Consider the following 60,948-nt stretch of genomic DNA (forward strand, 5'->3'; position numbering starts at 1 on the left):
ATATATCCATTCTACCTAGAAACATAGGATTTGAACATTCATGGGATAATCTGGGTGGCATTTGGAGCATAGATTTAAAAGTGGAAAGAATTTCAGAGGCTGTCTACAAAAGGGGGAAATTTAAAATCCAGAAAGGTTAGAAGATTACTGTGGGCCATACAGGATAAAAATGACAGAGATGGGATTTGAATTCAGATCCTCTACGCAAGGTCAATGTACTGGATCTGCAATCCTAGGAAGTGGATTCGAATCTGCCATTTCCTACCTGTGTAATCTCTCTGCCCTTCTAACTTCTTCATTTTATCATTCTCTAAAATGAAGGGTTTCTACTAAGCACTTCACCAGAACTAATGATTCTATAAGTGAGTTGTAATTAGAAAGAGGGGATGGGAAAGACATCTGTTTGAGAAATAACAACAGCCAGCATTTATAGAACACTTTTAGCTTTGCAAAGTACATTACATGTTCTCTTAGTGACCTTCAAAACCTCTACTTAAGGTAGGCGCTATTATTATCACTAATTGATAATAATTGAGGCTGAGACAGGTTAAGTGACTTGCCCAGGATCACGCAACTAGTGTCAGGGTCAGAATTCTAACAAAGTTCTTCCTGAATCCAATCCTAGTGCTCTAATTACTGTACTATTTAGTGACCTAATGAGGCAGTTCGGCCAAGGTGCCCCAGGACTCAGATGGATGCTGGTTCACTTCACCTCTCATTCTCTTCCCTTTTTTCTTCTCAAGGAAGCTGGAGAACTGGCCATTAAGGGACCTGAGCTGCCAAGAACACCAACTCTTTTGCTCAGGACCTAGGGAAAAATACTCTTGACCAGTCTTGACTCTTGCCACTGACTCATTGTATAAACTTAGCCTAGTCCCCTTCCCCTATCTAGCTATTTTTATCATCACCTGTGAAGTGTAGAAATAAGACATCTGTTTGGCTTCCATGCTAGGATTGTTGTGAAGATCACGGATCTTATGTTGAATAATGGTGAAGTGCCCTCCTCCCCTGATGTTTCATTCCCAACAGGGAGGTGATCCTGAACTCTTGAAGGCCCTTCCCACCCCATCTCCACCTCCTAGTTTCCCTGGCTTCTTTTGAGTCCCAGATAAAGTCAGTCTTTTTAACCCTCTTAATTCTAATCCCTCTACTGATAATTTCTTATTTATCCTGTTTGTAACTTATTTGTATACAATTGTTTTCCTGCTGTCTCCCCTTTAGACTGGGAGAGAAAGAACTGTCTTTTACTTTTCTTTACTTCCCCAGAGTTTAGCACAAGGCCTGACATATAGTTGGGAGAAGAGGGGAGGTGAGAGTGGACAAGGAAAGGAGAAAGAAGGAAAGGGAAGGTCTGAGGCCATCAGAGCTCCACTAAGTTCAGTGAAGTTCACCAGTGCCCACTGAAACCCTGAGAGCCTCATTTTACTCATCTGTCCCCTAAGGGACCAGCTGGAAATCTGGGTTCCCTAAAATCCTCCACATCCATGAAGGAGGAATACATTTTCTACTGTAGCAACTGTCCAAAGACAAAGATGTTACTAAGTAACATCACGGCCCTGATCTACCTCAATGGAGTCCACATCAACAAAAAATATTTCCCAAAAATATTCAGATAATGTGCTCTTGCATTCAAAGCAACATCAGTCCTGGAGCTTGGTTTTTTTTTAAATTATCAGACCAGGGAGCATTAGAGGATGCTGTCCTAGGGATGAGACAAGGCTCAGACCTAACAACAGAGAGAGAGAGAGAGAGAGAGAGAGAGAGAGAGAGAGAGAGAGAGACAGACAGAGACAGAGACACAGAGAGACAAAAAAAGCCAGAGGCAGAGAAAAGAAGAAAAGGAAGAGGAAGAGGAGGAGAATCATGGACTATTTAAAAGGAAGGACAGACTCTTTAAACCTGAATTATCATCTGTGAAAGGACTTTAGAGACCATCTATACCCTTTATGAGTCCCTTCTCAAAAACTGCTATTAAATGCAAGAAAAATACATAGGATTACAAAAGAAACCTTTTTCCATTGAAATAAAGAACTTTTTTTCCCATTCAAGTTCATGGATCCTCCGAAATCGAGCCATCAAACAAGGGTCACTAGATACCAGGTTTAGAACCTCTAATCTAGACCAATCCCCTCACTTTACAGAAGAAAAAGAGGTCCAGGGCAGGAAATGGTTTCTCCACGGTCACATATCACAGTTAGTGGGACAGGGTTGTTGGCTAATATTTTATAAGCTTGCTTTCCTGGAAACAAGCTTGTGATCTGTGGATAGATTCATCCTTTTTTACAGTAAGACTCAGAAGTTAAAATACAAATTAAGTCTCAGTGCTAAAGCTAGAAGATATCTTAGACTCAATTTCTTTGTTTTACAGATGGGGAAACTGAGACTCAAAGAAGAGGAATGACTTGCCTAGCCAGGGATCTTTCTAATATATTAGGTTATTCTCTAGTCTTGAAAGGGTAGGAGCCATTTGGGGAAGGGAAGGCAGATGGGTACTCTGTAACTGGAGAGGCAGATTTGGCAGGGAGACAAGGGAATATACACTGGGGGAAAAGTACTGGATGGCAAGTCACAGGACCTGGATTCAAATCTTAGCTCTGACACTACTGTATGACATTGAACAAGTCTCAATTTAAAATTTTGGCTTTTCTGGGCCTCTTTCTTCATCTGTAAGATGAGGAGGAAGACTAGATGATCTCCAAGGTCCCTTCTAACTCAGAATCTGTGACTCATGACTTCCCTCCCTCTCCCCCCCCATCAAAAGCTGCCTTTCTGAGTTCTTGCTTTCCACAGACTAAGTTATTAGGGAATGTCCACACCCACAGATCCAGGGAAGAGGTGATGCTTGGGTGGGACACCCCCCTTCCCATCACCCTTGGCAAGTCTTGGCTTGGAGGGAACCAAGGAAATGTGGAGAGATGGGGAATAAGGGCACCGAGCCCCAGACTGTTTAGCAAATAAGCTCAGCTGCAAGGAAACCAGGGCCTTTGAGGGAAGCTGCCCTCGCTCCCCAAGGCTGGCACAACCCCACCCACACCCTCCCCCTTCCCACCCTCAGCCCCCCAGACTCAGTACAAATCAAGCTCTGGAAACCACATGCTATTGTCCCCAAAATGGGACACTTGACAACTACCTGCACCACAGGAAAGTACCAGGTGATTCACCTCATTGTCCAGAGACTGACAACAACTTGCCTGAAGTCAGTGGGTGAAGAGTCCCCTTTGCTCTCTCACAAGGCAGCAACTTTGTTGTGACTATTCCTCCCTGGAATGCCCCTTCCTGCCTTCTTCAAATACTCATTCGCCTCCACTGGGCTCAAATGCTACCTCCAGGACCCCTGAGACTCCTCTACCCCCAACTCCGCGTTCCTTCAAGTGGCCTGGGCTTGTGGACTCTCCCTGCTTACCTGTGCAGCCTGGCTCCTTGGCTACGTACATGGGGTGACAGCTTAAGTCTTCTGTCTCCAGCACAGGGCAGCCGAGCATAGGGCTGGACCCCCAAATATGTGAACTCTGTAATATTTGTTACTGGCAAGATTGGCAGCTCTTCAATTGGCCGCCAAGGCAACTCCCTCAGGCCAGCCTGCAGCTTCCCCAGCCCTGCATGCCCTCACACACATATACACACACCAGGGCCTGGGTCAGTCATAAGACATTTTCCCTGGGGAGGGAACGGGAGGGTCTGGACAGCCTCTGCCAGACTTCTTCACCCCACCCTCCCTGTGTATTCTTCACCACCAATATTCTCCATCACATATTCTGAGACCTCACCCAATTTTGAAAGGCTATGTTCTCTATTCTAAGAGCCTCCCCAGCTCCCCCTATTCTAAGGTCCTTTGGGATTTCTGACATTCTTTGTTCCATTCTTGAGGCCCTCTCCACCAAACCTGGACTCCAGCTCCTTACAATCCAAAGGAGCTAGCAGCTGGGAGCTCCATGTCTCATTATATGGACTGAAAGTCCCTATTGTATTCTGTTGCACAGCCCTACATTATACCATCCAGGAGTGCTCTAATTGCCTCCTCTGTTCCAATTTGTTCTCTCCTGGGTAAGAAACTCATTTTGTCTGGTCTGGTTTAGCGACCAGAAAAGGAAGGTACACAGAATGAAGCAATCACCAGCCCAAAGTTACCCAAGGCCTCTGGAGTGGAAAGGGACCCCAAATCCTTGAGTTGTCCCACTGGCCTCCTCACTCATCGGGACACTCTTTCCCCTACCCACATGGTGAATCACCTATGTTCTCATATAGTATTCCCTCTGTCCCAGATGGTGGGGGAGGTTGAAGAGGAGGGATTTTGGAGGATGGAAGTTCATGGTGCCCTTCCCCCCATTCCTCCCTTTCTCTAAGGCATTTGGACATGGAACAAAGGTGTCATCAGCTGCCCTCCAGCTTGGGCAGGGCACAGAGCCCAGGATGGATGGGGGCGGAGAGGGGAAGAAGCAACATGTGATCCCCCATGGACTGTCCCATGGCTTTGGGTCCCTCCCCAGCCCAGATTTGCTCCTCCCTCCCATCCTGTCAGCTGGTCTGCCTGCCCTCTCCCTTGCTATAAGGGCCAGGGTAGCTGGTAGAGGGCAGGTACCCGGAGACTCTGGTCCAAGCTGGGAGACCACAGCTTCCACCCAGCAGATATCCTCTCTTTTGGGGGCAAAGGCCCAACAACTTCCCAACTCAGTCCAGGTCAGTGAACTTGGGCTCCGAGCCTCAGCTAAGCTTCCAGATTCCCTAAAGGTAGCATAGATATCTGGAAGGGAAAGACTAGTATTATGGGAGCCTGCCCTATTGGCCTTTTCCACAAAACTGGAGCCCAGCAAGCCACGGAGCCTGACTGTCCAGCTCTTGGAATTGTTCTGACCTCTTTGGTTTGCTCCCAGACATGGCAGAAGAAGATAAGGAAAGCTGTGGGATGAGGGGAAAAGGAGTATCAAGATATGGTGGAGTGTTAAAGGAAGAAGTCTTGGAGAGATAGAACAGAAAGTTGGGGAGGCATCTGAGGGAGATGAGCAAGCTGTGGGGGAGTAAGTTTGAGGGAGTTAATTGTGGGAGGGTAAACCTGAAGGAGATAAGGTGGCAAGCTAAGAAGGGCAAGTCTGAAGGAGATGGGGCAGCAAATGGGGTCAGGTCTGAGAAAGCTGGGACAACAAACTAAGGGGAGCAGGTCTGAGAGATGGGCAGCAAGCTGGGGGGCAGGTCTGAAGGAGATGGAGCAGCAAGCTAAAGGGGACACGTCTGAGGGAGATAGGGCAGCAAGCTAAGGAAGGTAAATCTGAGGGAGATGGGGCAGCAAGTGAAGAGAAGTAGGTCTGAGAAATGGGCAGCAAGCTAAGGGGAGCAGGTTTGAGGGATTTGGGGCAACAAGTGAAGGGGAGCAGGTCTGAGAGATGGGCAGCAAGCTAAAGGGGACAAGTCCGAGGAAATGGGGCAGCAATCTAAAGAAGGCAAATCTGAGGGAGATGGGGCAGCAAGTGAAGGGAAGTAGGTTTGAGAAATGGGCAGCAAGCTAAGGGGAGTAGATCTGAGGGAGATGGGGCAGCAAGCTCTGAGAAGGAAGAAGTAGAACGCTCTGAAGATTCACAGGTTTAATACTAGAATCTTTGAGATGAACCAACTCAAGCCCTCATTCTAGGTTCAGGTTGGTAAGTTGTCCCAGGACACAACTAGTGACAGACCCGTAACTAAGATGAAATCCTGACTACAGCAGAGTCTGAAACCCTTTCCATGACACCATAGCTATTTTCTGTAAGATAGTGAAGAAACATGGCAAAAGGAGATGTGGGATGATGGGAGCCTCTCACTGCCTTGGTCCTGCTCATGCTTTCTCCTCCCCCTCAGCTTTTCCTATATTACTATGTCGACTGGAGCAGAAGGAGCAGCAGCAGCCCCAAACCGGGGCCAAGAGTCCAAGCCCAAGTCCCAGGTAGGCTGGGGGAGAAGGGGACTCAGTGGCTGTTCCCCCACTCCACTGCATTCCTCTTGTAGCACAATCTGTACTAGCCCAAGGAAAACTGGGGAATAAACTGGGATAGGGGAAATGAAGAGAAGAACCAAGAACCTACTCTGGGACCACAGGGAACAAGGATGAGATGCTAGGAGGGAAAAGAGAGAGAAGCTGGCCAGTGGTCTCAATACCTCACATCTGTTCAAAGCACTGTTTGTGTTTCCCAAGGTGGCTTTTCTATCTGTTCTTTTCATCCAGTCCTAACAACAACCCTGAGAGTTTGGAAGATCTCCAGGGCAAGGGTTATCCCTATTTGACAAACAAAGGAACTGAGACCCAGAAAATAATAACAAAGACACAGAAACTCAGTGGTGGGACCAGACTAAGATTCTGAGTCCTCTCTTCTACACAAGCTTTGTAGTCATCACCCAAAGACTATAAAGAGAAGGAAGGACCAAGGATAGTCCCAACCACTTTTCCCTGCCTCAACCCTTCTCCAAATCTCTCCTCTCTTTGCAGACTCTGGGCAGTTTTCTAGGAAACCTGCCCCTCTTTGGCTCAGCCCGGAACCTGTTTTCTTCTAGTTCATCAAAAGAGGCTCGTGGGAACAGCAAGTCAGGACCTAATGCCCAACAGAGTGAGTGTGCATTGGAACGAAAGGAACCTGAGGGACACAGGAGGGACTGGTAGCCCTCTGCAATAACAACTGTAATAATAATATTATTAGCATTAATTATGTAATTATACATTAATATTATTAATATTAATAACTGTACATATATTATTAAATCAAAAAACCCTAGGAGGTAGGTGCTATTACTATTTCCACTTTACAGATGAGGAAATTGAGATAAAGAAGTAATTTGGGGCAGAATATGAACTCATCTTCCTGACCCTAAGCCCAGCATTCTATTCAATGCACGCTCCCCAACCTTGGGGACTTGATACTATGCCCATCAAGCTTGTCTTAGGAAGTACTTCTCCTAAGTACAACTTCCATTTCTAGATATGAAATTCATAGAATCACCGGAATTATAGCTGTCAAGCATCTTGGGAGATATTTAATCCAACTGTTGCATTTTACTATAGGAAAACCAAAGCTTTAAAGAGGCTACTTTTCCAGTGACCCAATAGTAGAGCAAACTAGAATCTCCTGTGAACCCTGAAGCTGCCGCTGGAAGGTGGTTTCCTGCCAGTTTTCTCCCTTGCCATACCAGCCCCAAGGGTCAACCCTTATTCTGTACAGTGGCCAGATGGTATGTGTGTGAAAGAGAAAGAAAAAGACAAAGATCAGAAGGGGCTGGTAGAAAGCTTCCTTTTATCTCTCAGGGAAGAAGGAGAAACTGAGGAATCTCTGTTATCTGGACTGTGGACTCATTATTGAGTCCACGGTTTTCCCAAAGTCCGCCTGAACTTCCTATAGGGCTCCTGGAAATGGTACCCTCTTGTAAGAGAAGAGAGTGAGAGGATGTTGAGGATGGGGACAGTGGAATGTGTAATTGGGTCAATAGTGGAAGTTAAGGATGAAATGTGTCAAAGAGGAAGAATCAAAGAGGGATGCTTCAGGAAGGTAGATTTATACTTAATGTAAAGGGCAAGAGGAAGCTTCTTAACAATGAGTGCTGTCCAAAATGCAATGGGCTAACTACCGCGGACTCTCCAAGTAGAATAGAGGGAATTAAGGATCCGCTGTACTCCTGATCAGGAATCAGTAATTCCTGAACTAAATGATTTCTAATGTCTTGTTAACGTGAAGATTCTGTAAATCTACCCTAGAGCAAGGCCAGAGACACTCCCTCCCCCACAAAATGACTCTCTCTTCCTCCCCCCTCAACTCTCTGAGGACTGGCCCCTGAGCCTCAGTTATCTGACTCCTGTCCCACATAGCTCGGCTAGGGGAGTCATAGCTGCCAATTCAGGGCACAGGGTGAGCTGGCAGCAGGGAGAGGAGCCGCCCTCTGGCTCCCTGCCCCTGGAAGTTCAATACCAAAGGGGGGCTGGAGGGTGGCTCTGGGATGCCACTTACTATTCTGAACCTTTGAGCTTCCCTTGTGCCCCAGCTAGAAAGTTGTGACCACTAAACTGCAGTAAAGGTTCAGAAAAAACCAGGTCCTCTGAAAGTGAAGGAAACCCCCTAATGGGTCACTGAAGGGAGGAGGATGTTGTGCCCTGAGAGGGAGACTACACCATCAGCTCCTGTAAACCCCTCCCAGGGGCCCCATCAGAGCCCAGAGCCAGGGACAATATAAGAAGAAAGGAACACTCTGATGGGCTAAGTGTCTGCGTCCTTACTTCAAGGACAGCATGTTGTCCAAAATGAAGGACCTCCTCCATGCTTAAACCTCACTTTCTCAACCTACCTCATTGTCACTGCCCCCCCAACTCTTCCCAACTAATCCCTCAGCCCCCATTTTTGTGGTCTCCTATTCTTTTAGGATTAATAGGGAGTTGGAGAGGGGGTAAAAAGGTTAAGTAAGAAAGGATGGACTTTCAAAAAAGATCCCAGCAGAGTCAAAGTCCTTAGTGAAGGTTGGGAACTCCAACTCAGGTAAAGTGGGAACTGTGGGAAGCTACAGAGCCCCACAGAGACACTACCCTTCTTATCATGAAGCCCCAGCTCTTGTTTAGCCAGTTGTAGGCTAGGAGATTGGGTATGGTCAGGGGAAACAAAGGAATGGAGTGATCATTCAAGGCTCCAATGGCTAAGCACCCAACTGTCTACACCAGGGGTCCTCAAACTTTTTAAATAGGGGGTCAGTTCACTGTCCCTCAGACTGTTGGAGGACTATAGTAAAAACAAAAACTTTATTTTGTGGGCCTTTAAATAAAGAAACTTCATAGCCCTGGGTGAGGGGGATAATCGTCCTCAGCTGCCGCAGCTGGCCCACAGGCGTAGTTTGAGGACCCCCGGACTCTACACTGTCTGTAGTCTTTGGAGTTCTTTAGCATTCAAGCACTGCCTGCTGGATTCACAAAAGAATGTGCCATGTTGCTTTGTCTGCCCCGCTTTGACTAGCCTTAATTCCCATGTCTCCTAATTCAGCTTCACCTCTAGATAACCTTTCTTCTGGTTTCTAAGTACCTTGTCTCCCCAGGTTCCACAGCAGATGAGCACCCCTCTGGAAGCCTGGCCAGGCTGGAAGAGAAACCACCAGGAAACGTAAGAATGGTAAAAGAGAGAAAGATAAAAATGAGGGAAGACATAATACTAAGATCCTTGGCAGTGGGCATAGGGAATAAGCTACTCCCCAGGGACACTGTGAATGGTAGTGAGGAATGCTATATTTGCCACCAGATTAATATTCCTTGAATTGAGTTTTCATCGTGTGACTCCCACACAGCAGCTTTCAATGGCTCCTCATTCCCCACAAGCTCATTACCTGAATCTGGCATTCAAGGTTACCCATAACCTAGACCCATCCTCCTTGAATGTTCTACAGACATTACTACTTAGCCCCTTGTTGAATCCCAGGTATATATGATCTTGAATGATTAGTCACCTTTTCCTTCACATAAACTTTTCTTTCTCTGACCTTTCCTATAACATAACCAATCATAGAGCCCAACTTTTAATCAATACTTGCTAAATACTTACAGGTTGACTAAGTGATTGAAAGAATGTCCTTGCCATTTTCTCTAGGGAGAATTCAAAATAAACATGAAAGTTACAAGGTCTTTTATATGATTAAGCAACCTCCCAAATCCCACAACCAGGTGAAGAGATGGGCCTAAAAGGAGACAGGTCCCATCAGGGAAAAAAACTCTGAAAGTTTTAAAGTAAAGGTTGAGTTGGAAAGGGGAATCTTTATCCATATATCATTTATATTCAATGACCACTGATGTCCATTCCAATTCTGAGATGTTTATGCCATAAAATAACCCCACAATAATGAAGGATAAAGGAAGAACTGAAATGAGACTTTCCAAGCCCTTCCCTGACCTCCAATTTCTCTGTCCACCAGGAAATGTCCGAGGCAAAAGAGGTATGCTCAGTGGTGACTAGGAAAAAGGAAACAGACACTCCTGGGGTGGCTAATATGGTGGATATGGCCAAAGGCATGGTTCAGGGGGGTCTGGACTGCACCAAGTCAACTGTGAGCAGCACCAAGAACACTGTCTACAAGGGAGTCACAGATGCTCTGGACACAGCAAAAGGAGCCACCCAAGCGATTGCAAAGGGGGCCATAGAGGGAGGTGTGAACACCACAAAAACGATTGTGTCTGGAACTAAGGACTTAGTGTGCAGTGGAGTAACAAGTGCAGTGAATGTAACCAAAGGAGCTGTCCAGAGTGGCTTGGATGCTACACAAAACATAGCAACTGGCACTAAAGACACTGTCTGCACTGGAGTCAGTGGGGCAGTGAATGTGGCCAAAGGAGTTGTCCAAGGAGGTCTAGACACCACAAAGTCAGTTGTGACTGGAACTAAGGACACTGTTATTAGTGGAGTCACTGGAGCCTTGAATGTGGCCAAAGGAACTATCCAGGGAGGTCTGGACACCTCAAAATCAGTCTTAGGTGGAACCAAGGACACTGTGTTATCTAGTGTCACCGGTGCCACAAACGTAGCCAAGGGAGCCCTGCAAACTGGTTTGGACACCACACAGAAAATAGCAACAGGCACTAAGGACACCCTCTGCACTGGGGTCACTGGAGCCATGAATGTGGCCAAAGGAGCTGTCCAAGGAGGTCTGGACACCTCAAAATCAGTCTTAGGTGGAACCAAGGACACTGTGTTATCTAGTGTCACCGGTGCCACAAACGTAGCCAAGGGAGCCCTGCAAACTGGCTTGGACACCACACAGAAAATAGCAACAGGCACTAAGGACACTGTCTGCACTGGGGTCACTGGAGCCATGAATGTGGCCAAAGGAGTTGTCCAAGGAGGTCTGGACACCTCAAAATCAGTCTTAGGTGGAACCAAGGACACTGTGTTATCTAGTGTCACCGGTGCCACAAACGTAGCCAAGGGAGCCCTGCAAACTGGCTTGGACACCACACAGAAAATAGCAACAGGCACTAAGGACACCGTCTGCACTGGGGTCACTGGAGCCATGAATGTGGCCAAAGGAGTTGTCCAAGGAGGTCTGGACACCTCAAAATCAGTCTTAGGTGGAACCAAGGACACTGTGTTATCTAGTGTCACCGGTGCCACAAACGTAGCCAAGGGAGCCCTGCAAACTGGCTTGGACACCACACAGAAAATAGCAACAGGCACTAAGGACACTGTCTGCACTGGGGTCACTGGAGCCATGAATGTGGCCAAAGGAGTTGTCCAAGGAGGTCTGGACACCTCAAAATCAGTCTTAGGTGGAACTAAAGACACTGTGTTATCTAGTGTCACCGGTGCCACAAACGTAGCCAAGGGAGCCCTGCAAACTGGTTTGGACACCACACAGAAAATAGCAACAGGCACTAAGGACACCCTCTGCACTGGGGTCACTGGAGCCATGAATGTGGCCAAAGGAGTTGTCCAAGGAGGTCTGGACACCTCAAAATCAGTCTTAGGTGGAACCAAGGACACTGTGTTATCTAGTGTCACCGGTGCCACAAACGTAGCCAAGGGAGCCCTGCAAACTGGCTTGGACACCACACAGAAAATAGCAACAGGCACTAAGGACACTGTCTGTACTGGGGTCACTGGAGCCATGAATGTGGCCAAAGGAGTTGTCCAAGGAGGTCTGGACACCTCAAAATCAGTCTTAGGTGGAACCAAGGACACTGTTCTCAGTGGTGTGAATGGTGCAGCAAAAATGGCCAAAGGAGCTGTCCAGAGTAGCTTGGATGCTACACAAAACATAGCAATTGGCACTAAGGACACCGTCTGCACTGGGGTCACTAGTGCAGTGAATGTGGCCAAAGGAGTTGTCCAAGGAGGTCTGGACACCTCAAAATCAGTCTTAGGTGGAACCAAGGACACTGTCTTATCTAGTGTCACCGGTGTCACAAACGTAGCCAAGGGAGCCCTGCAAACTGGTTTGGGCACCACACAGAAAATAGCAACAGGCACTAAGGACACTGTCTGCACTGGGGTCACTGGAGCCCTGAATGTGGCCAAAGGAGTTGTCCAAGGAGGTCTGGACACCTCAAAATCAGTCTTAGGTGGAACCAAGGACACTGTTCTCAGTAGTGTGACTGGTGCAGCAAAAATGGCCAAAGGAGCTGTCCAGAGTAGCTTGGATGCTACACAAAACATAGCTACTGGCACTAAGGACACCCTCTGCACTGGGGTCACTGGAGCCATGAATGTGGCCAAAGGAGTTGTCCAAGGAGGTCTGGACACCTCAAAATCAGTTTTAGGTGGAACTAAAGACACTGTGTTATCTAGTGTCACCAGTGCCACAAATGTAGCCAAGGGAGCCCTGCAAACTGGTCTGGATACCACAAAGTCAGTTGTGACTGGAACTAAGGACACTGTCTGCACTGGGGCCACTAGTGCAGTGAATGTGGCCAAAGGAGTTGTCCAAGGAGGTCTGGACACCTCAAAATCAGTCTTAGGTGGAACCAAGGACACTGTCTTATCTAGTGTCACCGGTGCCACAAATGTAGCCAAGGGAGCCCTGCAAACTGGTTTGGACACCACACAGAAAATAGCAACAGGCACTAAGGACACCGTCTGCACTGGGGTCACTGGTGCAGTGAATGTGGCCAAGGGAGTTGTCCAAGGAGGTCTGGACACCTCAAAATCAGTCTTAGGTGAAACCAAGGACACTGTTCTCAGTGGTGTGACTGGTGCAGCAAAATTGGCCAAAGGAGCTGTCCAGAGTAGCTTGGATGCTACACAAAACATAGCAACTGGTAGTAAGGGTTTGGGATGCAGTACAGTCACTGGTACAGTAAATGAAAATGTTATCCAGGAAGGTACAGACACCACAAAATGCATCATGAGTGGAACCAACAACTGGATCTGCAGTGGTTTGTCTGGTACAATGCCCATGGCCAAAGGAACCATTCAAACTGGGTTGGATACCACACCATCAGTCACCCCTGTCAACAAAGATGCTATGTCCAGAGAAGAGACCAAAGCAGAGGATCTGGCCAGAAAAACTGTCCCTGGAAGTACAGACACCGCCACAGCATCCACAGCAGCCACAACAGGCACCACAGGCCTGGTCTCCAGCATGAGGGATTTTGCTAAAGAAGTCCCCCAGATAGAAACAAGCGTACCTGACAACCCCAGCCTAGGTAAAGAGCCTGGTGCCACCCATATGGTGATAGGCAACATGGAAACCCTAGTGCACAAGTCAGAGAAGCAGCTGCCTGCTTTCTTCCCCATGAACGAAGAAGAACAAGGTGAGTAAATGTCTTGAAGAAGACAGACGAGGTACAGAACAAGTAGGGAGGTGGAGTAGGTTTCAATATTTATCCTCCATTTCAATAGCCTTTACTCCAGTGCTGGGTCATTCTCACAGCACTGAATCTAGCTGACCATCAACTCCCAGTGAGTGAAGGAAGCTTCACTCAAGTCTAATTTCATTCTAGCTAATAGTAGAAAATTCCCTATTTCAGTGAAAAGACATCTAGGAAGAATTCAAGGAAAAAGTGTCTTTTAAAACCTAATTCTCAGCTGATTATGACTTTAGTATAAAAAAAGTCCATTAATAAAAGGCTATTTTGTCACAACTATTATTTTGATTAATAATTGTTATATATTATCCTACAGATAAACTGTAAGGTCAATGAGGGCAGGAACTTTCCTCCAGTGCCTAGCATACAATAGATGCTTAATAATAACAAAATAACGATGAGAAAAGAAGGAAAGGGAGCTTGGAGGAAGATCCAAGGACCTCTTTAGAGTTCTTCTTCTCCCCATTTTCCCTTCTGCAGCTCAGCTGGCTGCCTCTGATCTCGGGCCAAAGGTGCTGTCCACAGACCAGAACAATTACTTTGTGCAATTGGGAAACCTGTCCACCAGCCTGCACCAGCGGGCCTATGAGCACACCCTAAGCAAACTGTGGCAGAGCAAGGCGCAGGCCTGGGGAACCTTGGCCCAGTTGCAGGAAACCCTCAAACTGGTAAGAAAACGCTCCTCCAGCTCCCATGCCCTTTTGTTCTTCCGTCAGCCCCACTTACATCACTGAGAAACTCACCCATTTTAGCCAAAGTTAGTAGACCTTTGCCCTCACCATATCAACCTTTTCCTCTACAGATCTCAAAATGCTTTACCTATAAGCATTTATATCATGTCCCACTCCCTCCATCCACAGGACCACCACAGAGGAATAAAATGCCTTTGCTATCCATCACCTTTTCTGTGCTCTTCTTATCCCGTTGTCCCCTCTCTGAGATCCCTCCGACCTCAAGGCCATACTTGTTTCAGTCCCTATCAAATACCTTGGGCTCCAAAACTTTTCTTCATCCTTCCCCTAAATTCTTATCTCCTTGGTTCTGGGATTTCTGCTAGGTAGGACAAAAATAATCTAAACCAAGTTATTCTGGGGAAAGAATGACATCCCTTTGAACAATGCTTGTACACACACACACACACACACACACACACACTGATCTGAGAAGAATTTTAGACACAGTGGCTTGGAAGGGAAGGGATAAACTCCTAAAGTTATACTACAAGGTTTCCTAAATCTGGCCTGTATAAAATCTGAGTGTGCATTATTCCCACTGCTATTTTTCATGGTATAACTATGTTGATGGGTTTTGTTTTGTTCTTCCTTTCAAGTATCTTCAGAGTGTGGGAAGTCAGTGTTTACCCTAATCCAGTTAGAAGCCCCATACCATAAGGGTGACCCTAGAGGGGAGCCATTACTATATAAAGGGAAGATGAGTTAGTTTCTCTAATAGAATAAATTGGAGATTTGGACCCAGAAAACCTAACTTTAAATAATGTGTTGGCTTGCTAATTCCCCCTATCTGGCTCAGTTTCCTCAACTATAAAATGATTCTAACGCAGCCATGCCCCTAAGGGTTTTGGGAGCTCCTCATCAGGTTGGTCCTTGCAGCAAGGACCCCCACTTCATTTTACCCTCCTCCAGATTGAAGAGGCCAAACAGGACACAGAGGAGAGCCATGCTGGTGAAGAGGGAAGACTATTCCACCAGCAGAGGCTGGGTTGGAGCCAGTGCCAGGAGACTGAACAGACAGAGGTATGATGAAAGCTACCCTCCCACCTAGGGTGCATGGAGGGGAGGACTTGTGCATTAAACTGTCTCCCCTGCTCACTTTTCTCCTTCTACAGCTACCAGAGTCCAGGCTTCTCCCCAGGGCTCGAAGCCTAGTCCAAGAGCTCCATGCCAGCTACGGGGTCCTGGCCACCAGCCTCCAGGGCCTTCCTACTGAGTTTCAGCAGGGGATTCGGCGGGCACGTCACAGTGTGGGGGAACTTCATGGTCTCCTCGCCATTGCTCGCTCCTTTGGGGACTTGTCTGCCATTGAGCTGGCCCAGAGTCGTGAGAGCCTGAATCACACATGGCAGGGCCTAGAAGGGCTGATGGCAGGCCTGGCACAGGAGCCCCCGCTCACCTGGCTGATGGGCCCTTTTACCCTGATTAAGGAGTAGAATACCAGGAGAAACCCCTTTTTCCCCCCAAGTGCTGAAGTTTGGAGTAAACCCATGCTATATGCTTTAAGGACCGTCTGACCTTTCCTGAATCTCATTCCTTCCAAACTCCTCCCCACCCCTCCTCCCCTTCAAGGCCTTCCTTCTTTGGCAAGCTGCCCAGGGACTGATTCTGTCCCCACTGCAGGATGAAGCTGAGGCCTGAGCGCCAGTGGGGGCAATGCTGGCAAGAGGGAGCAGCTGCTGGAGAGAACGCCCTCCCAAGCTAAACTTAGTCTGGGCTAAGCTCCCAGCACAGAGGCTTGCCTCCATGCTCCTTCCCTTTCTTCTCACAAATATCTCACATCTCATTGGCTCTTTTTAAGCACCAGGGAAATCCCCTGCAGCCCTTGCCTTTCTCCTTGAAGCTTCTTCCCTAGGAGCTGGAGTTGAAAAGGACAAGTCAGAGTATTCTGGTCTCAGAAACAGAATTTCAGGGGGCGTCATCTAGTTTAACCTCTACCCTTTTATACTACCCCCTGATAAGGAGTCCTTCAGTCTCCAAAGACAACCTTCAAGGATGGAAAACACTATCCCTAGGCAGCCCATTCCACTTTGGAATGTCTCTAATATCTAGGAACTCTGCCGGAGATCTCCTAAGAAGCCTTTGGGATCCAGAATATAGCTGGATACAAGGTGAGGGAGAAAGGGTCCCTTAGCCTCTGCTCTCTATGTAGAGATGAATCTACCCTTCCAGGCTTGGAGGCTTTATCTCACCTTCTAGGTGATAAAAAAAAAAAAGTGATAATGTACATTTGCATAGCATTATCCTTTTGATAGAGCCCTTTACCTATATTATCTCCTTATGACAACCCCCAGTAGAAGGTATACCCCAAACCAGACGGGAAAATAAGTAGCAAGGCTGAGAAAAGCCAGGTCCTGATTCTAACTCCAATGCTTTCCTCTATAGCACATTCTCTCTCGTGGGTCCCTCTATGTCCCATGGTTAGGCCCAAGTAAGAAAACTCAGGCTCCAAACTGCAATTCCAAGGACAGGCTGAGAATCACAGAATTTTAAATTTGGAATGGCCCTCAATGGCCTCCCATTACTCATGCCTGAGAAAGAATTGTCATTAGAGTTCACTCAATCTCTGCTTAAAAACCTCCAGTGTGGGTCTCCCTCAAAACATTCAAAATAATCCTTGAGTTTTGACCACCACTGGAGTATGGATTTAATGTCACCTCTCATGAGTGACTAGAGAATCATCATGGGGGGAATGGGGAGGGAGGGAGGGAGCCTGACCTCTCTGGTCCTGCCAGGAGCGTGGATTTCACTCATCCTCTCTACTCTAGGCTCTCTGGTCAGATTTCTCAGTCTTGATCCTCTGAGTTTGTGACTTAGGGCCACAAACCTCCAGCCTCAGTCACTTAAGCAGGCCTTGCCTACCATGTAAGGGCTGTGATTTAAGTTCTAGGCTAGGAAAGAGCCAACCCCTCCCACACATCTCACCCTACCTATTCAGCTCACTGCTCAGCATCTCAAGCTTATGACCCCAACCCTATCCTGATATACAGCCCTGGCGGGGGCGGGGTAGGGTGGGGTGGGGTAGGTGAAATCCTGCCTGGGAAGCTCCCTTCTCTTCCAAATACCATAGTGTAAGTGGCATCTCTGCACCAGCAGAGCCAACCCAGAGAGGGAAACAGAACCAAGTGACAGACAAGTCTAATCTTCCCTTGGGGAAAGAGGCCTCCAGCTTTGTGCTAACAGGGAGTACTTTCCCACCTCCACCATACCCTCAAGTGACCCTATTGGACTAGCTGAGATGGCAGCTCCATCAATTTGCTCTGCTAAATTCTCAACCACTGCTCAGGCCAGAGGCAGCCACAAGAGTAGAATACTGCTGCCCTGGGGCTTGTTAAGTTGTGCCATTAACAGAAACAGAAGCACCTTTTAACAAATCAGTTCTGTCCAGCCTAACCTCAGTGTCCCCTTCAAAAAGATGGATTTTAGGTAACTCCAGTCCTCCTGCTTCCAGGGTTACTGAGGAGATAAAAAGGATCTGGTTAAATCCTCTGAGCTCTTGAGAGATGGACAGGAGAAAATGCCATCTAAAGTCATGTTTGCTACTAGACTTATCTGGAGTTGGATGGGGCCTAAGAGACAATTGGCACAGCAATGGTAGGAAAGCTTGCATATTGCATACATGTAGTTTTACCAACAAGCAAATGATGCTGCTTGAGTCAGGTGGATTCTTCATCTGTGCCCTTCAAATAAAAGGCAGTAGATAGCCTCACACACACACCTTCTTAGTGGCAGGGCTTAATGTTTCTCTTTTTGTGCCCCAACATATCCACTCCCCAACTTCAAGCAGGGCAAAACAGCCGTAAGTTAGGGCCTGTCATTAACAGAGCCCACTACCCCCCATAGATCCCGTGGCAATCAAACCTCCATTCCAGCTAAATCTTCATGATGGATCTGGGTCCCAGAAAATACCTTCCCACAGCAGTATGGAATTCATTCACTGAGCCCCAGGCCCCCTCACCTACCACAGGCAGGAAGAAGAACAGCTGAAAGGAACTACCTGCCACAAGCCTTCTGGGCCTAGGTTACAAACCCAAGCTGGCGTCCAGGGCTGTGAAGAGGAGCCCCAGGCTCGGGTCGGGCGTCCTGCCAAGTGTCGTGACCCCAGATCTCTGCAGGTAGAGGCACCTCCACCTCCAGCCTGGCGGACAGGAAACAGCTCCAGTCTTTACATCAAGGGGCCCAATGTCCCCTCAGCATTTGGCTCCAAGAACCTCAGGGCTCACAATGGCAGCCCCCCCAGGCCTAATCTCCCCCTTTAATACTAAAGCATAGTGGCCTGAGGCTCCACCTGTCCAGCCAACCTCCACCTGAAAAGCAAGGCTGAGTCCAAGATCAATGGTTCGTGCTCTGCATGTCCCATGCAGCTTTGGTCCCCGAGATCTGCCCAAAGGCTGACTTTGGCTGGTCTGGCCAGTGGGCTGTTCAATGGGAGAAGATTCAAACTACAGCCTCATTTGAGCCATAAAGTTTAGATTTTTATTTTCTTTCTTCTTTTGTGTAAAGATGAACTTTTCCAGCTGTGAGCAGAGCCAGGGAATCCAAGCCCAATAGTCTCAGGCACCAGATCACAGGCTCTTGTCCCCATTCCTGCTTCAGTCACCTCTGCCTGGCTCTAGGTTGGAAGCGCTGCGGGTTCAAAGCTGCTGTTCACTGCTAATGGGGGCAGGGTCGCTTCTCCTGTCCTGCATCAAACTGGCCAAGCTCTCAGCTTCAGTCTCCACTGCAGCCAACAACATTAGAAAACCAAGCCAATAAAAATGAATTTTTTTCATTAGAAAACCCTTTATATTCATTTCATGTTGTTTTGAAATCACAGAAATTAGGTGAGGGGAAAAAAAACCCAAGGGGACAAATACAACTGAAGAGCACAGCGTCTCCCAAAAGTTCTCGGCTTTCACAGGAGCCTGGGGACAGGAGGGGAACAAGACCTATACATCATCTACTGTGTAACTTAGTGAAGGGGCTCAAACCCAGGGCCAGGCAGAGGCTGGGAGCAGCACCCCCAGAACCTCAGCTCTCCTCATCAAGGGACTCCGAGTCCATCCGAACCCTCTCTCTTTCCTGCCGGTCATTCCCTGGCCTGTCCAGTTCTGGATCCTCTTGAATGTTGCTGGGAGGGAGCAAGGTGGGAGAAAAGGGAGAAAAGTTGTCAATGGTCAACTCCAGACTCCAAAGACACTGCTGGAAGAGTAACTGGTGATCAATGAACACTGCGGGGGAGGGGAAGGTCGAGCACATCCCTCCTGGTGTAGAGCCATTTGCTACAAAGTAGATAGGCTCCAGTCAGCAGAGCTCAGAAGGGCTACAAATGAGACCTCCACCCTTGAGAAACAGTAATAAAGTAGGCCACTGCTTGTCCTAGGATCCACCCTTAACAAAGGCCCACCTAAGCCACTTCCCTCTTCCTTGTAGGGTCTTAGCCTCCCATTCCAGAGAAACAAATGTACACAAATGCCTAGCCAGAGGCTCCCTTAAAGGGCTCACCTTCTGATCTGGTCACCATGGATTAGTCATGAGGGGATCCCTGAGGATCCACCTAACTGTGAGAAAACACTACTTTGAGACCCTTTTAAGTCACCTGGTCGAGAGCAATCCTAGACTCCAGCACCCGTTTGGGGCCCAGCAATACCCTAGGTCCAGCACCACCTCCTTCCTCCTCATTTCCCTCTCTGACAGCAATGCTCACTCATTGTGCAGGTCCTCAGATGAGCCGCACCTCTGCCCATCTCCCATATTCTGTCCTTCCTCTCGTTCTTTGTCCTCTCCACTCTCCCCCTTCTGGGCTGTGGACTCACCGTTCACCGGAGCAGAGAGATCTGAGTCGAGAAGAGAGGGCCAAGAGAAAGTTACTCCATGTGGGACTGTGGGCATTAAGCCTGCTCACTACAAACACCAGCTTCAATCTGATCGTGCAGATGAATGGGCAACCCTTCACGGGTCCTTCTTGTACCTACCACAGAGAGCTCAACAAATGCATTTTAAACAGATGAAAAACCACAATGAAGGAACAGGGACAGATGATTTGACTAGCAAGAGAATTTGTATCACCATGCCACTGGACCCAAGAGGAAGGTTGTCCTGTTTGTGAGGTTCCCTCAGCGCTTTCTGGGTCCTGACATGATCCTACTGACTTCTCCCCTCCCCAGGGAAAACACAGTCTTCCCCAGGCCAAGCTAAGAGCTTGGGTGTAGGACAGAGAAGTCACTGCTCCCGAGTCTCCTTAGGAACATTCCTCAGATGCCCACAGACCCTAAAACACAAGCTTTTGCTGGTCTGTCTGAAGTTTTAAGGCAAATTCTTTTTCTGAAGCTCATCTCTCAGACATCAACAGTATAAAAGGATTTAGAAGTTTTGACCTCCCACATGCCTTCAAGGGCATAGGGGTCAAACCAGGCCTTTTTCCTCTTACCAGCATTAGGTTCTTCCTCTGTCTTCTCCTTGGGGGCCTCCCCTCCTGCCAATTGATCTTCACTCCTCTCCACCTCTGCTTTGACCTTCTCCAAGGAAGGTTTGTTAGTTTTCTGGTTTGCTTCAACCTTTGGTCCCAGGACTCTTGATTTGAGCCTAGTGTAGACTTCTGCTGCTTTCTCCATCACTTCCTGGTTGGCTTTGTAACGACGAATCTGGGTGCAAAATATCCCTCCTCAGAATGAGAAAAAAACTCCAGTTCACCATATTCCCTTCCCTCAAACTAATTAATGCCTACAATAGCTATTTCCACACTAAGATATAATTACCTCACTATAGGAAGGGACCTCATAATTTTGATTACATGAAATTAAGAAATTTTTTCACAAAACAAAACCAACATAGCCAAAATTAGAAGAAAAGCAGGAATCGAGGGGAGAATTTGCAGTAAGAGTTTGTTTAAAAAAAAAAAAAAAAAAGTCTTATTTCTCAAACATATAGGGAACTAAGGCAAATTTATAAGAATGAGAGCAATTTTCTAACTGATAAATGGTCAAGGAATATAGTAACAAGCAGTTTTCAGAGAAAGATATTAAACTTCTGAAATCATATGAAGAAATGCCCTAAATCACAAATAATTAGAAAAAGTCAAATTAAAACAACTCAGAGATACTACCTCATATGCATTAGATTGGCTAGAATGACAGAAAATGACAAGTGGTGGAAGGGATGTGGGAAAAACAGGGATACAATGCACTGTTGGCAGAGTTGTGAACTAGTCCAGTCATTCTAGAGAACAATTTGGAACTATGTCCAAAAGTTTATAAAACTGGGTGTGTCCTTTAACTTAGCAATACTACTACTACTGAGGATGTATTTCAAAGAAAAAGAACCCATGCATATTAAAATTTTTATAGTAGCTCTTTTTATGGTAGCAAAGGATTGAAAACTGAGGGTTTACTTACTGGATAATGACTGAACAAATTAAGGTTTATGAAAGTGATGGACCACTAGCAAGCTATAAGAATTGATAAAAAGGATGGTTTCAGAAAAAAATTAGGAAAATTTATATGAACTGATACAAAGTGAAGTAAGCAGCACTAGAAGAAAATTTTACACAATTAACAGCAATATTGCCAAGATAATTAACTGTGAAAGGCTTAATAACTCTGATCACCATGAATGACTCACAATTCCAAAGGATTCATGATGAAAAATGCTATCTAATTCCAGATAAAAAAACTGATGAACTAAAGTATAAATTAAAGCATATTTCTTTTTTTTTAAAACATGATTAATGCACAAATATATTCTCATGACTTCAGACAGATAATGAGTATTGTACTTCTTGCCTTTTCAATGGGTCGTAGGAAGGCGTAGAGAGGAGAAAATTTAGAACTAAGAGTAAATTTTTTTTTTTTTAAAAAAGGGACCTCAAAAGTCAGGCCCCCTCATGAAATATGACTCTCATTATAACAGAGCCACATGATCATCTAGATTCCAAATGAAGAATCCCAGGTAGCTCACTGCCACCTGAGCCAGCCCAAGCTACTTTTGGACAACTCTGTTCAGAAGTTTTTTCTCCATGCTGAGTTGACATTTGCTTCTCTATCATTTCCTTCCCTTACTGAATCAAACAGAACTAATATAATCTTCCACATGACAATCTTCCAAATACTTAACAATAATGAGCGAGTTCCTCCCTAAATTTTATCCTCTACAGATTAATTATAAACAGCTCCAGCACCTGGCCCTCGAATGGCATAAGTCCTCTGATCTGGGCAGAGGAAGGCACTTAACTAAATTCCTTTTCCTATACATTATGTCTCTATAAGTGCTATCTAAGAATACATTAGCATTTTCCATAGCTGCATAACTTTGCTGATCTGTACAACTTTGTAGTCAATCTATGAAAACTCTCCAGGTATTTTCCATATTATTTGTTGTTACTATAACCATGTCTCACATACACACACAACCTACACCATTCCACTGCTCCATCCTATACTTGATTCTTTTTAAAGTGAAAGACTTATGTTTCCTCCTACTGGAGCAATCAGTCTCATAAAGTTGTGCCTTACTCTTCCTGGTAACTAAATCTGTTCTCCATCAGCCTCCTCAACAGAACTGCAACACCCTCAACAAGTCACCCAATCCAGCATCCTCAGAGTTCTTGCTGGAATATACTGATATTATGGAATCCAGCCTACTTCTCAGATCAAACTTATCTTGCCAGAAGTCTTGCCTTCATCCCACACTCGCCTACCCCCCCTCATCCCCACCAGTTCCTTTTGTACCTTTTTTAATGTGGCCACTACATCAGTGTTCTTCTGGAGAATTTGAGAGGTCACCTGCAGACTCCCCAACTCCTCCAGGGCATTGAGGCATCTTTTTACATCCTGTAAGTGGGGAAGGAATAACCATTTTATCACCAAATTACAAGGCCCAAAATGGCAACAATCTACATATGGGGTGCCCTGCAGAGCACTGCCAGACTTTACACAGCCTGGTTCTACCATCACTTTATATCCCCATTATGTAGCACAGTACCTGAAATATGGGAAACCTTTTAAACAAATGTGTGTTGACTGATTGACTAGTAAGACTGAAACAACCACAAAGAGCGGGAAGATTGGTGGAGAAAGACTTTGAAGGATAGGGGAGAACCTTGGGAAAATGACCCAAACTTGCTGTTTGGGTGCCACCATATGGTGAGATTTGGCACTACTATTTCAGGGCTAGACTACCTCTATAATAAACTATTTGACACATTTAAAAGGGCCCTGACACTACAAGTCTTTTCAGTCCTCAAGTTTATGTAAGATATGGCACATGGAGAGTAGCCAAGCACAAAGAAAAAAAAGAAAAAGGGAGAAAAATATGAACAGAGCCCTGGACTCTATACTGAGTGGTTCAATTGAAAACTGAGTTCCAAACTAGTTTTGGTCTAATTCATTTTGACCCAAGATAAAATCCTCAATTTCTCTTTGCTACTATCTGCTCATCAAATAGTCGTACCTATTACATGGGCAAGAATAAGAGAAAAGCACTGAATTTACTGGTAGTTTGGGGTCCACTATCATATAACCTTCAAAAACTCAGGGATCCTCCATACTATTCATACTACAGACAGGAGCAAATGGGGAAAAGAATTATCATCATAAGGCCTAAAGTGAAAGAGAAAGGAGAGCATCTCTAGAGTTTAAATGTAGTGAGCAGTAAGGGCCTAGGACACAGTTCTTACCGGATTGTCAACCTTCAGCGCAAATTTGATCTCACTGTGCAACTTCTGCAGCCTCTCTTCCACAGATGGCTCTGTTAAACAAAAGAGAACATTCCCACCCCAAAGTAAGAGGAAGATGTGAACCAATGAAAGTAAGCATCTTTTTAACTAATATAAAATCCTGCAAACTATCTTGTACATAATAGGCATACTTAATGAAAGACTGCTGAATGAATAACAAGCTAATGCTTTAAAGCTGGCAAAGCAATTTACATGCATTGTCTTATTTGGTCCTCACAATAATCCAGAAAAGTTAATCAATATAAATAGACTGTCATGCCCATTTTTCAGATGAGGAACCTGAAGATCAGGCAAGGTAAGGTGATTTGCCAGACCTAGTATAGCTAAAAAGTATCAAAGATAGAATTTCCCTCTTGAACTGCTTACCCCCAAATGACTTTTATGCACAATTATCCTCGGTATCCAAACTTTGAGCACTTTCCCCTTCCCCACTGAAGCAATTATAGACGTAAACAACTTTATAAACCTTAGATATAAATGTTATATTATGACTAATATTATTTTCATCATGCTGTAGTCACTCTGTAACTGTATCTCATCCATCTCTTCAGGACTAAAGGCAACTAGATTCTATGTTCTCCCAAAACAAAAGCCCACATAAAATAAAGGATATCTTTGACAGAGAAAAAAAAAGTTACAAAGGATGGCCTGGAAGGGTAAGGGGTAATTTCACCCACTTCATCTTAGTGATAATGAAAGATAGACAAAGACATTTGTCATGGAGCCATCATCCCTATTTGCTCATGGAACTTTTCAGCACCAGGAGGCAATACCAATCTCCCTCTCCCCCACTAAACCACAAGCCTTGAGGGTTCCCCAACTTATTGTACCCTAGTTGAGAAGTCCTACTTCTTACCTTTCTTCTTTTCAACCCTCCTCTCTGGAAGCACCTCTGATTTCTTCCTGGCTCGCTCCACTTTCACAGGCCTGGAGGGAGTTGGGCACCATTACCCTCACAACTAAGGCCCTTGCTGGGTTACTGTCCTATAGAGAACTATTGCAATCCTCCAAATATTCATGTCGTCACAGTAATTGGGGCAGTGTGGGGGGTGGGAGACTCCCTCCAAGACCAGACCAGCATGTCATATCTTCAAAATGAAAACTACCCTGTCAGACAAGCTTATGAAAGAAAACATAGGGAGCTCCAAACCTGTGTGATGCAAGAGAACCCAACCACCTCTGAAAGGCATCTCCCCTACAACTTCCCTAAAAAGCAGCTCTCACACACTCTGATGGGTATTCAGGAAAGGGAAACTCAATTCAACCAGGAGAGATAAGAGGTCTTCGACCCAGAAACCAAGGGGATGGAGGACTAGAATCATTCCCACAAAAGAAAGGGTCACAGTTAGAGGAAGAGAGATGGGGAAAGAAGACTTTAGAGGGGTGCTGACTTGGCTCGGGGTTTCTCCTCTGGGCGACTCCGTTTCTCCTTCTGGTTCGTTTTCTTCGATGGCTCCAAGGACTGAGGTGGAGGCTTCTTTGATGGCTTCTTCACCTAGAAAAGACAGAGGGAGACAGCAATCAGCAAGCTGGGAAGCAACGGGCCCAGGTCTGCACTGGCCTCTGGGCCCCTTCCCCACAATCTCCCCATAGAAGAGAAGGTCAGGGCTGCTTACCTCCTTCTCCAGCTCTGGCTCCGATTCGGAGGATGAGGGGGCTCGGCCACGCCCTTTCTTGCCCCTCTTCTTGATGGGCTCCTCGTCCTTGAGCTCGGTCTCACTGCTGTCGCTGTGGGGGTGCGACTCCTCCCTCTCAGATCTTTCTTTCTTCCGCTCCTTCTCCTCCTTCTCTTGTTCCCGCAGTCGACGCAGCTCCTCCTCCTGCTCACGCTTCCGCTTCTCCTCCAGCTCCCGACGCCGCTCCTCGTCCCTCCGCTTCCACTCGCTGATGCGGTCCACTTCACTGTCACTGTCGCTGCAGAGGGGGAGGGCCAACAAGGAAAAAGTCAGGGAGAGAGAAGGGAAAGAAGCATGCACTAGCCCCAAGCTCAGATGTGTCTGCTGCTGACAGGAGGAAAGTACAGAGAGATCTGAGATTTCCCCATCTCCTACCTCCATGGCTGGTACAAAAGGCACCAGAGTGAGCACACAATTAGTGTCTGGGAGCCCCCACCCGAGCCCCAGACCCAGCACCACTCACCTGTCACTGCTGGAGCTGCTGGGAACACGTTCAACCTTGGGCTTCCTTCCCCGAGGTTTGGGGGGAGGCTTCTCAGCTAAAGGACAGAAATGAGGGATTGTCCATCTACTGCCCTTCTCAGCCCTCGAGAGATGCTCCAAAGGCCAGAGGGAGCTTCCCTCTGCCTCAGGAGGTGGCTCCTTGCAAAGCAGCATGAGGGAACAACAACAACAAAATTTCAGGGGAATAAAGGTGGAGCAAGAGGGCCTAGTCCTCCCACTGCAGATCTACCTGGTTTTCTGCCCCGGGGAGGCTTCTTGACAGAGATGTCAGAGTCCGAGTCCGAGTCTGAGTCCGAGTCAGACTTTGTCACAACCATCGGTTTATTATGAGCTTCCTCTGAGTCAGCCTTGGAGTCCGAATCAGAAGCAGAATCCACCTTCTAGGGATATGAGAGAAGAGGAAGCATTGGGGAAGGCAGGGGATTGGGACAGTACAGGGAACCAAAGAAAAGGTCAATCTAGAGAGCCAAGAGGCCATTTCAAACTGACTGACCTTTCAACTGGCCCTGCCACTGATCCCCCAGCACAAGTCGCTCACCTCAGCCAGGATGTCTTTGTATCCTCTCAATTCACCCAAATCCTATATAGCCTTCATTGTCCTGGAAAACAACCACACTCCTCCACCAAGCCTTTTTTGGCCACTTCAATAATACTAACATCCCTTCCAGGAATTTACTTGGTGTTTAATCACATCAATACAGTAAGCAATTAATAAATGCATGATGCTTTTATTATATAGCAACCTGCATGTTTTTTCATTCATCTACATCTAGAAAGAATAAGCTCCAACAATTTTATAATTTTTGAGCACTCATTCTATGCTAAGCATAACCAGTGAAATAAAGATAAAACATGCTCTGTGCCCTCAGTACCAGATGACTGACAACGTGATCACAAAAAACTATAATATGAAACAAGTTTAGCTAAGTGTATAAAAGAGATGAAAAATGCGAGGGAGGTTCAGAGGATGTGAGAATACTTCTGGTAGTGGAGAGTAAGGGGAGAGGAATCAAGAAAAGTTTTATAAAAAATTGGGCTTTCTGATTTTAAAAGACAGAGATAGAGGCCAAAGTAATTAAGACAGTACGAAGAGCATTGCAGGCCTAAGGAATGGTGTGGACAAAGGCAGAGAGGAAGGAAATCTCAAGACCTACTCAGAGTTCAGCTGGAGAATAGAAGATATGATGGGAAACAATCAACAAGGATGTATTAAGTGCCTACTGTGTAAGGGACTGTGTAAAGCACTGAAGTTACAAAGTCAAAAATGAAACAGTCCCTACCTTCAGGAAATTCACATTCTATTGGGGGAAGAGAAGAACAATATGTACATATATGTTTATGCAAAAAACAAACAAAGTAGAAGGTAATGGGAGACATTATTATTAACAGGGGTATCCAAAAAGTCCTGACATAGTGAGCTGAGAGGCTAAAAATGAAGGCGGGAGAGAGGGACCACAAAGGCCTTGAATGCCATCCTACAGAGATGGGAGACTGGTGCATCAAAATATTTAATTTTACAAGAGTATATAGGAGACTGTATGGACATGTATACATATATTGTATTTAACATATACTTTAATATATATAACATGTATTGGTCAACCTGCCATCTGGGGAGGGGGTGGGGGGAAGGAGGGGAAAAATTGGAACAAAAGGTTTTGCAATTGTCAATGCTGAAGAATTGCATATAATCTTGCAAATAAAAAGTTATAATTTAAAAAAAAAAAGTATATAGGAGACACCAGAAGTGCTGAAAGGGATGAAAACTGGCTAGACGGAAACTGCCACCTCTTGGGCTCACCTTCCCCTGTTCCCCCTGCTGCCTCCGTGCAGGCTCTGCCCTCAGCCCTCTTCCCTTTGCTTTTCCACCCTCTCTTTCAGCAGGTCCATGTGCAGGCAGATCCCTAAGCCTAGCCTATGTCTCTGTCCTAGACTCCAGTTACCCATCTTTACCTGCCTAGTGAACACACCCACCTGGCCACTACAACATTCCAAACAACAGGGAATGACTGAACTGTCATTATCTACAACTGGAGGTGCCCAGTCATTATCAGCTGCATAAATCAAACACCTTGGAAGGGCTCTGAGGTTCTGTTCTTCATCCCAATACACTTTACAAGAGTCAGTGATGAAGACCCTAGAGTCATTGATGAAGACCCTAAAGCTTCTCTGGGGCAAAGAATAGGGATGAGGGCTCACCACCTTCTTCTTCCTTCCTCCAACCGGGCCCCTCCTAGGAGCCCGGGACACAGTTTTCTTCTCTGGAGTGAAATCCTGAGTGCAACAGGAGAAAGTTGGGCAGACAGTGAGTATGGTACCAGGCCAAATATCCCACCCATTCTGGCTTCAATCACCCTGTGCAATCATCTCACAAAATCCCTTTGTCCCAGATTTAATGGAAGCTGTAGGGAATCCAAGTTAGGATCAAAGCCTCTGAAGCATAAGAGCTGATGACAACAATATCAACAATGTGCACAAATCTGGAGGTCAATTACAGAATAAGGGACAGACAGGAGATGGAAAGTTAGGAAATTGGGGTTCAAGTCCCAGTTATAGGACCCTGGGAAATTCCATTTTCCTGTGGGATTTAGTTATCTCCTGTGAGAGGAAGAGACTACCCTGGAAGATTACTAAGCTCCCCTCTATATCTATGCTCTATAATATGCTGAAGTCCAGGGAAAATGGAATAAGATGGAATTAGATAAGATTCTGCTCTTTCCAAACACCTTGTGTCTTTTCCTAATACCTTGTGTCTTTTCCTAACCAACTTCCCTGACTTAATTAAGTTCTTCCTTCTCCCCTATCCCAATCCCCAACCCTACACTCACCTGATCACTGTTTTTTTCTGATTCCGATGAGCTTTCTGAGTTTTCATCTTCAGATGGGGATGCACTGGCCAGGTCTAGATCACTGGAGGCTTTTCGTGCCCGTTTAGACACTGGCATCTGGAAAAAGAGAAGGTACATGTATACCAGTGATTGAAAAGGCTACTGTTCCTCTGTGATTCTCCCACTACTCTTTACTTCTCCACTCCCAGAAGGCCCTATCTTCCATTTAAAGCAGAAAAGAGACTCAAGCACACTCTAAACCTAAAAGTCATCCAATATGGGAAGCCATCAATATGGAGGAAGGACTTCTTGGCTTGGGTCACCAGAACAAAATGAAATGGAAGAGGTTAAAAAAAAAAAAAGAAAAAGAAAAATTTGTATTAGTCCCCAGCTTTCATTCCTTTAAGAACACATAAACCAAGAGCTGTTTGGGGTCAGAAAGATTCTGAATCACCTGAGATAAAAATCATTAGCCATGATTAGATTATAGGTCCCAGGGATCATCAATATCAAGCAGTACCCCAAATTGACTTCCCTCCTTTAGAGAAACTACTGTCATGTAGTACAAAAGAAGACTTAAGCAATAGCAAAAAGGAAGAATTTGAAGAAACAGAAAAAGTCACATAAGGTAATGCAGAATGAGGAAAGGAAAGCCAACAGGGTAACATACCATTCACACAATCGCTATGAAGAAAATTCTAAAGACAGTAACAAAAGAGCCAAAATAGTCAGATCAGATACAAGGGTCACTGGTGATATTATATAGTATAAATGTTAAGGCATATATCATGATCTGCTCTACAAAGTTTCCATGAAGTTCTTCATTGCCAAATTCAATGACCATTCCTAAGTCTGCATCCTTCTGCTTGTTCCGCTATTGCTTGGGAACTAATTTGTATCAGGGACATTTGCTTCATTTCCAGTTGCCTGTGGAGGGGTGAATCTCTGTGTGAGAGTCCTTTCCAGTTCAGTTCAGCCCCTCTTCTCCATGAAGCCTTTTCTGATTCCCTACTCTGGCTGACAGTGCCTCTCTCTCCCAAATACACCTTCTCTCTATTTGTAAGTGTTATATGTATATATGTATATTTGTAAATATATATATGTAAGTGTTGTGTCCTCCAAGAGAATGCAAGTTCTTTGAATACAGGAACTGTTTTACTATTGTCTTTGTATCCTCAACTTTCAGACACTGTATTTGGTACTGGGGATATGAGAAGAATGAAACCATCTCTATTTATAAGGAACTTACTTTCATGAAGGAGAAAACAAATACTACATAAATAAATACATTCAATACAAATATAAAATTAACAAATACAAATAATACAAAGTAATTAATACAAAGTGATGTGGAAGCAAAAACACCAGCAATGGGGGAATCTAGAAATGTTTTACGTAAAAGATGGTGCCTAGTTTTATCCAGAAGTGGTAGAAAAGAAGAGTCCATTCCAGGCATGAGAGACAGATGCTCAGTGCAAAAGTACAGGGATAGGAGATGGAAGATGATGGAGGAAAAGACTGAAAACCGGTTTGGTTGGATCACAGCCTGTGAGGGGGGGAAAAGGGGAAATACACTTCAATGATACCAGAAAGACAGATTGGGCTAGGTGATGAAAAGCTGCCAAAGCTAAAAAAAGTTGATATTTTATCCTAGAGACAAGAGGAAGCTTTTGGAGTTGATTAAATATGGGAATCAGATGGTCAGATCTACACTTAAGGAAAAGTTGGTAGCAATGTGTAGAAAGGAATGGACTGGCAAAAGACTTACAATGATCCAGATAAGAAATAATGAGAGGCTCTACTAAGGTGGCTACTATGTGAATGGAGAGAAAGGGCTGGATGTGAGAGATTATGGACATAGAATCTCCATCTACGCTTAATACATGGGATGAATAGAGTGAAAATTCAAAGATGAGCTGGAAGACTTAAAAGCTGCCAATATCTTTGATAGAAGTAGAAAAGTTTCGAAGAAGGGAACTGTTTAGGGTGAAGATAATGAATTCAGTCTGGTCATGTTGGGTTTGAGATGTCTCTAGGACATCAGGTTTGAAATATCCATCAGGCAAAATAGGATATGGGACTAAACTCGGGAGAAACAAGGATTGGCCATACAAATTAACAGTCATCTATGTTCAATTCCCAGCAGTTATGAGGTTATCGAGATAATGTATAGACGGAAGAAAGAAAAGGGCCTAGTACAGAAATAGAATTCATAGTTCATAGTGATCTAGAACCAGCAAAGAAGATAAAGGAAAAGGAGGGAGACAGGTAAGTAAGAGCTCCAGAAAAGAATAGTATCACTTAAAGCCCAAAAAGAAAGCAAATCCAAGAGAAGAGAATGGTCAATAGCATTAAATATAGCAGAAAAGTTAAAAAGAATGAGAACTCAGAAAGCATCAGACTTGGCAATGGGATGTTTGTGGCAACCCTTTTTGTGGTGGCAAGGAAATGGAAACTTAGTGGATGTCCATTAGTTGGGGAATGGCTGAATAAGCTATGGTATATGATTGTTACGGAATATTATTGTTCTATAAGAAACAATCAGCAGGATGATTTCAGAAAGGCCTGGAGAGACTTAGTGGAGTGAGCAGAACGAAAAAAACACTGTATACAGCAACAAGATTATGTGATGATCAATTCTGATAGACATGGCTCTTTTCAAGAATGAGATGATTTAGGACAATTCCAACAGACTTGTGATGGAGAGAGCCATCTGCATCCAGAAATAGGGATGTGGAACTAAATGTGGATCACAACATAGTATTTTCACCTTTTTTTGGTTGCTTGCTTTTTTTTCCCCTTTCTCATTTTTTTCCTTTTTGATCTGATTTTTCTTGTGTAGCATCATAAACGAAATATAGAGAGAATTGCATGTGTTTAACCTATATATGGATTACTTGCTATCGAGAGAGGGGGTGAGGGAAAGGAGGGAGAAAATTTTGGAACACAAGGTTTTGCAAGGATAAATGTTGAAAACTATCTTTGCATATATTTTGAAAATAAAAAGCTATTATTAAAAAAAAAAAAAAAAAAAAAAAAGACTTGGCAATGAGGAAACCACTGGTAACTTTCCAGAGCACAGGGTCAGTTAAGATATGAGGTCAGAAGTAAGAAAGCAAAAGAATGAGGAGAGGAAATGGAGGTAAAGAATGAAGATAGATTTTTCAAGGTGTTTAGCTGAAGGAAGGAGTAAGAGTTATGAAACAACAGCATAAGGAGTAGGTAGGATTTAGGGAAGGGATTTTTTGGTTTGGTTTTTTTAGAAGGGGAAGACTTGGACATCTTTGAAAGCAGTAAGAAAAGAATCAGGAGATAAGAGTCGGAAGACTGGAGAGAAAAAAAGGGTATGGCTGAAACTGTACTCTGAAGAGAGGAGGGAATCTGATCCCACTGATGCCATTTCATTCTGTCTTCTCCAACAAAATGTCCCCATCTCTCTCACTACTCTTCAATCTCTCTCTATTCACTTGCTGTTCCCTATTGCTTCTATGTCTTCTGCTTCTTCAAAACCCACACTTGATCCATCCATTCCAGATAGTTGTCATCCCATATTTATCCTTTTTGTAGCTAAACTCCTTGAGAAATCCACATATAATTAAGGTTTTCACTCCCTTTCCTCTTTCCTCTAGTTGAGAAACAACTAGCTGTGCTGTGGATAGCTAAAGCTGGAGTCAGGAAGATCTGAATCCAGCCTCAGATACTTATCAAGTAACTTTAGACAAGTCATTTAGCCTCTGTCTGCCTCAATTTCTCCATATGCAAAATGGGAATATTAGTAATACCTATTATGTGGTGCTGTGAGTGATTGTGAGGATCAAATGAGATATGTACAATCTCACTTAGCTTAGCACAATGCCTAGCACACAGTAGATACTAAATGCTTATTTCTTTCCTTCACAACTCTGCAATCTAATTTCCAATCTCATCATTCACTTGAAACTGCTCTCTCCAAAGTCCCCAATAAATTCTTATTTGCCAAAACCTTCTTCTTAATATATCTGCAAACTCTGACATCTTCTTTCCCTTGCTACTCTCTTCCTTCTAGGATTTATAACATTATTCTCTCCTGCTTTTCCTCTTACCTTTCTGACCACTTCTTCTCAGTTTCCTTTGCTGGATTCTTCTTCCAGGTCATAGCCACTAACTAAAGATATTCCCTAAGGTACAGCATTCTTGACCCTCTTCTTTCCCCTTCTATATTATATCACTTGATCTCATAAGGGCCATAGATTCAATTATAATCTCTATGCAGGTGATTATGGCATCCATACTAATTGTTTCTTGACCTTCAGTCTTATATCACCAATTACTTGTTAGATATCTCAAACCAGAAATTCTGAAGATATCTCAAACTCAACATATCCAAAATGGATTTCACTATCTTTCCCCCAAAGGACCCCCAACTTCCCTATTGAGGGGGAGAGGGCAAGGTATTTGGGATTGACTTGCCCAGGGTCACACAGCTAGTCAGTGTTACATGGCTGAGGCTGGATTCGAACTCAGGTCCTCCTGACTTCAGGGCTGGTGTTCTATCCACTGTGCCACCTAGCTGCCCCTCCTTCCCTATTATTCTTAAGAGAACCACAATCCTTCTAATCACCCATGCTCACATCTGTCTTGTCATCCTTCACTCCTCCCTCATCCCACATGTCCAATCGGTGGCCAAATCTTGTCACTTCCCAACATCTCTCAAATACATCCCCTTTTCTTCACTCTCCATAAGTAACTACTTTGGTTCAAGCCCTCATCACCCCATGCCTGGACTACTGCAATAGCCAGCCAGTTGGTCTCCCTGCCTCAATTCTCTCCCCATTCCAGTTCATCCTCCACTCATCTGCCAAAGTGAACTTCCTGAAGCATGGGATCTGAACAGTCACCCACATACCTCCTACCCTTCCCCCCACCATTCAATAAACTCCAGTGATTCCCTATTACCTCCAAGATCTTAGTTGTTTGCACGTTGACTCCTCCATTAAAATGGAAGCTCCTTGAGGGCAGGGACTACTTTTTGTCTTTCTTGATATCCCCAGAATTTAGCACAGTGCCTGGCACACAGCAAGCACTAAATAAATGTTTGTTGATGATGATATGATGATGGACCAAGCGCACAAGAAGGTTTGGTCCAGGCAAGAAAGAGAGCCACATCTTTGTCAGAACCCTAGGAAATGATGCCAAAAGTCAATAAACATTTATTAAGAAGCTACTATGTGCCAGGCACTGTGGTAAGCACTATCAAGGGGTTTTGAAATGAAGAGAACAGAAGTTGAAGCTCACAAAGAATGGCCTAATTTTCTCAGCAAAATAATAGACAAAGTCCTCAAGGGAAGGGGAGACCTGGAGAAGGGAAAACCAAGATATGGAAGGTTTAAAGAGGGAAGAGAAAGTATGGAATAACTTTTATGGGGAATGAGATGGGGAATCAAGTAGGCACCTAAATGCTTGCTGAGTGACTGATTCTTGATCTTTCTGAAGCATTTCATATAATTAAGTACTCCCTTATCTTAAACATTCCCTGTCCTCTTGCTTCTTTGTAGCCACCACCTCTCCATCTCTGCTAGGGCATCATTCATATGCAGAGGTATCAGAAGGCTCTGTAGGCCCTTTTCAATTCTCTCCAGTCTCTCATGGAGTCTTATTTCTATGCAGACCACATCCAAATCCATATAGATATAAATCTAGTCTCCCTTTAGATATAAATCTCTACTTGCCTATTCCATATCTCTAACTGGATGGATATTTTAAAGGTACATCAAATTTCCCCAAATTTCTGGTTTCTTTGTGTTAAAGGTACTTGGAGCCTTCCAGTCACTCTGTAAACAATCTCAGTCATAAAAAACTATATTTTATCTCATCAAATACATCTAATCAACCATCTCATCAATTCTATTTTCATAATATCACCCTAGTTCACCTCTCACCTGGACTGTTGCAATGGGCTACTAATTGATTTTTCTGCCTCAAATTGGTCCCCTCTCCAATCCAACCTCTAAGCATGCCAAAATGGGCTTCCAAAAACACAAAAGTCCCAGCAACTCCCTGTTGCCTCTAGAGCAGGGGTTCTAAAATTTTGGCAGTCAGTCTGGTAAAGCTTATGGACCCCCTCCCCTCAGGCTAATGTGTTTAAATGAATAAAATATGTAAGATTATAAAGGAAATAAATTATACTGAAGTAGTTACTTACATATTTAAAAGGTAAGTTCACAGACTCCAAATTAAAAGAAAATTGTCACTCTAAAATAAATACAACAAACTCCTTTGTTTGGCATTTAAAGCCCTTTACCAACTTCCCACTACTTCTTTGCAGAGGTCAAAGTCTACAGGCATAAACTAGAAATTTTTTTCAATATACTGTCTAATTTCTTTAAACTTTTTTTACTCTGAGGGACAGCCCTCTGGGAAGTGGAAAGGGAGGTACTGGGAAATGTAGGTGATGCAAAACCAAAATATATCAATAATTTTTTAAAGTTCTTTATAATTCAACTCCAGTTTACCTTTGTAGGCTGGTTACACATTATTCCCCTCATGAATTCTACATTCCAGCCCAATTGGCCTACAGCACAAGCTGATCCAACGTCTGGAATGCCCTCACTCCCTTTCCAGTGCCCTGGCTTGCCTTCACACAAGCCTGAGAGGCAGCTCCCACATAAACCCTTCCCGATTTCTTCAAGCTGCTGAGGCCTCCTCCTCCTATTCCACTGTATTTGGGGGGGGGGGGGGGGGAGAACATAGTTTGTATTTATTTATGGCTATATGGCTAAAGTTGTTTCCACCTAAAAGAATATGGACTCCTTAAAGAGAGAAGCTCTTCGTTTTTGTTGTTCTCTCCCTAGCACTGGCACATGGCTTGGCACCCAGGATATACTAAAGTGACCCATGATTAACTGAACAAGCAGTACAGACCATCAGGAAACACACTTCAATAAGTAGTCTTGCTTAACTATTTTTTGGAGAAAAGAAATTAGGAGTGCTTAGGTGGTTGCTGGAAGGGTCTGCTATCTCAAAATAAAATGTATCCATGATAAACAATTCCCAACCCCACTCCCCAGGCAATTGGGGTTAAGTGACTTGGCCAGGGTCACACAGCTAGGAAGTGATGATAAACAATTATTTAATTTTTACTGGCAGTCCTGAGTTCAAGGTTCAACCCTACCACTTAGAATATTTAAGAGAAAAAATAATTTCTTAGGTCCTCAGTTTCCTTATCTGTTAAAATGGAATTAATATTTGTACTACACAGTCCCAAGCTTATTATGAAGAGTAAATCAGATACTGAATATGCAAAGCCACTTGTTAACCACAGAAAATGCAGGAATTGCTCCTTCTCTACTATCTTTTTCAGAGAATCTGGGGTGAAAGGAAAGGAAATCAGGCAACCCACAACAAAACCACAACAACTGCCACCTTTCCCAAGAAACTAACAAACAGGAGCCTGGATTCCTTGGGAAACTATATGCAAGTAATAAAATTTGGACAATCATTTTGATTTTAAAAAACATGAAAAAGGAAAAATGGATGAGACACATTAGATAGATGTGTCCCATCCCCCAAAGAGGGCCTAAATTTTTAAAAACTGTACTAATAAATTAGACAGATTTACATTCTGCATGGATTCCTCCCTTTCCCTTTCCACATGAGGATTCCTTTAAGAGAATACCCCTGCTGCATTTAAAAGGATCATAAAGTCCTAAAATAAGAATAACAACTCAGGTTTACATAGCACTGCAACAGTTTGCAAAAAGCTCATTAGGTAAATTCTTACCTGAACTTCATCTAGAACTAAGTCATTAATTCAATCAGGTTGTTGTTATTCCTTTTTACAGATAAAGAAGCTGAGGCTCAGCAAGCTTAAGTGGCTGCTCATACTCTCATAAGTAATGAATATTAGAGTCAAGATCTGAACTCAGGGCTCTCCGGAATTAAAACCCCTCACCTGACAAATAGGAAAGCAGGCGCAGATAGGAAGAGCCTAGGGCTGACGGCACCAGCTTGTTGGCCCTCAGTAACCCTTCCTTAGTTTTTCTGTTGCCTCAGTACTAACCCCTTCTCCATCCACAAGGGCCTGGGGTCCAGGCTCAGCTCACCCCATACCTACTTTCAATGGTGGCGCTTTCCGCTTTATCCCACTGTGTTCACTGCCCTTGTCAGACTCTTCATCACTTTCCATCTTCTCACTGGCGCTGGCTGCTGTCACTGAGGCAACAGCCATGAGCCCCGCATCATCTTCTGCATCACTTCCGGCCAGAACTTCACTGTCAGAAGAACTCACGGGCTAAAGGACAGAAATACAGACCATGAAGTGGCAATGCTTGCCCCTTGAAGGAAGACGTCCCCCATAGCACTCACAGGAAGCTAAGACTTCAAACAAAAACATGGGCACACATGCTTGGAATCAAGTTAAATCAAGGTGGGCAGAAAATTTCTAGTTCGACACTTTCAAAACATCTGGCAGGCAGTTGGAAAAAAACGACTAGGCCTTGGGGGAAAGGCCAGGGCTAGAGCCACAGATTCAGAACTCATCCCAGACGGGATCACTGTATGACTGGCAGAAGTATCTTGCTCCCTCTCCTTCCCTCCTTCCCCTTCTCCATATTTTGCCCCTCTATAGAACCCTTGTTCTTTCTCAAGAGCTCTGTCAAAAACTGTTCAATGCATTTTGATGGCAGGAGCAACAAAACAATTCCCATTTATTAAAAGCGGTGACAATGTCAGAGACTACCTGCATCTTACAGGGAGTTCAAAGGAATGATAACAACACATACATGTCCCCACTCTTCTGATTGTAATGGCCCAGAGTTCCCCTGCTCATATAACACTACCTTGTCTCTATCACTTTTGACAAGATTCAAGAGGATAATTCTAAGTAGGTCAAGCCCAAAGTCTAACAAGCCAAGAGAGAACAGTAACGCTGCCATTGTGAGTTGGTATCACACCTTTCCTCCAGAAAGTGCTGGGAAGTCATTGATTTTTTTCTTTTTACAACACCCCAGTTACACAGAGAGCAGTTATTAATAATCCTCATTTCATGCCTCATACAGATCACATATTAATGAAGTTTTGCTGAATTAAATTAACTTGTACAAAGTAAAAGTGAGGACCAGAGTGTATCCCTGATCTAGCCAAAGTCACACAAAAAAAGCAGGAATGGGGCTTAAGTTTACATCTGCCTATGATAACAATAATACTACCCAATAATACTACCTTCTTTTCAATTTATGTACTTTCAGTTTTTCAACGTGACCTAATTTCATTGAAGTACAATAGAAAGAGCACTGGACTTAGAGAAGCTTGGACTTTGAGTTCTGAATCTACCACTTACTCATCATGTGATTCTAGGCAAGGCACGTTACCAAGGTCTCTTCTGCAACATAAAGATACTATTCATAAGATAATTACTATTTTGTAAACTATAAACACCATTAAAATGAGTTACTATTTATCTCTGCAATGTCCTTGTGATCAAACAGGTAAGGTAAGATGACACCCCCATTTTTCAGAGAGGAAAACTGAGGCACAGAGCCACTCAAGGACTGGCTATGGTCAGACAAATCATTGCAAGCCTTCAGACTAGAACTCAGATTCCTTGACTCCCAAAGCTGTTTCTGCAAAATCTTATTACCTCCTGTTGATATTATAAATGCTTTCCAGCCTAGATCATCCAAAATGATAACCAGTGCTGAGGAGAACCAAGAGCCAAGAACTAATGAACCCCAAAGCCTCTAAAATAGTTCTATAAAATAAAACAGATATTTGGTTTCTGGCACTGTGTTAAAGAACTGGAAATATAACATGGAACACGAGAAAAGCGGGTCACGGAGGCAACATTTCATTTCTTTCTATCTCTCACAGTGATGATGCATCAACCAACCCTCTGCAGAGGGCAGAGTGAGAGAGGTGGGGGGGAGTGGAGAGGGCTAGTCCTTGTAACCACGGGACAGTCACTGCTACCCTCCCACCACATCCCTTTTGGAAGGCTACAGAGAACAAACCCCTGCCACATACAGAGCAGTAATTCACTTTTTCCCTACAGCATTAAAAGCTTATAAAGCACTTTCCCCACAACCACCCAGGGAGATCGGAAGTGCAAGTACCAAATCTATTTTACAGTTGAAGTAACCAAGGCTCAGGAGGACCCTAAGTACAGGAGTCTCTCCACATCTCCAGGCTGTTTCTTTGCAGATAGAATCTTTTTGAATCCTAACAAGAGCTCTATGAGGTGGGTGTTATTATGATCACTATTTTACAAATGAAGAAGTCTTAGGAAGATCGAGTGATTTGCCTATGGCTACTCAGCTAGAACGTACCACTGGCTTGCACCACTGACTCCTTCCTTCTCTAGCTACAGATCAACTATAAAGAAGCAGAGGGAACCTACTCCTTTTTACATGACTATTTTAGAGATAGTCCCTCCTTTTTTGGTTGTTTTGTTTTGTTTTGTTTTCCTCCCCCTCAAGGTCTCTTGCTTTCCCATGATTCCTATTTCTTGGTCCTTGGCTGACTGTTTCCCAATAATACCAAAGTACCAATAATATAATAGCTCAAACTGCCCAAATGCATTTACTTACCCAGAATTTTACCCACAACCACCGCCCTATGAATTAAGTTGTACAAATATTATCATCCCCATTTTACAAGACATTTAAAAAAAAAAAAAAAGTAACTTTCTGATGGTCACATGAAAAAAGTGGCCATGCTGAAATTTCAACTCAATGTTCTGATTCCAATCATAACAACAATCATAAAGTACTCTGGAGTACATAAGGTCCTAACTTCACTCCAATCCTGTACAAAAGGCAATAGAAACATTATGTCCCTCAAATTTTCAAATGCGGAAACTGAGACTCTGAAAAGTGAAACAACTTGCCCAAAGTACTGGGCAAAGCTAATAAATAAAAAAGTCAAAGCACGAACACAAGTCTTTTGCCTCCAAGTCCAATACATGATGCTGCCTTTGCAGGGAAGAGGGGAAGCTGCAACAGCACCCACAGAAAGGTCTCCTCAGCCCTCAATCCTTCAAGTTCTGGCCTCTCCTTCCCCAGCCTAAAAGTGAATCACATCTCTCTGTTTATTGGTGGCAAACCTACTCATTTTAAACTTGAATATGAACATGGCTCAGTGCCAAAAGGGTTTGGGCTTGAAGAACATCCCAAGGGTCAGTGTTTCCTAATTCCAGTTCCTTGAGGGCCAGTATTTAACTGTGTTTTATGTAGTACCTAGCATGCTGTGGGTGTCCAATAAATATTAAATGGTGCTGATGATTCACCAAGAAGCATCATAGTGAGGATGTAACCAGAGAAAAATTGAGCCAGGGCCAGAAAGAGAGCTGGTGAAATTCAACCACATTCTGAACCGTTTATCCAAATTCCAGAGCATACAGAGCAATGGGAAAACAGATTGGTCCTACGGCAAAGGATATGGATGCCAGGCCTCTCAAGCACCTCAAAAGATGCAGAAGATAAAAATTGTCCCATGATTAATCAAGGCAAATCAAATATGTGGTTTTCAAGCAAAAGATAGATGGAATAGGAAAACATCACCCTCTGGAATCAAAGATCTCAGAGGAGACTTTATAGTTTTAGTCCAATCACCACATGGCAGAGATGAGGAAACTGAAGCCAAAGAAAGGAACACATTTGCCAAAGCTTGATAAGGATAATAAATGGCAGAGTCAGGTTTGGTATCTCCAAATTATAGTCAATGGACACAGAATTTTGAGACGGTAAAGACTCATGGGAGAGGGTTGCCCCCATCCCAAGATTGGACTGCCTTGTCCAAAATCTCTGTTTCCCCTCTGACCTACCAGTTGTCATTCCCTTCCATCACAACTTTGCTTTTCCTCAATCATAATAGTCTCCTTGACCCATCTACCCCCTGTGGATGATTCATGTTGTCTATCCCTATAAATCTTTCCTGGCCCAGGCTTTTGTTCTCCACTTAGGTTTCTGCCATTTCCTGCACTCCTTATTTATCTGTGTAAACGTCAAGAATACTGTTCAAAAGCAAAGAGCAAAGCTCATAATGAATCAATCAACCTCTCCCCAGACCTAATCCCTTCCTCTCCTTTCTCTGCCTCTCTCCACCTTTTCTAGCTTCTACTCTACTATGCATTTGTCTGCCAGATGACAGATAGCTCCACTCCCACTTTTTGCTGGCCTGGAGATCTTCTAACTACAACCACTCACAGACTCTTTCAAAGTCTAAAGTCTTTGGAGGAGGAAAAAGAACAATTGCTTTAATTCTCTAAGCTCTTGACATGTTAAAAAGCACTTTCCTCACAACAAGTAAACGTGTTATTGCCTACATTTTGTAGATAAGTAACTAAGGCCCAGAGAAGTGGTTCTGCCTTCAGTCACAAAGGTAGTGTCAGAAACAGAGTTCAGACTTATATTTCCTTCCTCCATGTCTACCCATTACACCACATTTTCTCTTGGAAGAAAGAAATTACAAAACTTATACAGCTTTCATTAATTTAGGTCTAAAGATCTTGTTTCCTTTCCCTCAGTCAACTAAGCAGTCCCCTTCTCCGGAACCAAATGTAAAGTGACCCTCAGATTGGCTTGGACAAGCCTAAAATCTCAGGATATTCAGGTTTCTCATGGTATAGTTTGGGGAATTGAAGAATCTGCTTTGGTGCCCTCTCTTTGGGGCACCCCCTTGGGAAAAGGAAGAAAAAAAAAAAGCTACAAATCAGTTTCTGAAAAAGTACTCACCGGTGGAGCACTGTAACTGGCATGGGGGTTATTCTGGATTTCCCACAGGCCTTCATTGAAACCTTTTCTCTTGTTGGGTTTCCCATACTTATCCTTGTATTTTTCATAGGGGAACAAGTCCTTGGGTCCCAGGAAGGCTCTGGAGAAATAAATCATGGGACAAGTGCAGCTAAGTCCAGAAGCCAAAGCATGGTGCCAAGGAAAGGTCTGAGTCAAGTGCACTGACTGAAGGAGTGGGATACTTACGTTTCATGAGTGCCAAAGAAGAAGATGGGGTACTTGTTGGGGGGTGGTTTTACTGCCCCATCTGCAATGTCATCAATCTACAAGAAGAAGAAAGTAGGGATAGTCAGAAATTATAAGCATTATCACTCCACACCCCCCAAGTGAACACTACTAGCGGGAGATCAATGATCAAGAAAGATGTTAGGTTATCTTGGTAAGAAAGATACCACAGAGAGGGATATATCAAAGGAGCAAGGATTAAAAGCTCAAAGTTGAGGCCATATTTCCCCCACTCTGGTAAGCTCCTCTCACTCCAAAGATAAGGGCTAGGAACAGTATTCCCAGGACAGATATTTCACCTGCAAAAAGTCACATACCTTCCTTGGAGCTAATACTAAGGGGGAGGGGAAGAAGGTAAGTATGGTTTCAGGGGACTCCTCAAGTATTTTTACCCAGGCCTCTTCTCTCAAAGGGATACTCCATTGAAGGGATCCCTGAAGATATTGTGGCTAACAAGGATGGAGAAGGGAGTGGGCTCCAGGAGACAGAACTTAACATCCAGGAAGTCCCACCCTCTCTTTGCAGGCCCATGGGCTGAAGCAGCTGTCAATCAATTCCCAATAGGAGGATGGCAAAAACCCCTTAGTTTCCAGTCAGATGCTGGAAATGTTGAGGATGTAAGGAAATGTGTAGAGGAGAATGAGAAGGGTTCTTGCCATAAGCAAGAGGCCTGGGAAAGTAGAGAAAATTTTCTGTCAACAGTTATTTCTCTAAATTCCCCTTTAATAAGAGCTCTGTGGTTATGAACATCAATATTAACAGCCTTGATGAACCCAACAACTTTCTTTCTAGTATTTCCTGCCCTATAGGGGCACTCTTATCTATCTAAACACTCTTATACCACCCCACTCCCTCTAATTTCCTTGGCTCCCTGTCATGGTCCATTCATACCATTATTGGCCCCAAGGAAATCTCATTTAGCTCATGTAATCATCCATTTAGGTATTGGGGGAACCAGTCTGGTACAAATGATTTGGAGTCAAAGACCTAATTCAAAGCCCATTCTGCCACTTTCTACCTATATGACCTTGGACAAATCACTTAATCTCTGAGGATTTCTGACTTTTCATCTGTGAAATGAGAACTTGAACTAGATGCCTTCAGGTCTCCCAAGAGCTCCAGAACCAACAATCCGTTCCATCCAAAATTCTGGCATATTTTGCCAACCCCCTGTCAGCACCTCCCTAATCTCTGAACACTTTCTAATCCACCAACAGGTAGTTCCTTTTGAGAGTTTATAGATACTATCACTCCTTTTGTAATTTCTTTCATCCTTCAAAAACACACACGAATCCTCTTCCCTTCAAAGCTTTCTTCCCTACACAATAAACTTCAAGACACCAGTGAAAACTATGACCTCCCAGCTCAGATAGTCTAACTTTTCGAGAAGTTCAAAAACAAGCCAAAGACACACCCCTCTATTCCCAGGTTCATTACCATCTAGCCTCCACAATCACCACCATTTCAAAGCAAACTTGAACAGTGCCTCCAAAGCACGTTATATTAGAAGTTCATCTCTACAAGCCCCAAGTCTCTCACCATATCCAATCTGTATATGTAAATCCCAACGCTGCCAAATATTGGCTGCAGATACCTAATAAAGACGATTTATATTCTTGCATGCAGAATTTCCACACCATCATTACAATGCCCAATTCCATCTTGGAGGTGGAAGAAAGGAGAGGGATTCATTATATCCTGAAATCCAACAGAGGCCTTCCCTCATCAACTCCGGGAAGCTAGATTTCCTGACACCAGTTAACCTCTCAGAGATCCTTGTAGAATTGTACTCATTCCACTTTCTCTCACTTCAGTGCCCTCCTTCATCTTTTGTTTTTTTACTGTACCCACTACGGGCCACAAGGTGCAAATCCCAATTCTCTGGGTCTTCTGCAGATCCTTCAGAATTCTCCATACTCCTCAGGATCCAGGCCCTCTAGCACTTCCATTTTCCTCATTAATCCAATCCACTCCCAATAAACATTTATGAAGCACCTACTGTGTGCCAGGCACGATGCCAAAACCCCGGGGATACAAAAAGAGGCAGAAACAGCCGCTGCCCGCAAGGAAGCTCACTCACAGAGTACTCTGACACCCCCGATTTCCTTCAAATTCTTGGATTCTATAGCAAATTCTCTCATTTCTCACTCTTTTCTCTGTTTTTCAGATTCCCGGGCTGGACTCCTCGGTCTATTTCCACCAGTTCATCACTCACAACTGGGAGCAGAGAGGAACTTCCCGGGCCGTGTAGCACAGCGGGCTCATGTTAAGGATGAGTAAACTGAGACCCGAGGGGGGCGGGGGGCTTGCCCAAGGTCACCCCCGGAGCAGAGCCCGGGCTTGAACTACTCAGAGCGCTTTCCAGAGCATCCCCGCCCTGAGGGGTCTCCCAGATCTTCCCCCACTGAACCTCCCAGCAGCCGCAGACGCCCCGGGGCCCCCCGAGCCCGGAATCCCCTGGGGTGCCCTCTGATCCCCAAGGTGCCCCAGTTCTAGGGCTTCTCCATCTTCCCAGAAGCTTCTGCGGAGTCTACCATTCCCTCCGCCCGCAGCCTCCTAGGGGGGTCTCGACCCCCCCCCCCATGTCCCCAGTGATGGGGTCCAGGTCAGTTTCCTAAGCCCCGCCCATCCTGGGGTCCCCTGACCCCAAACCTCCCTCTGCGCGCGCCAACCCCCGACCCGCCGCCTCGCGCCGCCCCGCCCCCCGGGATCCCCAGCCCCACCCCCCAGCCCCGACCCCGCGCCCCTCACCCGGGCCGGCCAGTGCGGGTAGCCCTTCATCTTGGCGAACACCAGGTCCCCGGGCTTGAAGGCGTGCGGCATGGCGGGCGGCGGGCCGGGCCGGGCGGGGCGGGGAGGGGAGGACCGGAGCGGGAGGGAGGAGAGGCCGCCGAAAGGCCCAGGCCGCGGGCGGCGGCGGCGGCGGCGGCAGCGGCGGCAGGAGGCTGGAGGTAGGAGGCGAACCCGGGAGGGAGGGCAGGAGGGAGGGAGGGGTGGGGGAGGAGTAAGGGAGGGAGGGAGGGAAGCGTGGGGGCAGGGCGACGGACAGCGCCGCTAAAGCGGCGGCCGGGCCCGAGCCGCGCAATTGGCCCGCCGCGCCCCGGATGTCCCGCCCACGCATGGCCACGGGCTGTGGTTTCTGTAACTCAGGGCCACGTGCGGGATAGAGGCGCGCCGAGGCCAATGGAGAGGCAGGCCGGAGCGGAGCGCGCTAACGGGATTGGTTGGAGGAAGGTGATAGAGGGGCGTGACCCAAGGCGTTGGGGGACGGGGGAAGCAGAGGTGGGGAACAGCCTGGGGTGAGGGGGTTATTAAAGGTAAAGGAGGGTCCGGGGGAGAGGGGTGAGCCTTCAGGAATGAGGAGGATGGGGGAGGGAAAGCGGAGGAAGGACCCCAGGACTCCCAAGTAGGGACCCCCAGTCTGAAGCTCAGGGATCTAGGTCCCAAAGATCTGAAGAAAAGAGACTTAGCGCTGTAGTAGTTGTTGTTTTGGGAGGTTAATAGTATTTTTTAATTAATTAATTAATTAATTTTACATATAAAGACAAATTTTTAATAAATTTATTATAATATAATATTTTAAATTTAATAAATTATTAATTTATTTATTTTACCATAAAGACAAAAATTTAATAAATTTATATAAATTTATTATAATATAATAAATTTAATAAATTATTAATTTATTTTACATATAAAGACAAATTTTTAACATTCATTTAAAATTTGAATTCCAAGTTTTCACCTTTCCTCCCCTCCCCCTCTCCCTTAAAACAGTAAGCAATTTGATACAGATTATATATATATATTCGGTCATGTAGAACATTTCCATTTTTAGTCATGTTGTGAAAGAAACGGACCAAAAGGAAAAAAAAAACATGAAAAAAAGTAAAGCGATAATAGTATGCTTCAATTTGCATGAACACCCCATCAGCTCCTTCTCTGGAGGTGGATAGCATTTTTTCTTGTGAGTCCTTTGTTTTGAAGAGTCATTATGTTGCTGAGAATAGCTAAGTCATTTGTAGTTGTTCCAACAACCTTGCTGTTACTGGGTACAATGTTCTCCCAGTTCTGCTCATTTCACTTTGCATCAGTTCATTTAAGTCTTTCCAAGTTTTTCTAAAATCAACTTGCTTATCATTTCTTATAGCACAATAGTATTCCATTACATTCATCTACCACAAAAGGATTAAAGGGTTTGATTGTCCTTTGGGCAAAGTTCCAAATTATTCTCAAGAATGGCTTCATCAATTCACAATTCCACCAACAATGCATCAGTATCAAGGATGGAGTTCTTAAGAATAGAGCCTAAAACTCTGGAGAGGAAATAAAGAGTTATTATTATCCCTGTTTTATAAAGGAGGAAACTCTGTAAAAGTGCCTTGTCCAGGGTCATAAAGCTAGTAAGTATTTGACACTGAATCTGAACTTCGGTCTTCTTGAATCCAAGGATGGCACTCTATCTACTGGACCATGTAACCACTTTCAGAAAAGACAATTCCCATTTGGAATAGCTGAGAGTACAATCTATGATCCCAGGACTCCGAAGTAGGGACCCCAAGTCTGAAGCTCTAGAGTACAGGGATCGAGGTCCCAAAGATCTGAAGAAAAGAGACTTAGAGCTATAGTTGTTGTTTTGGGGGGTTAATAGTATTTTTTAATTTATTTTACATATAAAGACAAATTTTTAACATTCATTCAAAATTTGAGTTCCAAGTTTTCACCCTTCCTCCCCTCCCCTCTCCCTTAAAACAGTAAGCAATTTGATATAGATTTTGATATAGAATATATATTCTTTTGATGTAGAATATCAAAATTTGATATAGAATATATATTCGGTCATGTATATGGGGTATGAAAAACTATACAGAGCTCAAAGTTGGTATGAAGCAGGACTATGAAAGTTATAATAGAATTGGGAATTAAGAGGATTAGAAAAATCACTCTATGTTTCTATAGATCTGCAAATTATTTTCTTCACAAGAACCAGGTAATGAGTCAAATGACATAACCATTATTTCCCCATAGGGCATGCAGAAGAAGGCGGCTGCTAAGTTATGCAATGGATAGAGTTATGGCTTGAAATCAGGAAGACTCATTTTCCTGAGTTCAAATATGGCCTGGGTCACTAGCTGTGTGACTCTGGGCAAGTCACTAAACCCTTTTTGCTTCAATTCCTCACCTGTAAAATGAGCTGGAGAAGGAAATGGCAAATTACACCAGTTTCTTTGCCAAGTAAATTCTATATGAGGTTGTGGAGAGTGCCACGGAACAACAATACAGAAAAAATCACTAGTATGGTAAAAGATCTGGAAACTCTGCTTTCTGAGTTCTTTAGTTGAAGAACTAAGGATGTTTTGCCTAAAAAGAAGATGTGAAGGGTCTCCTGGTGAAGAGGGCTTAGGTTTATTCTGTTTGGTCCCAGAGGACAGAAAGAGGAGCAATAGAAAAGAACTTGTGGAAGGACAGATCTAGGTTCAATGGAAGAAAAAAACTTCCTAAAAATTTAAACTTTCCAAAAGTATAATAGGCTACCTTAGGAAGTAGTTGGTTACCCATCCCCGGAAGTCTCCATGCAGAGTGGCCTCTGGAATATTGTAAGAGGAATCCCTACTTCAGGTATATATAAGATTAGATGGCCCACGAAATCCCTTCTAACTCTGAGATTCTCTGTATCTATAAAAGGATGAGCAGCCATCATTATAAAGCCTGTGTCATATAGTTTCAGCTAAAACTGTAATAACTGTCATCAATAGTTCCTAATTTTTTCCTTTTTGAAGAAAATATATTTTTGATATCTTTTGTCCTCTTGTTACAATCACTTTAACCTGTTTTATGACCAAAAAAACCAAAAAACAAAACCCACCCACTATCCAATATATATAACATTCTGTGCCAGTAGTTCTTTGCCTCTTACTGTGAGGACAGAAGTACACTTTATTTGTTCTTGATGTTAGCCATTGGTTTTTCAATTTCTCAGCATTTAACTTGTATTTAGTGATTTTTTTCATGTGCATTGTTGTAGTCATTGTGCAGTGTTGTTCTCTTGGTTCTGCTTAATTCACCCTGCATCATTTCATGTAAATCTTCCCATGTTTCCCAAGTTTTCATATTCATGTCTTACTACACTGCAATTGTGCTGTGCCTTTATATACTATAAAGGTTATTTGTTTTCTGGCATTGTCCAAATGATAAGTACTCACTTTGTTTCCAGTTCTGTTACCCTAGAGAAGGTTGCTATGAATACAATGATATATATTGTGTCGATCTTTGAATTATTATATTGGAACTTTGTTTCTGTCTTTGACTTCCTTATAGGATGTGCCCAGTAGGGACATCCCTAGGTTAAAAGATATGGACTATTCAATCATTTTTCTTACATATTCCAATATGATTGGTAGAATGGCTGGTTGGGTCACTTCATAGGTCTATCAACTGTGCATCAAAGTATTCATCTTCACTGGGCTTATATCCATCTTAAAGGAGGGGAAGGGACCTACATGTGCAAAAATGTTTGTGGCAAAAAACTGGAAACTGAGTGGATGCCCATCAGTTGGAGATTGGATGAATAAGTTATGGTATATATGAAAGTAATGAAATATTATTGTTCTCTAAGAAACGATCAGGAGGATGATTTCAGAGAGCCCTGGACAGACTTACATGATGCTGTGAATTGAGCAGAACCAGGAGATCATAGTACACGGCAATAAGAAGACTATATGAGTATCAATTCTAATGCACATGGCTCTTTACAACAATGAAATGATTCAGACCAGTTCCAATGATCTTGTGATGAAGAGAGCCATCTACACCCAGAGAGGACTGTAGGAATTGAGTGATCCACATATATCACAAACATAGTATTCTTACTCTTTTTGTTGTGGTTTGCTTGAATTTTATTTTCTTTCTCTTTATTTTTCTTTCTCTTTTTATTACTTTTTATCTGATTTTTCTTGTGCAGCAAGATAATTATATAAATATATATGCCTCATATTGAATTTAACATAAATTTTTATCATGGCACTGCACCCACTTTATATATTGGACATGATCAAGTATTATTATGTAGTAGTTAGGCATGAAGTCAGGGATCTAGTTTTCAATCCTGGTTTGAACACTTATTAACTGGGTGACTATGAGAAGATTATATTCATTATGCACTTTTTCTTTTTTTTTGCTTTTGAGGTTAAGTGACTTGCCCACAATCATACAGCTAGGAAGTGTTAAGTCTCTGAGGGCAGATTTGAACTCAGGTCCTCCTGACTTCAGGGCTAGTGCTCACTCCACTGCACTACCTAGCTGTCCTGAGTTTAAATTCATAAAATGACCTTCAGTTTCTTAATCTATAAAATAATGAAGATGGTGTAGATCTACTTCATTTGTTTATGAGGAAAGTGCTTTACAAACCTTCAAGAACTATAGAAATGGTAGCTATTAGCAGACATTTAAATGTTTTTGAATGACTTTTGAATAATTCAGATTGATTCAGTAAAAGATTATTGTGTCTAATATGGTCAGGTATCCAAAAATTCAACTGAGAAGATACAACATATGCACAGATATATAAATACAAACTACTTTCAGGCTGAGACAGTGATAACAACTGGGGAATCAGGGGGAAAAAATCTAGTTTGGGAGGTGACACCTGAGCCATGCTTTAAAGGAAGCTAGATGGAGGTAAGGAATGTGCAATCCAGACACAGAAGACAATCATGCAAAAGCATGGAGGTAGGAAATGGAATGTTTTGTATAGTGAATAGCAAGTCAGTTTGACTAGAACAGAGAGCATGTAAAGGGGAGTATTAAAAACAAAAACAAAAACAAAAACAAAAAAACCTGAAAAGATTGATGGGAACCAGCTTGTGGAAGATTTTAAATGCCTGGGGCATTTATATTTTATCCTAGTGACAGTAGATTGTATTTGTGGATTTTTTTTTTTTTTTAGTAAGGGATATCATGGTAAATTATGGCCAATCACTATAGCTATTGAAATGAGAAGTCTTGAATTAAAAGTTGAAAATTGATCAGCTTCTCCAACCCATTTTTATTCCTTCATCTGCTAGCAAATGCTTCTCCAAATGATTGATTCTTTAGCCAGAGTCTGCACTTGGGGAGGAAAAAGGAAGGTGACACAAGAATTATGTGCTATTAAAGGATCTTCTTTATACTTGGCAGAAGAAAGGGGGAATGTGCTGCCATTTTCCAAATCTTTGTTTAGATTGGAGTAATATGATAGTGTAGCAACTCCTCCCAAAGATGGCTTCCTATCTTTTCTTCTTGTTTAGGAAAAGTTCCATCTCTGATGGTAGGTTAAGTACCTAGTAGGTAAGTACACTAAATACTTACCATAGATAAGTAATGCTTCTTTTTCAGCAGTTCCAAGATTGTAATTGGTGGGGAGTAGGGTGTTACCTGCTTGCTTCTTCCAAATCAATGTCTTGAGATCTTTGAGTCTTGTCTTTGAGCACAAAGAAAATGAAAGCATAAAATTGCAGTGATTCCCTATTTATCAAGGTTAGATAACAAAGGATATGCAGAACTTCTTATCTATAACACAAGTTGCTGTTGGGATGTTTAAGTTTCAGATGGATACTTATCTATGAAGTTATAATTGAGGTGAGTGTGAGAGACCTCAGTTTATTTTGGGGATGAAAGCAAAAGAAAGCAAGAAATAATTAACTTTTAAATGATGCTAACCTATTGATAATAGACATCTTCCAAGGGAATTTTATCTGTTAAAGCCTCTGCCAAGTGCCAGTTGAATGACCATGGGTTATTTTTACATGTAAAAAGTTAAAACCCTTATGGAGGTATTTATGGTTCTCCCTCCCCCCTAAGCATTCTATAATAGGAGTGCTAATAGAAGAAAGAATAACTTTTCAGAGTATACAAAGCTCTTAAGGGGGGGAAGGTCTTAATCATTAATACAATTGTGTATAAATGTACGTATATGTATCCATATGCATGACTTATATATTGAAGAAACCATTACGGTCCACAGGAGCTGGAGAAGACCCATTCCATTATCCTAAGGGACCTCCTCTAATCTGAACACAGGAAAATGTTCTAACCAGGTTCAGTCCTGGGGGACCCTGGCCTCTAATGAAAAGGCAAGCTAGGCTCTTTTTTTCTCACACAGTGGGCCTAATAAGCCAGTGCTCTGGGGTAAGATATTTAAAGCCTAAATTGTGGCTGATGTCTAAGTCTCCCCAAAGGAGGGGGATGGTAGAGATACTCAGTGTACAATGTGAATCAAGTATAGAGGAGGTATGATATTTCCAAAAGAAATACTAAGAAACACAAAAGACTCATAGCCTACATTGACAGAACAGTTTTAAACAAAATTCAGTCATTTATACTGTCTATCTTACTCTCTTGGAAGGCTGATACTTAAACTTTATTAGAACATAAAGCAGTTTACAAGACTGCTCATTAAACATTTTACAATTCAGCTTGGTTCTACACGACCCAAATAAGACATGATCGTGTATTCTGGTAAAACAGGTCAGGTTTGGGTCAATCTCTTGTTGATTGTCTTCTTTAAAAACGTTTAAGTAGTTGCCAGACACTTACCAGTTTAACTCAACTGAATGAGACCCAGGACCTGCATATCTCTCAAACTCACAAGGTCATCTCCAAGCCTAGACATCTAGACAAAGATGTTCACTTATTTAGGAAAGGAAATATAAAAGAGAAAAGTCCGCCAGAGACCTAGCAGTAAGCTTGTCCAATTAAATCCATTTTCCACCTAAGAGTGGTGGCGAGGCTGAGAGAAAGAATATAGCCCATCCTTCTCCTGTGGAGACTAGAGACATCACAAAAACTAACACCTGGACAGACAAAGCAAGAACAGAGTCTGGAAGCCATCTCTCCTTTTAAAAGTTTATGGAGTCTTCTGCTCTTCCAGATCGGCAGCCAATAAAGTAATCACAATCATCATTTCAAAACACCCAGATTTTTCAGTATGAGACAATTCATGGCCAAATTCATCCCCATCAAAGCCCCAAGGGCCGACTCATCCTATCCACAGAGTCTCCAGCAGTCTTCTAGGAAACTCCAGGCATACACGTCTTGATATATATATGCCAATTCAACTACCACATTCTTCAGCACACAATATCAACTCATTTATGTTGCCCAGAGTGAAGAAAGATACCATTTTGGAGTTTAAAAACTCTAAAACACAACTAGATCCCTATGCATATCAAAAGAAATCACATACTAGATTTTTTACAGTTATAATACAAACAGGTTCTACAACACATTTATGAATGAATAAAACGAAAGGGTATTAAGTGCTTACTCTGTATGAGGCCTTGTGCTAAATGTCGGAGATAACAAGTATTAGCTAGCAAGGTTGTCCCTGTCCTAGAAGAACTTAAATTGTAATTGGGGAAGATAATACAGGTGGTGGTCAGGGAGGAATTTTTGATTGGGGATGTTAAAGGAATTGTTATTGGAAGCACAGAGCAAAAGAATGACAAGTTCTTTCCAAGAATGATTGTTGATTACTGTGTTGATTACTGTGCTTGAATGGGTAGGGGGAACTGAGAGGAGGAAAGGGAAAGTACATACCCAGCAGCATGAAATAGAAACATCCAGGAAGTGGCATAGTGGTCCTGGATCTGGGCAATTAGGAACATCAATTTGCAGATTTGGATGAGGAGAAAGAGTGGCAAAAGGGACACCATGTAGGAAGCATTTCAACAATCCAGGATAGGAGATAAACTACTGAAGATGGAATCTGTGTGAATGGAAAGTAGAGATCCAATAATACTGCACAAACATGAGGGTTTCAGAAAAGGGAAAAGTCGAGGATGACTCCATAGCTGTAAACCTGGAAAGACATCAATGAACTACTCAGTTTGGAGGAATGAGTTTGGGGATAAATATGAATTTAGTTTTAGATATATTAAATTTGAGATGATGAGGATCTTCAGGTAGAGAGGTGTTTCAGCAAGCAATTGGTAATGAATTCAGGAGAAATATTAGGACCGGATATTTAAATTTGGGAGTGACTGAGAGAGCTGACAAAATTACAGGAATTCTAAAGCCTAACATCTTTCATTTTATAAATACAAGTTGAATCCTCAGTAGTGAAATGACCTGTCCAGGGTCATAAGCCTAATGAATGTCTGAAGGAGAATTCAAACCCAAGGCTTCCTGACTAAGTTTAGCTTTCAATGGACTACAACAAAGAGCCCAAGAGAAAGCTTTATGGATACTCACAGTTAGGTGTTGGGAGACAAGATCTAGGAAAGATGCTGAAAACAAACAGAATAGGGGCAACTACTTGACATAATGGATAGAGTACCTACCCTGGAGTCAGGAGGACCCGAGTTCAAATCCAACTTCAGACACTGAACACTTACTAGCTGTGTGATCCTGGATAAGTCACTTAACCTCATTTGCCTCTCCAAAAAAATAAAAGTTAAGCAAGAAAACATATAGAACGCTGGGAAGGAGACCCTAGGAAAGTTTAGTGTCATGGAAACCAAGAGGGAAAGGCATGCCAAAAAGAGGGAGTAGTTGACAATATCTCAAGCTACAGAGAGGTCTTTGGAGTTAGCAGTTGAAATTATTGGTAACCTCGCAGAGAGCAGTTTCACTTGAATGGTGGGGTGAAAGCCAGATTGTTAGGGATTGAGAAGTGAGTGGGAGGTGAGGAAATGGAGGCAAGGTGCATGGGCACTTATTTCTTGGAGTTTGAATCTGAAAGGGAGGAGACACAGGATGATAGTTTAAGGAACTAAGGTCAAGGGCAAAGGGGTTTGCAATCCATCAGAACAGCAAAAATAGTTAAAATAGAAAGCTAATGAATGGTGGCTGAGCTTTTCCTTAACCATCACCCATCCCAAATCATACACAGCAGCCTCTCTTCCAGTTCTCTGAGCCACAAAGCTCAGCATCTCTGTCTCTACAGTTTTCTTGTGGCCTTCCCCCTACCATTCTTATAAAAGTTTTCTTCACACTATTTGTCCTGGGCAAAAAAAGAAAAAGAAAAAGAAATCTTGGTTATAGTTCTCTGGATGTTACCAAACAGTGGGTAGAGAGAGACTGAAGATGAAAGAAGTGGAAGAGCAAGCTGCTGGATAATTCAGGAGCAGGGAATGTGATCACAAACACTTGTATATTTTAGTCTTGGTAAAGAGAAGATCCACTTCTTCCCTGTGAGATTGGCACAAAAAAGAGAATGGAGGAAATGAAGAGAAGCTTGAAGCATATAACAGGTGATGAGTGCTGGAGACAGATGCCTCCAACTGTATATGTAAAGTTAAGAGATGAAATTTTCAGCTGAAAAGGAGAGATGAGCAACTGTAGAAAGTTTTAAAGTATAAAATATGAAGTCCTTACTCTTCACTGAATCTCCAACTGTATCAACGAAGACTTCTTGTACATGGCTGGTGTTTCAAGATTTACTGATGAAAGAATATATGGAATATATGTATTATGTAAGTGTGTTTGATGTACACATGTATACATACATATATATAAATGAAAAGGCTTTTATCAGGTACTGGGCTAAGCACTGGGGTACAAAACAGGTAAGGGGTGCCAGCAGGATATATCTGGTGCCAGCCAAGTAAGTCTGAGGCATAAGGTGAAGAAGCATGACTAAGTGGGCCACCTAGATATAGTAAGTGTTTTTCCTCTCTCCTTTAAAAATAGGATTGCTTGGCAGTTAGAACTCTTGATCCTCTCGTCAACATGTCTAGTCTGATTCTAAGAAAATTTTTTCCTAAAAATCGTCTTCCATTACCAACTATTAAAGTGCTTTTCATTTCCAATTACCAGTTTTTCCTGTGATTGGACCTAATGGCTCAGCTCTTTATGAGGCATTCATCAATAAGGACAGCAGGGGGCCTCAGAGCCAAAGTTCCAAATCTGAAAAGTTCAGTCCTCCAGGGCTTGTTCTCTGGTCCAAGAGAGCAACCTGAGGGTTGCTGGAAAGGATTGGTTCTTCATCCAATTACTTACATGCTACAGACCCCAAGTAGGAAGCATCAAGATGTGAGTCAATTTCTGCTCACTCCTTTCCAAGCTAATATTGCCTTGGAAAAAAGAAAACTATTCAAGAGGAACCTTCTGGTTGGGTTAAATTAGGGACTTATAAATTGAATGGATACTCATCAGTTGGGGAATGGCTGAATAAGCTGGGGCATATGAAATTTTTTTCTTTTTTTATTATTAAAGCTTTATATTTTCAAAACATATGCACAGATAATTTTTCAACACTGATCCTTGCATAGCCCTGTGTTCCAAATTTCCTCCTGTTTCCTCCCACTCCCTCCCTTAGATGGCAAGTAATCCAATATATGTTATAGATGTTAAAATATATGTTAAATCCAATATATGTAAATATATTTGTACAATAATGTAATGTCCTGGCTAGCTTTCTGAAGGTCCTTCAGACGGGCCTTGGTCTCAACAGGATAGTCTCACGAGGATAGTCAGGAATAGGGTCTAAAGTCTTTATTGTCTTTTTCACAGTTTGTGTCTGTCACAGTCTGACCCAGTCTTGATCTTAGTGGAGGAGTGCAGGAGGCAGGAGAACCACCAGGAGGATGGTCAAAGATGGAATGTCTCATTTCTAGTCCTCTCAGCCCTTAAATATCCTATTACATCATTACAGCATACTGATTATGTGTGAACTAGAGAACCATTACATCACCACCCTAAGCACTAAGTATATGTAAACTAGAGAAGCATCATCTCATCAATTCCACTGAGTTAATACCTTGTTGGAAGTATCCTTGTTTCAAGTATACTTCTCCAGGGTTCTGGTCCTCTACACAATTATCTTGCTGCACAAGAAAAATCAGATCAAAAAGGAAAGAAAATTAATAAGAAAACAAAATGCTAGTCACCAGCAACAAAAAGCATGAGAATATTATGATTCACACTCAGTTCTCACAGTCCTCTCTCTGGGTGAAGATGGCTCTCTTCATCACTGAACAAGTGGAATCATCTCATTGTTGAAGAGAGCCACATCCATCAGAATTGATCATGTTATACATCTTATACTTATACTTATATAATACTTATATTGTTGCCATGTATATGATCTCCTGGTTTTGCTCACTTTACTCAGCATCAGTTCATATAAATCTCTCCAGGCCTTTCTGAAATCATCCTGCTGGTCATTTGTTACAGAACAATAATATTCTATAACATTCATAGACCATAACTTTTATTCAGCCATTTTCCATCTGATGGGCATCCTCTCAATTTCCAGTTTCTTGCCACTATAAAAAGAGCTACCACAAATATTTTTGCACATGTGGGTCTCTTGCCTTCTTTTAAGATCTCTTTGGGATACAGGCCCTGTAGAAACGCTGCTGGTCGAAGGGTATGCACAATTTGATATCCTTTTGGCATACTTCCAAATTGTTCCCCAGAATGGCTGGATCTGTTCACAATTCTACCAACAATGTATTAGTGTTGTGGTATATAAATGTAATGGAATATTATTGTTCTATAAAAAACAATCAGCAGGCTGATATCAGAGAGATCTGGAGAGGCTGACATAAACTGACACTTGAGTAAAGTGAGCAGAACCAGGAGAACATTGTACACAGCAACAGCAAGATTATGTGATGATCATCTGTGATAAACTTAGCTCTTCTCAGCAACATAGTGATCTATGATAGTTCCAATAAACTTGGGAGAGAAAATGTCATCTATATCCAGAAAGAGAACTGGAAACTGAATATGGATAGAGGCATACTTTTTTGTTTGTTTACTTTTTCATTCTCATGGTTTCTCTCGTTTGTTGTGATTTTTCTTTCACACCATGACTAATGTGGAAATATGTTTTAAATGATTATGCATATATAACCTATATCAAATTGTTTTCTGTCTGGGAGAGGAAGGAGAGAAGAAGAAAAATATGAAACTCAAAATCTTACAAAAATGAATGTTAAAAAATTTAACTGGAAAAATAAAATACTGTTGAGAAAAAATAAAATAAAATTATTGTATTTGTCTAACTTTTAAAAAATTAGATTAGACTCATAGTTTTTACTAGGTAATCCACAAACATCAAGTACCCACTCCTGACACGGTGTTAGACAATGTGGATTGAAAGAAAAAAAAAAAGAAAGATTGATTGAACCCAAGGAATTTGCATTCTAAGTGGGAAATAACATGTATATGAAAAAAAGTATATCCAAAATAGTAAAAGGTTACTTGGGGGAGTAGAGAGAGAAACTCTAAGTCATGGGCGGGGAAGGAAGGAATTAGAAGGAGGAGAAAGTGTCCCTTTAATAGAGTTGGGTTTGTTTAGGGGTTTTGTTTTGTTTTTATCAAATATCCCCAAAAAGCATTTTCATATACAAAGTAGAGCAGAAAAGGAGTGTACATGAAATGCTGATCTCTATTACAAAGCTTGCTTTTTTTCTTTTAATTATCTAACAAATTCAACAAGTAAGCTGTCCTGCTTCTCTGTGTTTTCCTTCTGGTCTGCCTTCTGTTCTCTTTCTGATCAGTTTTGAAGGAAATAAGGAAGCCTTGAAGAGGGGAAGTTAAGGAAGGCAGTATATGCAGAGGTGTGACGACAGATGAGGTACCCTTTCTAAAGTACATCTAGACCAATTTGGCAAGACCTTAGAGTTCAGGAAGTGGAGTGATGAGTTTAAAAAGATAGAGTAGGAACAGTTATTAAGGACCTTAAAAACCTCCTGCAGACCTCATCAGCCATGGGTTATAATGTCCATAAAGACAATGAGACCTCAACCAGCTCTTAGACAATTTGAGACCAAAGATAGTATTTAGTTCTAAAAGAAAAAAAAAAAAAACAAAAACAAACAGTTGGGGCTGGAGGCAGGAGGAGGCAAAAACTTAATGGTAGCTCTTTGGTTGTAGAGGAGTCGAATTTTGCTTTTGCTTTCCATAATCAACAGTTGAATAATTAGTCACTTCTTGGGGAGGGGACTAATTGCTATTTCCTGTTCTTTGAGTGAAGTTTGTTTTTAGCTTAAGGACAAAAGGGGAAATGCAATATAAATGCATACATACATAACCTAAAGTGTTAGAGATAGAAGGGACCTTTGTTGTTCAGTCATTTCTTCAACACCCATAGATATTAGAGTAACATGTCATTTCTTTCTCCAACTCATTTTATTGATGAGGAAACCTGGGGCAAACAGGATCAAGTGCGTTGGCCAGGGTCACACAATTAGTATCTGCGGTACTTAAGTGCTTACTACTTGCTTTCCCTCTTTGGGCTTGAGTTTTTTTCCTTTGAAAAAAGAGTGAACTGGATTAGATGATATTTAAAGCAGCTTTCAAGCAGCTAGGTTGACTAGGGGACAGAGTACAGACCTGAAATCAGGGAAATTCATCTTCCTGAATTTTAAATTGGACCTCAGACACTTACTGGCTGTAGGACCTAAGCAAATCACTTACTTCTATTTGCCTCAATTCCTCTTACAGAATAACATTCTTTATAAATATGAAGTGGAGGTGATGAATAGATTTAAAAGTTTATATCATGTAGATAGAGTACCTTAAAAACTGTGGAGTGAAGTTTGCAATATTGCACAGGAGGCAGCAGCAGCAGCAACAACATTTCAAAAAAAAAAAAAGGCAAAAAAAGTAAAATGGCTGTCTGATGAAGGTCTACAAATAGCTGAGAAGGGAAGGGTGGCAAAAGGGAAAGGAAAAAGGAAAAGATCTATCCAACAGAATGCAATATTCCCAAGAATAGCAAGAAGAGAAAAGGAGGTTTTCTTAAATAAGCAATGCAAAAAAAAAAAAAAATAGAACAAAACAATAGATGGAAAAGACGAAATTTAAGAGATATCAAAGGGAAAGTTTCATGAAAAATGGATATTATAAAAGACAAATATGATAGGGATTTCAAAGAAGCAGAAGGGATTAAGAAGAGATGGCAAGAATACACCAAAAAAACTATTAACTATGGTGTAGTGTCTCTAGACATCCTAGGAGAGTGAAATCAAATGGGCTTTAGGAAGCATTGCTAATTATAAGGCTAGTGGAGGTAATAGCCCTAGGTGACTATTTACAACCCAAAAAGATGATGCTATTAAAACATTGCATGCAATATACCAGCAAATATACCAGTGGCCCCTGGATTGGAAAAGATTATTTTATGTCCGAGAGCTAAAGAAGGGCAATGCCAAGGAATGTTCCAAGTTACCAAAGAAATGCATTCATTTCACATGCCAGCAAGGTTATGCTTAAGATTCTGCAATCTAGGTTTCAGCAATATGTGAGCCAAGAATTATCAAAAAAGCAGTTTGGTTTTCAAGGAGGCAGAGGAATTAGAGTCCAAATTGCCAACATTCACTGGAGTATGGAAAAAGCAGAGGAGTTCTAAAAAAAAATCTACATCTACTCATTGGCTACACTAAAGTCTTTGGCTGTGTAGGTGACAATAAAATGTAGCAAGTCCTCAAAAAGATGGGAATAGAATCAAACATTAAATAACTGAATTATTTAAGATTGGAAAAGGAGTGTAACAAGACTGTATACTGTCACCTTATTTATTTAATTTATATGCAGATTACATCACACAAAATGCCAGAATAGATGAATCAAAAGTCAAAATTAAAGGCTACTAAGAGAAATTGCTTCAATATTAAATATGCAGGTAATACTACTCTAATGGCAGAAAGTGAAAAGAATTTTAGAAGCCTTTTGATGAGAGCAAAAGAGGAAAATGTAAAAAGCTGGCTTAAAGCTTAATATTAAAAAAAAAAAATTAGATCTTGGCAACTGGTCCCATCACTTCCTGGCAGAGAGAATAAATGAAAGAATTGTCAGATTTTACGTTTCAGAGTTCAAAGACCACAGCAGATGGTGACTGCAGCCATGAAATTAAAAGATGTTCCTTGGAAGGAAAGTAATGGCAGATCTAGACATCATACTTAAAAAGCACAGACATTACTCTTTCCCACAAACATCTGTATAGTCAAAAGCTATAACTTTTCCACTAGTAATGTATGGTCCTGAAAGTTGGACCATAACAAAAGTGGAAAGCTACAGAACTGATGCTTTCTAATCATGTTACTAGAGAAGACTGGAGAGTCACTTGCACAGAACGGAGATCAAATCAATATTTTGAAAAATTAATTCAGGCTATTCACTGGAATGTCAAATACTGAAGCTGAAGCTTAAATTTTTTAGCCACATAATGAGAAGATAGTATTCCAGAAAAGACCCTGATGTTGGGAAAGATTGAAGGCAAAAGAAAAAGGGAATGGAAGAGGATGTGATAGATAGTATCATAGAAGCAATTAACATGAGTTTGGACAGACTTCAAGAAAGTGGAGGACAGAAGGGCCTAGCATACTATAATCCATTGGAGTCACATAGATTCAGACACTACTTGAATGACTCAAAAACAATAACAATAAAAATGCCTGTTGATTTGTTCAAGGTCCCAGGTAAGCTGTGGAGCTCTTCTTCAGAGTATCTTGCTTTCTAAGTATGGTAGTTCCTATGCCTATTGTAAAATCAGCAAAAAATATTGAATATTTGATGAATGAAAGAAGATTATAGCAGCAATTTCCCAAAGTTGGACCAAGATGATTTAGGTTCTGGCCTGCTTCTCTTATCAGATGTGTGAACTTGGGGAAATCACTCAAGTATTAATTTTTTTCCTCTATCTTTTATTTTTATATCACCTTCTGTTTCTCTCCCCAACTATAGATTTATTTTTTATCTTTTTTTAAAATCCTGAGTTCTAAATTCTTTTTTTTTCAAACATATGCCTTCAATCTTGTGAAAAATGAAAGAACAAAAAAATCAATTTAGCAAAGCTAAGCAATATATCAATTAAATTTGACAATATTCAATACCCATAACTCCCACCTCTATAAAGAGGAGAAGAAGGTACAATTTTGAAGTGGTCATTAAAGAGTGGTCATTAAAATTATAGTTCATTTTGTTGTCATTGTTGATATCCTGATTCATCCATGGAGTATGTTAACTCACCCTTTCAGCTTTGTGTCATCTGCAAATTGGATAAACATTCATTAATGCCTTCTTCCAAGTCTTTGATAACAAAGTTAAATCACAAAGAACTTAGGTACAGATCCCTGGAGAACTCTTTTGCAGATCTAAATCGACATCAAATATAGTACATCAACTTCATGATGGCAGGCTTGCCTGGGTGCTGTACAGTTGACAATGCTCCCAAATTTGAGCCACCAATGGCTCACCAATGGAGTGAAATAAGTTTGTGTGCTTGCTCCTAT

At 42.8% G+C, this 60,948-nt stretch overlaps 2 protein-coding genes across 4 annotated transcripts; one reads left to right on the forward strand and one right to left on the reverse strand.

Moving 5' to 3' along the window:
- Positions 1–4,596: 4,596 nt before the first annotated feature.
- Positions 4,597–15,519, forward strand: PLIN4 (perilipin 4). Of its 2 annotated transcripts, none has more exons than XM_023496700.2 (8): positions 4,597–4,677; positions 5,830–5,914; positions 6,455–6,572; positions 9,031–9,104; positions 9,898–13,228; positions 13,763–13,950; positions 14,926–15,036; positions 15,129–15,519. In XM_023496700.2, the coding sequence occupies exons 2-8, from the start codon at positions 5,846–5,848 to the stop codon at positions 15,447–15,449; spliced, it is 4,212 nt and encodes a 1,403-aa protein (XP_023352468.2). In that variant the 5' UTR covers positions 4,597–4,677; positions 5,830–5,845; the 3' UTR covers positions 15,450–15,519. The 2 variants fall into 2 exon arrangements, with proteins under 2 accessions (XP_023352468.2, XP_003760648.2); XM_003760600.3 differs by having other exon boundaries at positions 9,031–9,095.
- A 536-nt stretch (positions 15,520–16,055) lies between these two features.
- HDGFL2 (HDGF like 2) lies at positions 16,056–44,702 on the reverse strand. Of its 2 annotated transcripts, none has more exons than XM_031947819.1 (16): positions 44,477–44,702; positions 41,687–41,763; positions 41,441–41,579; positions 36,826–37,002; positions 28,734–28,850; positions 28,105–28,179; positions 26,135–26,285; positions 25,865–25,940; positions 25,342–25,639; positions 25,117–25,220; positions 24,582–24,652; positions 23,666–23,736; positions 22,719–22,820; positions 20,423–20,636; positions 19,700–19,829; positions 16,056–18,733 (listed from the first exon to the last, which is right to left on the reverse strand). In XM_031947819.1, the coding sequence occupies exons 1-16, from the start codon at positions 44,546–44,548 to the stop codon at positions 18,724–18,726; spliced, it is 1,884 nt and encodes a 627-aa protein (XP_031803679.1). In that variant the 5' UTR covers positions 44,549–44,702; the 3' UTR covers positions 16,056–18,723. The 2 variants fall into 2 exon arrangements, with proteins under 2 accessions (XP_031803679.1, XP_031803678.1); XM_031947818.1 differs by having other exon boundaries at positions 16,056–19,123.
- Positions 44,703–60,948: the final 16,246 nt, after the last annotated feature.

Source organism: Sarcophilus harrisii, chromosome 1 (assembly GCF_902635505.1).
Source record: "Sarcophilus harrisii chromosome 1, mSarHar1.11, whole genome shotgun sequence".
NCBI classification, from domain to species: domain Eukaryota; kingdom Metazoa; phylum Chordata; class Mammalia; order Dasyuromorphia; family Dasyuridae; genus Sarcophilus; species Sarcophilus harrisii.

Coding starts and splice junctions, on each gene's coding strand:
- HDGFL2 (XM_031947818.1), bottom strand. CDS start 44,548: ATGCCGCACGCCTTCAAGCCCGGGGACCTGGTGTTCGCCAAGATGAAG. Junction 37,003..41,440: donor CCAGTTACAGTGCTCCACCG/GTGAGTACTTTT, acceptor TCTGTCCTTTAG/CCCGTGAGTTCTTCTGACAG. Junction 22,821..23,665: donor CGCTGAAGGTTGACAATCCG/GTAAGAACTGTG, acceptor CCCCACTTACAG/GATGTAAAAAGATGCCTCAA.
- PLIN4 (XM_023496700.2), top strand. CDS start 5,846: ATGTCGACTGGAGCAGAAGGAGCAGCAGCAGCCCCAAACCGGGGCCAA. Junction 9,105..9,897: donor CACCAGGAAACGTAAGAATG/GTAAAAGAGAGA, acceptor TCTGTCCACCAG/GAAATGTCCGAGGCAAAAGA. Junction 15,037..15,128: donor AGGAGACTGAACAGACAGAG/GTATGATGAAAG, acceptor CTCCTTCTACAG/CTACCAGAGTCCAGGCTTCT.